This window comes from Haliotis rufescens, unplaced genomic scaffold (assembly GCF_023055435.1).
Source record: "Haliotis rufescens isolate VD_foot unplaced genomic scaffold, xgHalRufe1.0.p SCAF_18, whole genome shotgun sequence".
Classification (NCBI taxonomy): domain Eukaryota; kingdom Metazoa; phylum Mollusca; class Gastropoda; order Lepetellida; family Haliotidae; genus Haliotis; species Haliotis rufescens.
In genome coordinates this window covers 19,134,062-19,206,150 of record NW_025963868.1, presented here as the reverse complement: position 1 = coordinate 19,206,150, position 72,089 = coordinate 19,134,062, and the positions used below count along the sequence as shown (strand labels likewise).

Below are 72,089 nucleotides of genomic sequence, written 5' to 3'. Positions count from 1 at the left end.
TAATTAACCCTGTGGGCATTCCAGGTCATAGCATCTTCCCGAGGCAAGGGAGATAACTGACTATAAAAGTCCAGTTTCCACGAATGTCATATTATTCATGTCTTGTGTTACAACTTCATACAAAACAGATGTGTTACAACTGGTTAAAGGTCTCTGTTGGAACTGCATTTCGGCACGCGGCAACACAATATACCCCAGACACATGTGTCTTTTTTATAATAGTTTTATTTAATCAAAACATGTATGCTCTTTCTTAATAAGGTGAGACTTACACTTTCAAGTGCTTTATTTGATAAATATATTTTGTTTGACAAGTGTTTTCAATCACAATGCACATCTGGACCATGTCAAATTATGTCAACATCTCTCAGTGAGGTATTGAACACACGTGCCGTTACGGCGGAGTGACGGGAGTTTGTCCGATATTGTCAAAGTGGGCGTGGCTTAGGCTGTGGAGGCGGGGCGTGGTGGGTCAGTGTATTGGGATGGTGTCTTATTTCCGGACGAGAAGCAGTTTGAACCTGTTACTGGTGGATGCGTGCTTATTCCCGTAGAGGTGATATACTGACTCCAATTTGCATCCTGGAGATGTGCTGGTATGGTGGGAGTTTCGGTGAATTAATCCCTGGCAACAAATATCCTAGGACAGGGGTTGGAAGTCCGGGGTTAGAAAAAGCCCTGTAGGGCATCCTCTAAAACCATTAGAATAGGTAGCTCCATTAGCGGATGTCTCAACGCGCGTGAGCAGAAAACTGTGATTAGTATACGTTAGTAGTCATCTGTGTAGATTATGTGTACAATTTCAACTTTAGTCAATAGAGAAGCGATCAGGGGTGTTTGGTAGTTTTTACCAGAGTCGCGAAGCATTTCGGTTGGTTTCTTTGCCATAGCCGCACTCAGCAATCGGCGATCGGCGGTCTGTAAATACCCGAGTTTGGACCAGACAATCCAGTTATTTACATCACGAACATCGATCTACGCAACTAGGGTACAATGATCAACCAAGTAATGGAGCCTGACCACCCGATCCCGTTAGTCGTGGAAGGGGTGGTTGGTTGGTTGGTTGGTTTCTTGTTTAACGCCGCGCTCAGCAATATTCCAGCTATATGACGGCGGTCTGTAAATAATCGAGTCTGGACCAGACAATCCAGTAATTGATATCATGAGCATTGATCCTAGCAATTGGGATCGATGACATGCATCAACCAAGTCAGCGAGCCTGACCACCCGATCCCGTTAGTCGCCATTTACGACAAGTATAGTCACCTTTTACCGCAAGCATGGGTTGCTGAAGACCTATTCTACCCCGGAATCTTCACGGGGAAGGGGCGTTAGTTGTAGTAGTAGTACTAGTGGTAGTGTTGTTAGTGGTAGGGGTGGTCGTTGTAGTAGTAGTAGTAGTAGTAGTAGTAGTAGTGGTAGTAGTAGTAGTAGTAGTAGTAGTCCTTTAAACCGATTTAACTTCACTCAGTGCAAAAATCCCTTCAAAGGTTGCAGACCTGTATAGATGACGTGAAGAACTGGATGCTGACAAATTTTCTCAAATTAAACTGTGACAAAACTGAAGTTCTCTTTATGTGCAACAATGCCATCAGAAACGGAGTGAGCTATCCTAGTCTCGACATCGGAGGCAATAGGATCGTTCCAGGCAAAGAAGTTCGTAACCTGGTTGTGATTTTCAACTCATCACTATCTATGGCTTCTCACGTGGATAACATCTGCAAGCGAGCATATCTGAACATCAGGAATATTGGACAGATTCGCCAGTGTATAAATCCAAAAACAGCTGCTTCTCTAGTTCACGCATGTGTTCTATCACATCTAGATTTCTGTAATAGACTACTTATCGGCCTTCCTCATAACCTTTTGACTAAACTTCAAAGAGTTCAAAACTGTGCTGCCAGGCTTGTTACTAAATCCAAAAAGTTTGACCATATCACACCGATTCTACGGAACCTACACTGGCTCAAAATCAATGAGAGAATCCAGTATAAAGTGTTGCTGATTGTGTTCAATGCGAGACACAATCAACAACCAACTTATATCAGCGAGCTTCTTGAAGAGTACGTGCCTGGAGATCTCTCAGATCAAGCTGCCAGTCCCTACTCTCTGTGCCTAGTGTTAGAACGGCGGCTTTTGGAGGTCGGAGTTTCGCCAAAGTTGCCCCTGAGCTATGGAATAGGCTGCGATTGGATATCAGCAACATTGACAGTCCTACTTTGTTCCGATCAAGACTAAAAACCTATCTTTTCACCAAATCTTTTTTGGAGTATTGAGGCTTTGTGTTTTCCTAGCTTTGTAATGTCTCTTTTTTGTGTAGACTCAAATGAAGCGCTTTTGAGCAGTTGTTCGAACTGGATACCAGCGCTATATAAATCTGTAGTTATTATTATTATTAGTGGTAGGGGTGGTAGTAGTTTTTTTGGTGTTGTTTTTTCTTTGTTTTGTTTGTTGTTTAATGCCGCAATCAGCTACATGACGGCGGTCTGTAAATAATCGAGTCTGGACAGACGATCCAGTTATTGACATCAAGAGCATCGATCCAGGCAATTGGAATACCAAAACATGAATCAACCAAGTCAGCGAGCCTGACCACCCGATCCCGTTTCTCACCTCTTACGACACGCATAATCGCTTTTTTACGGCAAGCATGGGTTGCTGAAGACCTATTCTATCCCGGATCATCACGGGTCAGTAGTAGTAGTGGTAGTAGTAGTAGTAGTAGTAGTAGTACTGGTAGGGATGGTAGTAGTAGTAGTACATTAACATGTTTTACAATTAGTTACAACTGTTAACGGTGGCTTCTGTATTAGACTCACAGCGCTGCATTTACATTGATGAAACATTGACTAATTCACAATTGTCTTAGGCTGTGTGCTATATTCACGTAAACTGGTTTTATATTATAGGAAAGTATGTAACTGTTGTGGTGTCTTATCATTTTGGTGTATATGCCTGCCCGTTATTTTAAGCATTTCACAAACAACGCCTGGATTGAATGTAAACACGAGGATGTAGAGGTCAATGCATGTTAAGAAGATGCGTTGGAATGATGTGTTGGAGATGATGCTTTCATGATACATATATACACACACGAGTTTGAGAACTCCATGAAGTTACTGCCAATCAGCCGCAAGGATAAGACACGCTGGTCCTATATTAATAAAAGCGACAAAACCCTTTTCATATCCACCAGAAATCTCTGCCAAAAGCAGAGTCGAGTGTACGATTCCGACTATATCATGAGAATGTGTGTATGAATCACCATGAAATAGTGATGATACAAGGTGGCCGAGAAAAGGTGAATGTATACTGCCCCATCGGTGGCACCCGCCACAAACGCATGCAATTGTTCTCCGAATACCGTACTGGCTCCTACGTTCCGTACACTTTGATGTATCCTCGATAGCTGGCAATGCTTTCATGCAGCGTCGGTTGAAATGTGGTATTCCCCAGCTTAGACTAACATCTTGTCTCTGAAATGAGTGAGTGATTGAGTGAGTGAGTATGGTTTGACGCCGCTTTTAGCAATATTCCAGCAATATCACGGCGGGGGACACCAGAATTGGGCTTCACACATTGTACCCATGTCGGGAATCGAACCCGGGTCTTCGGCGTGACGAGCGAACGCTTTAACCAGTCTCTGAAATGAGCATATCGTACAGAAAAAACAGTAACTGTTGTTCAGTTATCTTAATAAAAATATAATAAAAGGGAGCCCAGTGACTCTCTTCATCCTGATACTGCAGTAATCTAGACTTGCCAAACATTATAGACTTGCATGTGCTGTATTCGATATAAATACTCTTCAAAAAAAGAAACTTGACACTGACTTTCAAAATGTAATATAATGCGATTGTTTCAAAATAGGACACAGAAAACATAATTGAAACACTGTTTGAAGATCAATGTACACAATTTTCAAAACATTCTCGTGTCACCTAGACAGACACACGAACAAGATACAGTTAATGTCACAGGGGTACAGAAAATGTCAGTATCGGTTGTGCCCACCACGTGCATCAATCACCGCTTGACACCGACGACCCATAGATGCAATCAAGTTGTCAATAACACGCTGTTTGATGTGCTGCCATTCATGCTGAAGTGCATCAAGAAGCGCCGGGAGTGTTTGGGGCGGTTGTTTCCTTCTGCGAACGCGTCGATCCAACTCGTCCCACAGATGCTCAATCGGGGACAAATCTGGTGACCGGGCTGGCCAAGGTAATGTCTGGATATTGTTGTACTGTAAGAAGTCCTGACAAACACGTGCAATATGCGGTCGAGCGTTGTCCTGCTGGAACTTTCCGCCATGAACGTTGACGTGAGGAAGAACGTAAGGCTGTAGGATCAAGTCTCTGTAACGCACACCTGTCAATGCACCTGCCACATGCACGAGAGGCGTCCTACCACCGTGATGAATTCCGGCCCATACCATGACACTCCCGCCGCCAAATGGGACAACCTGCGGCACACAGTTGGGTGCGTAACGTTCGCCCCGACGTCTGTAGACACGTGCGCGCCAATCAGCATGTGTCAGTAGGAAACGGGACTCGTCAGTAAACAGTACATTTCTCCACCTTGCACGTGCCCATGTAACCCTCTGTTGGCACCAAAGCAGACGGTCCACCAGATGACGTGGGGTCAATACATGACGTCGAACAGGTCTTCGTGCAAAAAGTCCAGCCTCCCTCAGTCTATAGCGTACCGTTTGATCTGATATTCTGCGTACCCCAGGGATCTGTGTGAGTTGTAGACGTTGCTGTGGTAGTGCGGTCTCGGAGGTGTCGCAGCCGGATGTAGCGATCTTGTGCTTTAGGTTGTCACCCTTGGTCTTCCTGACCTTGGTCTGTCGTCAACTCTGTTGGTGTTGTTGTATCGGGTCCACAGTGCGGAGATTGTCTGTCTGGATACGCCAAAGTGCCTGGCCACTTCTTGCTGAGTTGCTCCAGCTTGTAATCTCCCAATGACGTTGTTCCGTTGAGCTGCATTCAGTCTTGGCATTCTGTCACCGCCTCTACTGTCGTTATAAGGACTGTATGAACAGCCGTTGATGTGGATATTTATACCCATTCAGCAGGGGGGGGGGGGGGGGGGGGGGGGGTTGCATGCCTAAATGCAGGATCCTGTGCTGCACGTTTTTTACAGACGGTTGCGTTTGGATGAAGCTGTAAAATTGATCCCCAAACGCTACGTTTATGTGCTTTGCATGTGGTTTCGCGAATTATAGTCACATCATCTTTCTGTTTGACTTATTTGGTTCTCATTTAATGTAATTAGTTTAGATATTTGGCAAAAAGTGGTTTAACATCTATGTCAAGTTTCTTTTTTTGAAGAGTATATTTGTATCAGGGTCTGTAAGACAGACTGTCCCCAGCTCTATTTTCAGCTATCACGTGTATTTTTTTTTATTTTATATAAATATAGGGGCGGTGGGGTAGCTTACTGGTTAAAGCGTTCGCTCGTCACGCCGAAGACCCGGGTTCGATTCCCCACATGGGTACAATGTGTGAAGCCCAGTCTGGTGTCCCCCGCAATGATTTTGCTGGAATATTGCTAAAAGCGGAGTAAAACCATACTCACTCACTCATGTCCTAAAATGTCACGCGAGATTTCCCGTTTTAAAGATAAATATATACTAAGGGGGACTCAAAATAAACTGTGCTTCATATAAGGTTCTATAAAAAAATTTGAAATTAGATTGTGCATCTTTCAATATATATTCATGAAGACATCTTGACTTTAAGATCACGATTCACAATTTGCACTTGCATGTTGCACAATTTGGATGTTTGCGTGTTTGTTGGGAGCATGACCCTCACATACGTGATTTATTAATGTGAATAGCACACAATGATTGTTTAGCTATCCGGTGCTTATAAAAATATGTTTGTGTAACCGTACATAACGCTTACTCAATGCTAGGACTGCTAGTCTACACGCCGTGGGTATGCTGCAAACAGGAATGGCACAAAACGGAGTTGCCAGATGTTTTAACGTTCGTCGAAACACAACATTATCTCTTTGGAGAAGTTATTTACAGCATGATAACACTCATGACCAGCCACGGGCCGGTCGCCTGCGAGTGACGTTATGTCAACAAGACAACCGTATTCGGTTGGTGCATCTACGGAATCGATATCAAACTGACAAATTAAAAGCTCGGACGACATCCGGACCCGACGTCCAGCGATACGCCCAATTCTGTTTCCATGTAGGTCAGGCACGTCTAGCTTAGTGTAGACAGCATCAATGGGTTTTGTCAATGAATTTGTTATGATAAAACATTGATCAGACAAATGACCGAATATCATATTGTTATTTCGATAACATAACATTTTGCACCACTTAACGTGAAGCACAGTTACATTTTTCCGTAAGTATAGATACAAGTAAAGTATTTTCGGTACACTTGATATATGCTGTCATCAAAAGATGTGCGCTGTTTTTATATAGTCGGAGACATTCTACGTCAACTGCGTATTAAGTTGTCACTGTTGATAGTTTCATAGGTGAAAGTTATGGCAACAAGGATATAACAAATTGAACATCACGTGGTCAATGAGATCATTCACTCCATTTTGAAGAAATACTATCTTGAAACTGTCAATGTCACAACCACATTATCTATGTCCAGCGTTACTTACACCCAATAGAACATGTTACTCCGAAACAACAATGTTTATATAAAAATAAACACGTTTCACTTTCTTTATAATCTTAAGGCATTGGATTCCGGGGCAAACAGATGTAGTAAACTGGACCCGACATCTGGCTACAAGAAGAGGAGGCGGAGAGATGTAGGAGTCGGTGACGGTGGAGTGACGAGGGCGACCCTAAGGACCACGTTCACCGTTCAGGAACCTTTGATGGCTGGCGGTCTGTATAAAACATTTTGGTTCGTCTGTCCACAAACTGAACCGAATGAACTGTCAATTACGTTTTCTGCCTTACCTAAATTGTATTTTATTCACCAAAACCGTATCAGAGCTGGAATATGGTTCATCTGATTGGATAAATTCTCTTGAGTATAATTGTATGCTGCACCAATGCCACGTCGTCTATTCTGACGTGAAGTATCCTCTAGTCAGTGACTGTTGTTTTATTGTGCGGTCAATATGATTTCACCAATACCTCACAGTGGCCTGTATGCAGTAATCTGGGTCAATCACGAGTATCGATGACAGACTAAGAACAAGGTAGCACATTGTGACGTGATCCTCATTTTAGCTCACCTGACTGAAAGTCAAGTAAGCTTATTGTATGGCATGTTTGTCCGCCGTGCGTCGTGCGGCCTCAACATCTTCTCCTCGTGAACTACAGGACCAAAGTTTTTCGCGATATTTATATTTTGACCTTGACTTGACGTTTGCACTTCATCCAGACTAAAAGCGGTAGCTTCTAATGACCATTTTGTTTGGTTAGTAGGGAGTCTCAATACATGTGTTCCACTTTTGAAGTTTGACCTTGTTCCTAAATTATCTCAAAACGCATTTCTTGGCACTGTAAACGTAATCCACGCGGAAACTACAGGATCAAGGAGGTGGGCTGAAACTTCACACACTCGTTTCTACCAATACAATGATGACATTCCGAATTTGTTCAAGAGGTTCGAATCTGTCATTATAACCGCTTCGTCATCCATGTTAAAGCTATTTAATAGCTTATATATCGAGGTGAGCTACTGTGCCGTGGCACTGTTTCTCTCAGTTTCACATTGTATATTTGTGACCAACCATGAGAATAGGGACCATATAGGTGAAAAATCACATTTTGACTTTTCATTATAATTTAAAACTACAGCATCTTTGGAACACAAAAATACAATTCACCAGCTTCAATTCATATCTATTATAGAGATACATGACATCAAACATTTGGACTCATTTTTGGACTGCGACGTGTAACTGTTATGTGATAACTGCAGTTTTTAAACATAATGTCTTTTGAATTGAAAGTAGACATATATGCTGAAAGGTATTGAAATCAAGTATTTATTACATTACGAACTAACGAGAGAAGAATAAGATATCTTTGTACAGTCCGCTCACATGGTGATCTTCACTCAAGTAAGTTGACGTCAAACGTCTTATGACGTCATAGCACAAATGTACCCCAGCACCAATAAGGTCCCTTTTCTCCTGGTGGGTCACATTTATTGTTGGCAGTATCCAGGGTGTAGATGAAACGTGTTTATTATCTTTTTAGCGTCAAGGTGCTCCAAGGGGATCTGGGCTCTGGTCGCACTGATGTACCTGTTCAAGTGAAGTACACGTGTCTGTGTCCTGTCTATCTATAGGCCGGGGCAGTGGCTAGATAGTATCCCAATAATCAGCAGTCGAATGTACAGGGAATCAAATTACCTGCATGTATACACTTGATGTCGTCTACTTATCATCATAGAGATTTTTTGATTGTCATTTATTTTTTGTATTTAAATGAAAGTTAATTGTGTTTTTGCCTTTTTGCCTCTGATGATATGTCTGATACGTGCCTGTTTTTCCTTGAACTAGAAGCGTGTGCATGCCATGATTATAATGAATGATTGAAATGGTCGTTTAATTACATGCAGACAGACCAATTATTACATCTAAATCATTATGCAATTAACTACCAATGTATAGCATAAAACTTAAATATCTAATATGTCATCAATAAACGGTATCTATATTGCTGATAATAATCGAACTATCTTCCTTCTCTATCTGTGTGTTCTTTTGTATTTGACTTTACGAAGAATATTAAGGAAAACATTATGTAAATCACAGTTACATTCATGTGTTATGCATTGACAACTCTTCAACACAGTTACATTCATGTGTTATCCATTGACAACTCTTCAACACAGTTACATTCATGTGTTATGCATTGACAAGTCTTCAACACAGTTACATTCATGTGTTGTGCATTGACAACTCTTCAACACAGTTACATCCATGTGTTGTGCATTGACAACTCTTCAACACAGTTACATTCATGTGTTGTGTATTGACAACTCTTCAACACAGTTACATTCATGTGTTATGCATTGACAACTCTTCAACACAGTTACATTCATGTGTTGTGCATTGACAACTCTTCAACACAGTTACATTCATGTGTTGTCTATTGACAACTCTTCAACACAGTTACATTCATGTGTTGTGCATTGACAACTCTTCAACACAGTTACATTCATGTGTTGTGTATTGACAACTCTTCAACACAGTTACATTCATGTTTTATGCATTGACAACTCTTCAACACAGTTACATTCATGTGTTGTGCATTGACAACTCTTCAACACAGTTACATTCATGTGTTGTCTATTGACAACTCTTCAACACAGTTACATTCATGTGTTGTGCATTGACAACTCTTCAACACAGTTACATTCATGTGTTGTGTATTGACAACTCTTCAACACAGTTACATTCATGTGTTATGCATTGACAACTCTTCAACACAGTTACATTCATGTGTTGTGCATTGACAACTCTTCAACACAGTTACATTCATGTGTTATGTATTGACAACTCTTCAACACAGTTACATTCATGTGTTATGCATTGACAACTCTTCAACACAGTAACATTCATGTGTTATGCATTGACAACTCTTCAACACAGTTACATTCATGTGTTGTCTATTGACAACTCTTCAACACAGTTACATTCATGTGTTGTGCATTGACAACTCTTCAACACAGTTACATTCATGTGTTGTGTATTGACAACTCTTCAACACAGTTACATTCATGTGTTATGCATTGACAACTCTTCAACACAGTTACATTCATGTGTTATGCATTGACAACTCTTCAACACAGTTACATTCATGTGTTATGCATTGACAACTCTTCAACACAGTTACATTCATGTGTTATGCATTGACAACTCTTCAACACAGTTACATTCATGTGTTATGCATTGACAACTCTTCAACACAGTTACATTCATGTGTTGTCTATTGACAACTCTTTAACACAGTTACATTCATGTGTTGTGCATTGACAACTCTTCAACACAGTAACATTCATGTGTTGTGCATTGACAACTCTTCAACACAGTTACATTCATGTGTTATGCATTGACAACTCTTCAACACAGTTACATACATGTGTTATGCATTGACAACTCTTCAACACAGTTACATTCATGTGTTATGCATTGACAACTCTTCAACACAGTTACATTCATGTGTTGTGTATTGACAACTCTTCAACACAGTTACATTCATGTGTTATGCATTGACAACTCTTCAACACAGTTACATTCATGTGTTATGCATTGACAACTCTTCAACACAGTTACATTCATGTGTTGTGTATTGACAACTCTTCAACACAGTTACATTCATGTGTTATGCATTGACAACTCTTCAACACAGTTACATTCATGTGTTATGCATTGACAACTCTTCAACACAGTTACATTCATGTGTTGTGTATTGACAACTCTTCAACACAGTTACATTCATGTGTTATGCATTGACAACTCTTCAACACAGTTACATTCATGTGTTATGCATTGACAACTCTTCAACACAGTTACATTCATGTGTTATGCATTGACAACTCTTCAACACAGTTACATTCATGTGTTATGCATTGACAACTCTTCAACACAGTTACATTCATGTGTTATGCATTGACAACTCTTCAACACAGTTACATTCATGTGTTATGCATTGACAACTCTTCAACACAGTTACATTCATGTGTTGTGTATTGACAACTCTTCAACACAGTTACATTCATGTGTTGTGTATTGACAACTCTTCAACACAGTTACATTCATGTGTTGTCTATTGACAACTCTTCAACACAGTTACATACATGTGTTGTCTATTGACAACTCTTCAACACAGTTGGGTACCGGGGCCGTGGGTTAGCCTAGTGGTTAAAGCGTTCTCTCGTCATGCCGATTCCCAATATGGGTAAAATGTGTGAGGCCCATTTCTGGTGTCCCCCGCCGTGATATTGCTGGAATAATGCTTAAAGCGGCACTCATTGGGTACTGTCCTGCTGTGGACAGACGTGACGCATATAGAACAGTTTCATACCTCCGAATGAATGAGTGAGTATGGTTTAAGCCGTTTTTAGCAATATTCCAGCAATATTCCAGCAATATCGGGTTGCTTCAGACATTATCACATGTGGCCGGGTGCATGTTCACTGCTCCCGCTGGACCTTTTGAGGAAACCTCTTCATGATATGTTAAGTCTACCTTTGTCGTGCATGGGAAATTTTGTGTTAGCAAGAATATCCAATTGTTCATTAAAGCACGGTAGCATTAACTAGTGAATCAGGTTTCCCATTAACAAATCACTTTTACAGGGCACTAGTGGTCTTCCCCACAGAAAGATGTAATTAGGTAGTTCAGTGGTTCATGCGTTTGCTTGCACAGAATAAGACCGGATTCAATCTCCGTCATGCATGCGTGGACATTGGCAGATATGCATATGTCATCGACTGATCAGTTCCGTGTCTACTCGGGCTAACACAGGTCTCCGGGCGCCGTTGCTGGTCTGAAGAGGAAGATATATTCGATTCAGTGGTGGGCTGTGACTTTCCTGCCTACTTGTCATCCTGTCCTGGTGGCACAGATCGTTGCCTTTAGGTACTAGTTTGCCCGAGCCAGAATCCACTATTTACAGACCGTCTTGTTATAGTTGTGCTTGTTCTTACGCTGCCTGGCGCTCGGCATTAAGGGGCTAAAACAAGGAGTCAGTATACTGTGTCTGAGTTGGGTATCCATGGTATTCGGTGGGCTAGCACCATAAAATCGGCATCAGTCCGGACTAGTACAAGCGCGCGCGCACACACACACACACACACACACACACACACACACACACACACACACACACACACACACACACACACAACGCATGTACATCGCTAATTATGTGCAACAATCTTGGACGCGACTTTAAACCCCACCTCTGATGGGCATGACTGTGTCATTAACCAAGTGGGTGGAACATGTGGCCTAATGCGCCGTGTGTTAGAATTGCACGTATTCGACCCGAGTATTACCTCCCGTGCTCGTTGGTTTCCTCGGTGTTGTAAAAGTGTGACCATGTTTCAGTCTGATCTTTCCTACACATTAAGACGCAAAGAAAAAGCCATAGCATCAGCCAGGATCAGGTGTCATGGTTGGTCGATATACCAGACATTTAAAATCTGGTGTAGTGACGTATCATACCGCCTTGCGACTTAACAGGGCCAAAGAAGCGAAAGTACATGGCAACAGCTTCAAAAACGTCACGTCAACCTCTGTAAGATCAAAATTGAAAACATTATCAATGGAATTTCGAGTACCTGAAATATGCAATGACTTTATGAGTGAGATAGTGAGGGGTTAAACGACGATTTTAACAGTTTTACGGTTATATCGTGGCGTGTCAGCTTAATGTTGGAGGAAAGGTCTCAGACGTTTACCACTTCGGTGGAACCCACGAGCACGGGTATTGTGCTGACAAACCTAGAAACATAATCGGGGCGAACCGGGATTAGAACCCACAATCACAGGTTTCTAGCGCAACTCTGCCATCCATGCCCCAATGACGTTTATGAAGATATATTAAATACAAAGTCAATTTGTTATAATTGTTGCTAATGTGACAGCTTTACGGGAGTACGTTTCTAACAACAATACTATTGTAATTGCCAAGCTAACGAGGTTTTGTCAGGGTAAAGTCAAAATTATCCGATATGTAGCCAACTAAATATTAAGCATTGAATGACTTCAACTCATTCCATGACAGAGCGGGTGGCCCTGTGGTTTCTGCATGACAGAACGGCAGGCCCTGTGGTGTCTGCATGACAGAACGGGTGGCCCTGTGGTTTCTGCATGGCAGAACGGGTGGCCCTCTGGTTTCTGCATGACAGAACGGGTAGCCCTGTGGTTTCTGCATGACAGAACGGGTGGCCCTGTGGTTTCTGCATGACAGAACGGGTAGCCCTGTGGTTTCTGCATGACAGAGCGGGTGGCCCTGTGGTTTCTGCATGACAGAACGGCAGGCCCTGTGGTTTCTGCATGACAGAACGGGTGGCCCTGTGGTTTCTGCATGACAGAGCGGGTGGCCCTGTGGTTTCTGCATGACAGAACGGCAGGCCCTGTGGTTTCTGCATGACAGAACGGGTGGCCCTGTGGTTTCTGCATGACAGAACGGGTAGCCCTGTGGTTTCTGCATGACAGAACGGGTGGCCCTGTGGTTTCTGCATGACAGGATCCGCAGGGTCGTGGGAAGGTTCTCCAGATTTGTTCCGGCTGTGATTTCTGGGCTGTCATTCCCCTGGTCTGATGTGTTAAAGGTCACTCCTGCTTTCCTGTTCTGATATTACTGTATGTAGTGCTTTCAAAACAGCTTTAAACCCCAAACACTCATCAACAAAGCTTCAGCTATACTCGCAATACAATACATAGTAAAACTAACATGTGTTTACGAATGTTTCACCTTACTCTGAAACGAAATTAAATCAGAAATACGATTACAGGGAGCTTAGTGGGTCCTTATTGTTCACAATACTGATCAACTGCGAGACTTGACACCTACAGCGATAGCAAGTTGAGAAATATGGTTTCGTTATCATCTGTGTAGAAATCACGTAAATGGAGGGGTCAGATTGACAAAAAGAACTCTGCTTTTAGTAAAGATTTATTATGATTATTGAAAGGTTTTTGTCGCGTTATAGGTTTATGTCAAAAGTGATTTAGTGGGCAGTGATTTAAGCCAGATGTGTGTAATATTCTGCACAACGTTTGGGATATAACGTTTAGCACTTTGGTGAAACCCATGAGCACGGGATTTGTGCTGACAAACCTCGAAACATAATTGGGGCGAACCGGGATTAGAACCCACAATCAAGGGACGCAACTCTGCACAGCGAATTGCGGCGCCTTAGTACTGCCAGGGAACTAACATATTCAACTTCATTTCTAGTTAAAAACAACCTGCCTTTCTAAGTATCCTCATCAAGGGTTGAGAAGCACACTTCATAGCACTATGCAGAGAAAAACATTTTAAGAGTGAGTGAGTGAATATGGTTTTACGTCTTTTGGAATTATATAGTGTTTCGTTATATTACTTTCATGTTGCTGTGGGAGACTTTGCATGGCTTTAAGTTTATCACTGTAGTGAAACCAATTAATGTGACAGCTCTGTACAGCGAATCGCGGCACCTTAGACTACTTACTAAAGGACAGAAAGTATTTGGTGTATACTTCGCAATGTAAAATCAATGCTTTATTCCATTTGCTGTATAGTTGAGCATTTTAATCTCATTTATAAGTATAGAAAAGAAATAAACAGAAAACCGTTCATGAAATTTAATACTCAAACATTGCTTGTCTGAGTATTTGATACACACAGTATTAGACGGTACTGTGACGTCATTGTGGCCATATACGTTGTGTATTTGTTGTTTAGCGCCGCACTCAGCATATTCCAGCCATATGACGGCGGTCTGTAAAATAATAATCTCGCCTGGAACAGACAATCCAGTGAGGTGAGGTGAGGTGAAGGTAGGTTTAACGTCGCGTCCAAGATTATTGCACTTATATAGCGACGTGCATGCACGTGTGTGTGTTGCTGCTTGTACTAGACCGGTCTGATGCCGATTTATAGTGCTAGCCCACTGAGATACCATGCCGCAGTTTAACATGAATACCCCACTCAGACACAGTATACTGACTCCGAGCCGACCAGTCCTAGCTTTAACCCCTTAATGCCGAGCGCCAGACAGGGTAACAACAAGTACCATCTTTTCACGTCTTTTGGTATGGCGCGGCCGGGGATCGAACCCCGGACCTTCCACTCTCCGGGCGGACGCTCTAGTCCACGGAGGCGGCCCAATCCAGTGACTGACATCATGAGCATCGATCCACGCAATTGGGATACCATGACATGCATCAACCAAGTCAGGGAGCCTGGCCACCTAACCCCGTTGGTCGCCTCTTCCGACTAGCATGGGTTTTTGTAGGCTTATTCTAACCCGGGTCTTCACGAATGCCCTATACTTTGAGCAGTGTATTGAGCCGGAATCGACTCGGACAAATCATTCCTAGTGATGTTCATTCCGCTTTGTGAAGGATATGTTTTAATCTTCTTTACCTGTTTCAATACATGCCTATGGACTCAGATATGCATTAAACGCAAAGATGTATACAGTGATGAAATATATTTATGGTGATGTTGCGCTTTAACATCAATGGTGTGCGTTCGTGCGTGCGTGCGTGCGTGCTTACGTGCGTACGTGCGCGTGTAACGTAACACAAAGATTCTTGCGATGTCAAGCGTTGGTAAAGTGATATATATATTTTTTACCGAGGCAGATAGGAACATTCGTACGACATCATGAGTAGGGTAGAGTCCATAGCCACAGCCTACATTCTAGGTCAGAAGTTAAAGTGACTCAAGTCTTCACAGGTAAGAGATAACACGCTGGAAGTGCAGGGTGGTAGAGGGTGAATATTGCACACTTGTTTTATATCGTGTTTCTGGTTCAGTCTTCTGTTCACATGCTAAGCTGCGGAAATACTCATCACAAGTCAGTTTCTACGTTTATCTGAGGAGGTGAGTGTGTGTCTGTGACCAGGGAGTGACTAACCTCCACCAAACAGGGTGAGAGGGGAAGGTACGAATGTAATCTCAGTAGTGCTACCCATTATTACTGATTTCAACAAGTATTCATTTCATCAAAGACGAACTGAGCTTCCTGTTGGTACTGTTGAAGTAAGACATGCCAGGGTGTGTTGAATCTCCCCTCGTGACATGTACAGATGTCAGACGTCCAGGGACCTGTTATCTATGGGCACTATCTCTCCTTGAACAACAACCACAATGGCGGACGTTTGTGATTTGTTTGAGGAAATTCGTATTCCCCATACCACTGTGACCTTGATGAATTTTGTAATGTCAGTTTATCAGAGTTTTTTATGTAGTATCATAACTTACCTTTTATTATATTTATCAATAATGTCATTCATTCATTCATTCATTCATTCATTCATTCATTCATTCATTCATTCATTCATTCATTCATTCGTGTGTTGCTGGCATGAAGTGAATATGTCTGTTTTATGGCAATATGATATACTTGAAGTTAGTAGTATGTTATGATCTCTGTATTAACTCTTCAACATGGCTGTGGATATTGTTGCACCTGTGCTTACAGCTGTGGTATTGTCAACGCTCATGTTGACGCGGAATTGGCTTTTAGGGGAATCAAGGACAAAATCGACATCACTGTCCCGAAACGTTTTATGTACAACATGTTAACAATACACAACAAATACACAATGAGCGGATTACCTGCTCTGTCAACACAAACACAGCGATGAGCGGACCTTCGACCTCAGGCATACATGAGGTGCGCGGAGCTCCAGCTCAACCTCATGACGTTTTCTACGAGCGCCACATCCTGCTCGAGGTCGTCCATACACCAGCACTTGGAATACCAAGCTGACTAACAGTGTAATGGTAACACATATATAGTAATGAAAAACAATGGACAGCTCAGGGGATGAACAATTAAGGCTATAAATGTCATACTATAAATAACAGTAATTAACCGAGGTGATATGGTAGCCTAGGTTGGCTGAAAATGCTGAAGGTTGAAAATAAATAACACATGAAATTCATTATGAAGATAATCAAGATTTCTTGATCTGAAACACACACAGTCTGTGTTTAAAGTCTGTATTATGAGAGAAATACGACAGACAACAGGATGAGATAATTAAACAATATTGTGTGCAAACTAAAAATTACAATGTCAATATACATGTAGCTAGTATGAAAGGCAATATACCAGTGTAGACGTTCACAAGAGCCAAAGGATGACGCAGTGAAGATGCAATAAGGAATTACTGACCAGTCCTGGCGAAAGTCCCGACAGTGTACAAAACAAGTGAGGACAGGCAGAGGTGAGCCTGGAGTGTTACAATGGAGTCCACAGTACATCATGCTCATTAATTCAACTTTCCACGCGATCACTGCGCTTCATCACCTGGTCAGGTTACTTCAACTTCTTTGATAGGCATATAGAAGTTGGAGTACCAAGTAATGATGCGATTTATGGATGAACAACTTCTTTATTACAATTAAGAGCGACCTGTATATCTACTTGTCAACCATACTCTGTATATCACTTGCTTGATAATGGTGTTAGAACTTACACCGAAACGTCGCTATTAATTGTAATAAAGAAGTTGTTCATCCATAAATCGTATCCTTACTAAGTTACTTCAAATATCTTACTGTTTCAGCATGTGGCTGACTCCGGTGACATGGCTACTTTTGGGTGTAACTCATGTAAGTAAAGAATAAACTTATGTATCGATTTCCTTTACCAAGGTCAACCTGTGTTCCTCTGTCCCATGTCTCACTGATGTCTCCCCCGCCTACCCCCCCCCCCCCCCCCCCCCCCCCAAAGCCTAGGGCCCTCTGTCCCATGTGTCACTGATGCCCCCAACAAGGCCTGGGGCCCTCTGTGCCGTGTGTCACTGATGCCCCCCACAAGGCCTGGGGCCCTCTGTGCCGTCTGTCACTGATGCCTCCCACAAGGCCTGGGGCCCTCAGTCCCATGTGTCACTGATGTCTCCCACAAGGCCTGGGGCCCTCAGTCCCATGTGTCACTGATGCCCCCCACAAGGACTGGGGCCCTCTGTCCCATGTGTCACTGTTGTCTCCCACAAGGCCTGGGGCCCTCTGTCCCATGTGTCACTGTTGCCTCCCACAAGGCCTGGGGCCCTCAGTCCCATGTGTCACTGATGTCTCCCACAAGGCCTGGGACCCCCAGTCCCATGTGTCACTGATGTCTCCCACAAGGCCTGGGGCCCTCTGTCCCATGTGCCACTGATGTCTCCCACAAGGCCTGGGGCCCTCTGTCCCATGTGTCACTGATGTCTCCCACAAGGCCTGGGGCCCTCTGTCCCATGTGTCACTGATGTCTCCCACAAGGCCTGGGGCCCTCAGTCCCATGTGTCACTGATGTCTCCCACAAGGCCTGGGGCCCTCTGTCCCATGTGTCACTGATGTCTCCCACAAGGCCTGGGGCCCTCTGTCTCATGTGTCACTGATGTCTCCCACAAGGCCTGGGGTCCTCTGTCCCATGTGTCACTGATGTCTCCCACAAGGCCTGGGGCCCTCTGTCCCATGTGTCACTGATGTCTCCCACAAGGCCTGGGGCCCTCAGTCCCATGTGTCACTGATGTCTCCCACAAGGCCTGGGGCCCTCAGTCCCATGTGTCACTGATTTCTCCCACAAGGCCTGGGGTCCTCAGTCCCATGTGTCACTGATGTCTCCCACAAGGCCTGGGGCCCTCTGTCCCATGTGTCACTGTTGCCTCCCACAAGGCCTGGGGCCCTCAGTCCCATGTGTCACTGATGTCTCCCACAAGGCCTGGGGCCCACTGTCTCATGTTTCACTGATGTCTCCCACATGGCCTGGGGCCCTTCTGTCCCATGTGCCACTGATGTCTCCCACAAGGCCTGGGGCCCTCTGTCCCATGTGTCACTGATGTCTCCCACAAGGCCTGGGGCCCTCAGTCCCATGTGTCACTGATGTCTCCCACAAGGCCTGGGGCCCTCTGTCCCATGTGTCACTGATGTCTCCCACAAGGCCTGGGGCCCTCTGTCTCATGTGTCACTGATGTCTCCCACAAGGCCTGGGGTCCTCTGTCCCATGTGTCACTGATGTCTCCCACAAGGCCTGGGGCCCTCTGTCCCATGTGTCACTGATGTCTCCCACAAGGCCTGGGGCCCTCAGTCCCATGTGTCACTGATGTCTCCCACAAGGCCTGGGGCCCTCAGTCCCATGTGTCACTGATGTCTCCCACAAGGCCTGGGGCCCTCTGTCCCATGTGTCACTGTTGCCTCCCACAAGGCCTGGGGCCCTCAGTCCCATGTGTCACTGATGTCTCCCACAAGGCCTGGGGCCCACTGTCTCATGTTTCACTGATGTCTCCCACATGGCCTGGGGCCCTTCTGTCCTATGTGTCACTGATGTCTCCCACAAGGCCTGGGGCCCTCTGTCCCATGTGTCACTGATGTCTCCCACAAGGCCTGGGGCCCTCTGTCTCATGTGTCACTGATGTCTCCCACAAGGCCTGGGGTCCTCTGTCCCATGTGTCACTGATGTCTCCCACAAGGCCTGGGGCCCTCAGTCCCATGTGTCACTGATTTCTCCCACAAGGCCTGGGGTCCTCAGTCCCATGTGTCACTGATGTCTCCCACAAGGCCTGGGGCCCTCTGTCCCATGTGTCACTGTTGCCTCCCACAAGGCCTGGGGCCCTCAGTCCCATGTGTCACTGATGTCTCCCACAAGGCCTGGGGCCCACTGTCTCATGTTTCACTGATGTCTCCCACATGGCCTGGGGCCCTTCTGTCCCATGTGCCACTGATGTCTCCCACAAGGCCTGGGGCCCTCAGTCCCATGTGTCACTGATGTCTCCCACAAGGCCTGGGGCCCTCAGTCCCATGTGTCACTGATGTCTCCCACAAGGCCTGGGGCCCTCTGTCTCATGTGTCACTGATGTCTCCCACAAGGCCTGGGGTCCTCTGTCCCATGTGTCACTGATGTCTCCCACAAGGCCTGGGGTCCTCTGTCCCATGTGTCACTGATGTCTCCCACAAGGCCTGGGGCCCTCAGTCCCATGTGTCACTGATGTCTCCCACAAGGCCTGGGGCCCTCAGTCCCATGTGTCACTGATGTCTCCCACAAGGCCTGGGGTCCTCAGTCCCATGTGTCACTGATGTCTCCCACAAGGCCAGGGGCCCTCTGTCCCATGTGTCACTGTTGCCTCCCACAAGGCCTGGGGCCCTCAGTCCCATGTGTCACTGATGTCTCCCACAAGGCCTGGGGCCCACTGTCTCATGTTTCACTGATGTCTCCCACATGGCCTGGGGCCCTTCTGTCCTATGTGTCACTGATGTCTCCCACAAGGCCTGGGGCCCTCTGTCCCAAGTGTCACTGATGTCTCCCACAAGGCCTGGGGCCCTCTGTCTCATGTGTCACTGATGTCTCCCACAAGGCCTGGGGTCCTCTGTCCCATGTGTCACTGATGTCTCCCACAAGGCCTGGGGCCCTCTGTCCCATGTGTCACTGATGTCTCCCACAAGGCCAGGGGCCCTCAGTCCCATGTGTCACTGATGTCTCCCACAAGGCCTGGGGCCCTCAGTCCCATGTGTCACTGATGTCTCCCACAAGGCCTGGGGCCCTCAGTCCCATGTGTCACTGATGTCTCCCACAAGGCCTGGGGCCCTCTGTCCCATGTGTCACTGTTGCCTCCCACAAGGCCTGGGGCCCTCAGTCCCATGTGTCACTGATGTCTCCCACAAGGCCTGGGGCCCACTGTCTCATGTTTCACTGATGTCTCCCACAAGGCCTGGGGCCCTTCTGTCCTATGTGTCACTGATGTCTCCCACAAGGCCTGGGGCCCTCTGTCCCAAGTGTCACTGATGTCTCCCACAAGGCCTGGGGCCCTCTGTCTCATGTGTCACTGATGTCTCCCACAAGGCCTGGGGTCCTCTGTCCCATGTGTCACTGATGTCTCCCACAAGGCCTGGGGCCCTCTGTCCCATGTGTCACTGATGTCTCCCACAAGGCCAGGGGCCCTCAGTCCCATGTGTCACTGATGTCTCCCACAAGGCCTGGGGCCCTCTGTCCCATGTGTCACTGATGTCTCCCACAATGCCTGGGGCCCTCTGTCTCATGTGTCACTGATGTCTCCCACAAGGCCTGGGGTCCTCTGTCCCATGTGTCACTGATGTCTCCCACAAGGCCTGGGGCCCTCTGTCCAATGTGTCACTGATGTCTCCCACAAGGCCTGGGGCCCTCTGTCCCATGTGTCACTGATGTCTCCCACAATGCCTGGGGCCCTCTGTCCCATGTGTCACTAATGCCTCCCACAAGGCCTGGGGCCCTCTGTCCCATGTGTCACTGATGTCTCCCACAAGGCCTGGGGCCCTCTGTCGCATGTGTCACTGATGTCTCCCACAATGCCTGGGGCCCTCTGTCTCATGTGTCACTGATGTCTCCCACAAGGCCTGGGGCCCTCTGTCCCATGTGTCACTGATGTCTCCCACAAGGCCTGGGACCCTCTGTCCCATGTGTCACTGATGTCTCCCACAAGGCCTGGGGCCCTCTGTCCCATGTGTCACTGATGTCTCCCACAAGGCCTGGGGCCCTCTGTCCCATGTGTCACTGATGCCTCGAAAGTCAACTGATGCCTGGAGAGTCAACATATGGTGTTTAGGTTTCAATGTGAGGTTGCGTGTTTACATTACATGAAATAATAACTTAACCAAACATGCAGCTGTACTGTGATATGAGGTTCAAATATATTATATATCTACGCCTGTGAAATGAAACTGAAAGATCTATTGTTTCCTATAGCCCATGTATTGATGTGACGCTTAAACAAAATAGATGTTGGTACTGAGTTTTGTGTTGTAGGTCTTTGCAGTAGCCACTCAGACGCCACCTCTCACCATACGTGAGTTCATGCAACGCTTGCTTCCATACCAAAATAAAGTTATAATGTCAAAAATGTCTCGTTACAACATTGTGTGTACACATAGAATGACCTGGCAGACGCAGACTTGAACAGATGTTACATGTTATTCATTTCATACATTACACTGTTTTCCATTGTTTCCATTTCCACTCCAACCCGCTGCACTTACCATCGTGGTATAGCTGGCGGGTGGCGTTGGCACGTAGGCATATAATACTATGTTATGTAACATATTTTATGCTTCAGAATGTCTCTCAAATGGTAGTATATACATAACACAGAAGAAGACTTACGATGCCGAGATATTTGTGGTTGGAAACTTTCCCAGTTGTTCGGATGCTGTGCGACACTTCAGACTTGACTCTGGGAACCATTTGCTGAACACATCATGTAAAGTAAGGCGCCATGCTTGAATTCATAACATCATTTAAAACTTATACAGGGAATTAAATGCATTCCTCAACGTAGAAATACACGGTTTGCTTGTAAATAGCAATTGGCACCTCAAAAACCTTTTGATAGTAAATGTTATTGACCAATTCAGTTTCTTTACAACCACACATGAAGACACAGGGCTAATAATTCTGGTGACAGTGGTGGCTCATTGGGCGTGGTTCGAATACCAGATTCGCCCCAGTAATGGTCCCCGGTTTGCCACCGTCACACCAGGGGTCGCGTCAACGACGTGGAAAACCTCTTCGACAAGATTTACAACAGGAAACTGTTTGTTGACTGTACATAATGTTAACAATGAAAGCAAAGATTGACAGTATAAGGAATGGTTGAGCACACAGCATAGCTCAGCACTCATACCCCGCCAATTCTTCAGCAGCTTGTAGACCAATTCGAAACCAATGGCTGCGGATGTGTGCATCTGGCTGAATAAATAGAATAACCAGGCATACTAGTTATCTATAACAATCTAATATGAGTGGGTAATGGAGGGGGAGGGGGGTGTCATATAAACTATTGCAATAGTATTGGCAGAGTTCCAAACAGTACAACGATACCGCAAAAGTCCGTGTTATAAGGTCAGTTCCAAATTATATCGCTGAGGTTAACCCAGTAATCGTTACGTCCAGAACTAACTTGTTAGATCAGTAAATGACAACAAAAGATCAATGTCATTTCAATAAATTATACTGACACACAATAAATGAGGCAATACAGTGGGTCAAATGAGTTGTAGCAGCAACAGGTAACGAGCCCTATAACAGCTCCCAAATGTTCCAAATATTGCCACTGTTGAATGTCTTGAAAGAGGCCAGGCAAAGTATTTGAATCCAGAATAGGTTTGGGAAACAAGACAGGTCGAAAAGTCTTCGAAACGTCCCCTTGATGCTCTTCTATATAGATACAGCCATCCTTCTAAAACTATCCCTTCCGGAAACGTACTATTAGCTTGCCATGTACATGCCATAAGGGCAGATAACTCTTGTTCTACCACAAAACCATCTTGAAAACTCCACTGTTGACCGCAGTCTGGTCATAACAGCATTTGGTATTCTATCGGATTGGGTTAAGTCAGTGCATGATATTACCATTGGTACACTCTCTTTAAAATCAGATCTTAGTTCTCGCTACCTCTCGAGTGGACGGATGAAAGGTGATTGTGACGTGACCTATTATGGCATGTCCTCAGATCTTTGTTAAGCGGTAGCGAGAACTAACAGTTGATGTTAATTAGACTGTCATTGGTTAGATGCACAAATTGAAAAATAGGAAACAGAATAAACCCATTCTGTCCCTGCCAGCTGTCATCCAAAGTCTGGCTGTCCGACATGAAAGGTTTGTAGTTGTTCCCACTACAAGGCCTCAAATAGCATGACCATTACATGTAAGCATCACTACATTAACTGTTTGATCGAAGAGAACTTGGTATAAGTGACATATCACATAATGCCACATACAAGTCCAGTATGTTAACTAGAGAAGACATCTGCCTAAACCACACACCAGTACTATCGGCAGACACGCCCATTCCTCTGCTGCACTGGATTCCAAAACATCACAAAGATCCGTACAAAGAGAGCTATATTGCTGTACCACCAAATCACTGTCTCCAAGATGAACAATAATCAAGGAAGGACTTTCTGTATATTCACAGGCAGTATTTGAGATGAGTAGTTTCTCAAAAATTCAAATGAATTCAGAAAAGAACCAAGTACTATCTAATTGTAAATATGTGTTTCCTATGAAGTATTTATGGCAAAACTGTAGATCTTAAAAATAGTGCACGTTTAGTAAGGAAAATGTTATTTCATGCCAGATTGTCATAGTAAAGTTTATCTACGTAAGAATATATGAAGACTTGTTTCATAAACAATGAGTTCATTTAGCCATATTATTGTAGCGAGAACATATATGAACGTGTACAAGAATGTCAGAGTGTTGAACATACTTGGATTTGGGTCATGCTGTTGCAGTCGCTGAAGCTAATGGCAGTCTTGTGAATGCCGTGCATGCTCTAACACGACGTTCTATTTAACCAGGGCACGACTGGGTATGTCCTAGAGGTACTGAATTTCACCCAGACCACACACAGACCAGGCTTCACCTCGACAGTGTACAACGTCAACTGTACTTCTAACGTAACAGGCAACGCAAGTGTATTTACACTGGTAAACACAACGTGAGCAAGACTTAAACTCATTCTTTTGCGAATTGACCATTTTTGTTTCTTTTTCTTTAAAGAGATTTTAGTTTACTACAGGCGGAGAACAGCTGTCGTGAGATGAGCAATGATTTTATGTGTATAGGTCTGTCCAAATGCGTCTCTATGTTGAATTGCCATATTCCAGCTGTGTTGACGACCAAGCTTATATACCGAACTACCCGCTTTCCCCAAAAGTCCATAAAGGCAATTTATCATTCAGCTTAGAGACTAAAACCACAATGAAAATGTTTATCAACCAAGCAATACAAATGTAGCAATCTACATTTCCAGGGGGCCGAAAAGAGTTCTTATCTTACCTCGTTCGTTCAGTCAATTTGTAAATCACTCGATTCACAATACAAATTGCCTGTGATTGTGATTGATTTATTTGACTTATTGACAAATTGTACTATTATGTTTAACACGATCACAAATTAGGATTTTATACTCTTTATTTGTGTCAACTGACAAAAATGCATATTATATCAAATAACAAGTAGAATACATCATTAAAGAGGTATCACAGGACAGTAAACTGTTTTATTAACAGTAGAATCAGTCAATATGTCAAAAAAATATTTCTTTCTGGTAACTTGTGAAGTGACGGAGTGGTGGAGATCTGTGTTCAGCGTTAGGATAGTTATTTCCCGGATGTTTCAGAAACAGAAACAGGCCTACGAAGAGTCTAAATCCCTCCATGTAAATCTGTAAGTGAGGATTCTTGAGTGTGGCCAGTGAAGGGCATCAAGTCACGATGTTTTTTTATCATCTCAGAAACGTTTCGTTCTTGGAAGAGGTTGTACTGCCAAAGTTAAACGTTGCCATTTTGCCCGCAAACACAACGCTGAATTCATCAATGACATCAGCTAGCCTCAGTTCCATGTATCTGGGTCAAGAGGTCATGCTGACCATCTACAACGACGTGCCACAAGGTAAGGAGGGGTGGGGGCTGGGTGTGGGGGGTGGGGGGCAGGGGGGGAGCTTTGGTTCTGAAATGAAACCAGTGCAGAAATGAATTTGCATGTGTCACCTAAAGGAATGTCGCCAGTGTTAGTAACACAAGGTCTCAAATCGACGTTTATGACGTGTGACAAGGTTAAATAAATGTAATATGTGCCAAGCGGTATGATGTATGTCTTATGTGTCACACTGTGTGATCTATGTCTTATGTTCCACAAAGTGTGATCACAGTATTATGTGTCACACTGTGTGATCTAAGTATTATGTGTAGCACTGTGTGATCTCTGTCTTATGTGTCACACTGTGTGATCTATGTCTCCTGTGTCACCTTGTGCGATCTATGTCTTATGTGTCACACGATGTGATCTATGTCTTATGTGTCACACTGTGTGATCTATGTCTTATGTTCCACAAAGTGTGATCTATGTTTTATGGGTCACACGTTATGATCAATATCTTATGTATCACACAGTATAATCTATGTCTTTTATGTCACCATGTGTGATTGAAGTCATATGTGTCAAACAGTGTGATCTTTACCTTAAGTGTCACGCGGTTTGATCTATGTCTCATGTGTCAAACAGTAGGGAGTATATCTTATGTGTCACACAGTGTAATCTATGTTTTATGTGTCACAGGGAGTGATCTGTGTCTTATGTGTCACACAGTGTAATCTATGTCTTATGTTTCACGCGGTATGATCTATGTCTTATGTGTCACGCTGTGTGATCTATGTCTTACGTGTCACGCTGTGTGATCTATGTTTTATGTGTCACGTGGTGTGATCTATCTCTCATCTGTCACACGATGTGATCTATGTCTTATGTGTCGGACCGTGTGATCTATGTCATATGTGTCACAAGATGTGATCTATTTCGTATGTGTCACCAGGTGTGATCTGTGTTTATGTGTCACACTGTGTGATCTCTGTCTTATGTGTCCCACTGTGTGATCTAAGTATTATGTGTAGCACTGTGTGATCTCTGTCTTATGTGTCACATGGTGTGATCTATCTCTCATCTGTCACACGATGTGATCTATGTCTTATATGTCAAACAGTATAATCTATGTCTTATGTGTCACAAAATGTGATCTATTTCGTATGTGTCACCAGGTGTGACCTGTGTTTATGTGTCAAACGGTGTGATCTCTGTTTATGTGTCACATGGTGTGATCTGTGTCTTATGTGTCACACTGTGTGATCTATGTCTTATGTGTCACGTGGTGTGATCTATCTCTCATCTGTCACACGATGTGATCTATGTCTTATATGTCAAACAGTATAATCTATGTCTTATGTGTCACAAGATGTGATCTATTTCGTATGTGTCACCAGGTGTGACCTGTGTTTATGTGTCAAACGGTGTGATCTGTGTTTATGTGTCACATGGTGTGATCTGTGTCTTATGTGTCACACTGTGTGATCTATGTCTTATGTGTCACGTGGTGTGTCACACAGTATGATCTATATCTGAAGTGTCACACGGTGTGATAAAAGTCATACGTGTCACGCGGTATGATCTATGTCTTATGTGTCACACCATGTGAGCTATGTCTTATGTGTCACACGGTGTGATCTATTTCTTATGTGTCACGCGGTGTGATCTAAGTATTATGTGTCACACAGTATGATCTATATCTTATGTGTCACACGGTATGATCAATGTTTGATGTGTCACACGGTGTGATCTCTGTCTTATGTATCACACAGTATAATCTCTGTCTTTTATGTCACACGGTGTGATCTATGTCTTATGTGTCACGCGGTTTGATCTGTGTCGTACGTGTCTCACTGTGTGATCAAACTATTTTATGTAGCACTGTGCGATCTATGTCTTATGTGTCACACTGTGTGATCTATGTATTATGTGCCACAAAGTGTGATCTATGTCTATGTCTACGTCGACTGACTGACTGACTGACTGACTGTCCGACTGACTGACTGACTGACTGACTGACTGACTGACTGACTGACTGACTGACTGACTGTCCGACTGACTGACTGACTGACTGACTGTCCGACTGTCCGACTGACTGACTGACTGACTGACTGACTGACTGACTGTCCGACTGACTGACTGACTGACTGACTGACTGACTGACTGACTGTCCGACTGACTGACTGACCTCTCAATCAGTGACATGAGTAGTTCTAAATAATTGTTTTCAGTAATGATTCTGTTACAGCTGTAACAGTCAGTCAGCGTGGTAGTCAAATCCGGCTGTAGACCTGTATCTGTAGATCTGTCATTGTTAGTTTGTTAGTTTGTTCCCACATAGGCGGTATTTCCTATTTAACTGTTCAGTAGATGCGTGATGTGTTTACAGGGAGAGCCTCCTACATGCTTGTCCCCACGCTGTGTGAAGCCTATCCTACTGCCAACTCGTCAGTCAGACTCACACTACTGCACTGCGATCAAAAAGGGTAAGTGGGTAAGGTGCTAGATGGGTCTGCTGTATATGAAAGGAAATAATGTGTTTAATTTACATTTACACGATTGTGAGTGAGTCATCAGCTATTCGTCAACTGACTTATATAGTTCTAGGTGGATGTGGTGTGGAAAGCTACGAGTTCAACAAGTCAGAGATCAGCATCATTTTCAAACTGGTAGCGCATTTAAACTTGGACGAACTTCAAGCATACACCCATATCATGCTGAAAGAATCTATGACTTACCCATGATCTACCAAGAGTCACTAGGTTAGAGTTACAGGGGGAGAAGCATTTGTCAGTTACGAGCATACAGACGGGGGTAAACCTTACGCTGTTTACTATAAATTGTCCACATCCTTACTCTAACAACACCTACACGTGAACCCGTGTGTTGTATAGCAACACCTACACATGAACCCTGGTGTGTTTTATAACAACACCTACACGTGAACCCGTGTGTTTTATAGCAAGACCTACACGTGAACCCGTGTGTTTTATAACAACACCTACACGTGAACCAGTGTGTTTTATAACAACACCTACACGTGAACCCGTGTGTTTTATAACAAAACCCACACGTGAAGCAGTGTGTTTTATAGCAACACCCACACGTGAAGCAATGTGTTTTATAGCAACACCCACACGTGAACCCGTGTGTTGTATAGCAACACCTACACATGAACCCTGGTGTGTTTTATAACAACACCTACACGTGAACCCGTGTGTTTTATAACAACACCTACACATGAACCCTGGTGTGTTGTATAGCAACACCTACACATGAACCCTGGTGTGTTTTATAACAACACCTACACGTGAACCCGTGTGTTTTATAGCAACACCCACACGTGAAGCAGTGTGTTTTATAGCAACACCCACACGTGAAGCAATGTGTTTTATAGCAACACCCACACGTGAACCAATGTGTTTTATAGCAACACCCACACGTGAAGCAGTGTGTTTTATAACACCTACACGTGAAGCAGTGTGTTTTATAGCAACACCTACACGTGAACCAGTGTGTTTAATGGCAACACCTACACGTGAAGCAGTATGTTTTATAACAACACCTACACGTGAACCCGTGTGTTTTATAGCAACACCCACACGTGAAGCAGTGTGTTTTATAACACCTACACGTGAAGCAGTGTGTTTTATAGCAACACCTACACGTGAACCCGTGTGTTTTATAGCAACACCCAAATAGTATAAATAGTACAATAACCTTTCCTAAAACCAGCTTGAGAGTCACAAATTTTATCATACGCATCAGACCAGAACGTAAGTCTTGAATTAAGTACAGATACATAAAGTTTACAAAAAGTGCTGAGCAGGGAGATACCACGGTAGTTATTGGGATTTGAGTAATCGCCCTTCTTATGCACAGGTATGATAACACCAGTACACCACGACTCGGGAAACGAACCATTTTCAAATAAAATATTAAAAAAGGTTGCTAGGTATGGTACTATTAAATCACTTGATGTTCTATAACAACACCTACACGTGAACCCGTGTTTTTTATAGCAACACCTACACGTGAACCCGTGTGTTTTATAACAACACCTACACGTGAACCCGTGTGTTTTATAGCAACACCTACACGTGAAGCAGTGTGTTTTATAGCAACACCCACACGTGAAGCAATGTGTTTTATAGCAACACCCACACGTGAACCAATGTGTTTTATAGCAACACCCACACGTGAAGCAGTGTGTTTTATAACACCTACACGTGAAGCAGTGTGTTTTATAGCAACACCTACACGTGAACCAGTGTGTTTAATGGCAACACCTACACGTGAAGCAGTATGTTTTATAACAACGCCTACACGTGAACCCGTGTGTTTAATAGCAACACCCACACGTGAAGCAGTGTGTTTTATAACACCTACACGTGAAGCAGTGTGTTTTATAGCAACACCTACACGTGAACCCGTGTGTTTTATAGCAACACCCAAATAGTATAAATAGTACAATAACCTTTCCTAAAACCAGCTTGAGAGTCACAAATTTTATCATACGCATCAGACCAGAACGTAAGTCTTGAATTAAGTACAGATACATAAAGTTTACAAAAAGTGCTGAGCAAGGATACCACGGTAGTTATTGGGATTTGAGTAATCGCCCTTCTTATGCACAGGTATCATAACACCAGTACACCACGACTCGGGAAACGAACCATTTTCAAATAAAATATTAAACAAGGTTGCTAGGTATGGTACTATTAAATCACTTGATGTTCTATAACAACACCTACACGTGAACCCGTGTCTTTTATAGCAACACCTACACGTGAACCCGTGTGTTTTATAACAACACCTACACGTGAAGCCGTGTGTTTTATAACAACACCTACACGTGAAGCCGTGTGTTTTATGGCAACACCTACACGTGAACCAGTGTGTTTTATAGCAAAACCTACACGTGAACCCGCGTGTTTTATAGCAACACCTACACGTGAAGTCGTGTTTTATGGCAACACCTACACGTGAAGACGTCTTTCATAGCAACACCTACACGTAAACCAGTGTGTTTTATAGGAACACCTACACGTGAACCAGTGTGTTTTATAACAACACCTACACGTGAAGCCGTGTGTTTTATAGCAACACCTACACGTGAAGTCGTGTTTTATGGCAACACCTACACGTGAACCAGTGTGTTTTATAGCAAAACCTACACGTGAACCCGTGTGTTTTATAACAACACCTACACGTGAAGCCGTGTGTTTTATAACAACACCTACACGTGAAGCCGTGTGTTTTATGGCAACACCTACACGTGAACCCGTGTCTTTTAAAGCAACACCTACACGTGAACCCGTGTGTTTTATAACAACACCTACACGTGAACCCGTGTGTTTTATAACAACACCTACACGTGAAGCCGTTTGTTTTATGGCAACACCTACACGTGAACCCGTGTGTTTTATAGCAAAACCTACACGTGAACCCGCGTGTTTTATAGCAACACCTACACGTGAAGTCGTGTTTTATGGCAACACCTACACGTGAAGACGTCTTTCATAGCAACACCTACACGTAAACCAGTGTGTTTTATAGGAACACCTACACGTGAACCAGTGTGTTTTATAAAAACACCTACACGTGAAGCCGTGTGTTTTATAGCAACACCTACACGTGAAGTCGTGTTTTATAGCAACACCTACACGTGAACCCGCGTGTTTTATGGCAACACCTACACGTGAACCAGTGTGTTTTATAGCAACACGTACCCATGAACCCGTGTGTTTTATAGCAACACCTACACGTGAAACAGTGTGTTTTATAACAACACCTACACGTGAAGCCGTGTGGTTTATGGCAACACCTACACGTGAACCAGTGTGTTTTATAACAACACCTACACATGAACCAGTGTGTTTTATAGCAAGACCTACACGTGAACCCGTGTGTTTTATAACAACACCTACACGCGAGCCAGTGTGTTTTATAGCAACACCTACACATGAACCAGTGTGTTTTATAACAACACCAACACATGAACCAGTGTGTTTTATAGCAACACCTACACGTGAACCAGTGTGTTTTATAGCAACACCTACACGCGAGCCAGTGTGTTTAATAGCAACACCTACTCGTGAAGCAGTGTGTTTTATAACAACACCTACACATGAACCAGTGTGTTTTATAGCAACACCCACACGTGAAGCAGTGTGTTTTATAGCAACACCTACACGTGAAGCAGTGTGTTTTATAACAACACCTACACATGAACCAGTGTGTTTTATAGCAACACCCACACGTGAAGCAGTGTGTTTTATAGCAACAACAACACGTGAACCAGTGTGTTTTATAGCAACACCTACACGTGAACCCGTGTTTTATAGCAACACCTACACGCGAGCCAGTGTGTTTTACAACAACACTTACACATGATCCAGTGTGTTTTATGGCAAGACCCACACGTGAACCCGTGTGTTTTATAACAACACATAAACGTGAACCCGTGTTTTATAACAACACCTACACATGAACCAGTGTGTTTTATAGCAACACCTACACGTGAACCCGTGTGTTTTATAACAACACCTACACGTCACACGTGTGTTTTATAGCAACAACAACACGTGAACCAGTGTGTTTTATGGCAACACCTTCTAATGAACCAGTGTGTTTTATATCAAAACCAACATGTGAACCCGTGTGTTTTATAAAAAAAACACCTACACGTAACACGTGTGTTTTATAACAACAACAACACGTTAACCCGTGTGTGTAAAAGCAAGAGTCCTGTCAGCACGCGTGTTATATAGCATCGACATTGAGAGCATGTGTGTTTGTGACGTTGTGAGTACGTATGTGTTACAGCAGGGAAGCTGTGAGTATATGTGTTTTATAGCAGGGACGTTGTAAGTACGTGTGTTTGATAGTAGGGCCGTTGTGAGTACGTGTGTTATAGCAGGGACATGGTAAGTACGTGTGTTTGATAGTAGGGCCGTTGTGAGTACGTGTAAATAGTACAATAACCTTTCCTAAAACCAGCTTGAGAGTCACAAATTTTATCATACGCATCAGACCAGAACGTAAGTCTTGAATTAAGTACAGATACATAAAGTTTACAAAAAGTGCTGAGCAAGGAGATACCACGGTAGTTATTGGGATTTGAGTAATCGCCCTTCTTATGCACAGGTATGATAACACCAGTACACCACGACTCGGGAAACGAACCATTTTCAAATAAAATATTAAACAAGGTTGCTAGGTATGGTACTATTAAATCACTTGATGTTCTATAACAACACCTACACGTGAACCCGTGTGTTTTATAGCAACACCTACACGTGAACCCGTGTGTTTTATAACAACACCTACACGTGAAGCCGTGTGTTTTATAACAACACCTACACGTGAAGCCGTGTGTTTTATGGCAACACCTACAAGTGAACCCGTGTGTTTTAAAGCAACACCTACACGTGAACCCGTGTGTTTTATAACAACACCTACACGTGAACCCGTGTGTTTTATAACACCACCTACACGTGAAGCCGTTTGTTTTATGGCAACACCTACACGTGAACCAGTGTGTTTTATAGCAAAACCTACACGTGAACCCGCGTGTTTTATAGCAACACCTACACGTGAAGTCGTGTTTTATGGCAACACCTACACGTGAAGACGTCTTTCATAGCAACACCTACACCTGAACCAGTGTGTTTTATAGGAACACCTACACGTGAACCAGTGTGTTTTATAACAACACCTACACGTGAAGCAATGTGTTTTATAGCAACACCTACACGTGAAGTCGTGTTTTATAGCAACACCTACACGTGAACCCGCGTGTTTTATGGCAACACCTACACGTGAACCAGTGTGTTTTATAGCAACACCTACACATGAACCAGTGTGTTTTATAGCAACAGCTACACGTGAAGCAGTGTGTTTTATAACAACACCTACACGTGAAGCCGTGTGGTTTATGGCAACACCTACACGTGAACCAGTGTGTTTTATAGCAACACCTACACGTGAAGTCGTGTTTTATGGCAACACCTACACGTGAAGCCGTGTGTTTTATAGCAAAACCTACACGTGAACCCGCGTGTTTTATAGCAACACCTACACGTGAAGTCGTGTTTTATGGCAACACCTACACGTGAAGACGTCTTTCATAGCAACACCTACACGTGAACCCGTGTGTTTTATAGCAACACCTACACGTGAACCAGTGTGTTTTATAGCAACACCTACACGTGAAGCAGTGTGTTTTATAACAACACCTACACGTGAAGCCGTGTGGTTTATGGCAACACCTACACGTGAACCAGTGTGTTTTATAGCAACACCTACACGTGAACCCGCGTGTTTTATAGCAACACCTACACGTGAAGTCGTGTTTTATGGCAACACCTACACGTGAAGCCGTGTGTTTTATAGCAACACCTACACGTGAACCAGTGTGTTTTATAACAATACCTACACATGAACCAGTGTGTTTTATAGCAACACCTACACGTTAAGCAGTGTGTTTTATAACAACACCTACACATGAACCCGCGTGTTTTATAACAACACCTACACATGAACCAGTGTGTTTTATAGCAACACCTACACGTGAAGCAGTGTGTTTTATAACAACACCTACACATGAACCCGCGTGTTTTATAGCAACACCCACACGCGAGCCAGTGTGCTTTATAGCAACACCTACACGTGAAGCAGTGTGTTTTATAACAACACCTACACGTGAAGTCGTGTTTTATGGCAACACCTACACGTGAAGCCGTGTGTTTTATAGCAACAACTACACGTGAACCCGCGTGTTTTATAGCAACACCTACACGTGAGCCAGTGTGTTTTATAACAATACCTACACATGAACCAGTGTGTTTTATAGCAACACCTACACGTTAAGCAGTGTGTTTTATAACAACACCTACACATGAACCCGCGTGTTTTATAACAACACCTGCACATGAACCCGCGTGTTTTATAGCAACACCTACACATGAACCAGTGTGTTTTTTAACAACACCTACACGTGAACCAGTGTGTTTTATAACAACACCTACACATGAACCAGTGTGTTTTATAGCAACACCTACACGTGAAGCAGTGTGTTTTATAACAACACCTACACATGAACCGCGTGTTTTATAGCAACACCCACACGCGAGCCAGTGTGTTTCATAGCAACACCTACACGTGAAGCAGTGTGTTTTATAACAACACCTACACATGAACCAGTGTGTTTTATAGCAACACCTACACGTGAACCCGTGTGTTTTATAACAACACCTACAAGCGAGCCAGTGTGTTTTATAGCAACACCTACACATGAACCAGTGTGTTTTATAACAACACCAACACATGAACCAGTGTCTTTTATAGCAACACCTACACGTGAACCAGTGTGTTTTATAGCAACACCTACACGCGAGCCAGTGTGTTTAATAGCAACACCTACACGTGAAGCAGTGTGTTTTATAACAACACCTACACATGAACCAGTGTGTTTTATAGCAACACCCACACGTGAAGCAGTGTGTTTTATAGCAACACCTACACGTGAAGCAGTGTGTTTTATAGCAACACCTACACGTGAACCCGTGTGTTTTATAACAACACCTACACATGAACCAGTGTGTTTTATAGCAACACCCACACGTGAAGCAGTGTGTTTTATAGCAACACCTACGCGTGAAGCAGTGTGTTTTATAGCAACACCCACACGTGAAGCAGTGTGTTTTATAGCAACACCTACACGTGAAGCAGTGTGTTTTATAACAACACCTACACATTAACCCGTGTGTTTTATAGCAACAAGAACACGTGAACCAGTGTGTTTTATAGCAACACCTACACGTGAACCCGTGTTTTATAGCAACACCTACACGCGAGCCAGTGTGTTTTACAACAACACTTACACATGATCCAGTGTGTTTTATGGCAAGACCCACACGTGAACCCGTGTGTTTGATAACAACACATAAACGTGAACCTGTGTTTTATAACAACACCTACACATGAACCAGTGTGTTTTATAGCAACACCTACACGTGAACCCGTGTGTTTTATAACAACACCTACACGTCACACGTGTGTTTTATAGCAACAACAACACGTGAACCAGTGTGTTTTATGGCAACACCTACTAATGAACCAGTGTGTTTTATATCAAAACCAACATGTGAACCCGTGTGTTTTATAAAAAAAACACCTACACGTAACACGTGTGTTTTATAACAACAACAACACGTTAACCCGTGTGTGTAAAAGCAAGAGTCCTGTCAGCACGCGTGTTATATAGCATCGACATTGAGAGCATGTGTGTTTGTGACGTTGTGAGTACGTATGTGTTATAGCAGGGATGCTGTGAGTATATGTGTTTTATAGCAGGGACGTTGTAAGTACGTGTGTTTGAAAGTAGGGCCGTTGTGAGTACGTGTGTTATAGCAGGGACATGGTAAGTACGTGTGTTTGATAGTAGGGCCGTTGTGAGTACGTGTGTTATAGCAGGGACGTTGTGAGTACGTGTGTTATAGCAATGACGTTGTGAGTACGTGTGTTTGATAGGAGGGACGTTGTGAGTACGTGTGTGTTATAGCAGGGACGTTGTGAGTACGTGTGTGTTATAGCAGGGACGTTGTGAGTACGTGTGTTTGATAGCAGGGACGCTGTGAGTACGTGTGTTTTATAGCAGGGACGTTGTGAATATGTATGTTTAATAGCAGGGACGTTGTGAATATGTATGTTCAATAGCAGGGACGCTGTGAGTACGTGTGTTTTGTAGTGGGGACCTTGTGAGTATGTGTGTGCTTTAACAGGGACATTGTGATAGCCGTGTGTTCTAGGAGGGACGCTGTGAATACGTGTGTGTTATAGCAGGGACGCTTTGAACACGTGTGTATTATAGCAGGGACGCTGTGAGTACGTGTGTTTTATAGGAGGGACGTTGTGAGTACGTGTGTGTTACATAGCAGGGACGTTGTGAGTACGTGTGTTTTATAGCAGGGACGTTGTGACTACGTGTGTGTTATAGCAGGGACGTTGTGAGTACGCGTGTTTTATAGCAGGGACGCTGTGAGTACGTGTGTTTTATAGGAGGGACGTTGTGACTACGTGTGTGTTATAGCAGGGACGTTGTGAGTACGCGTGTTTTATAGCAGGGACGCTGTGAGTACGTGTGTTTTATTGCAGGGACGTTGTGAGTACGTGTGTGTTTTATAGCAGGGACGTTGTGAGTACGTGTGTGTTATTGCAGGGACGTTGTGAGTACGCGTGTTTTATAGCAGGGACGTTGTGAGTACGTGTGTTACATAGCAGGGACGTTGTGAGTACGCGTGTTTTATAGCAGGGACGTTGTGAGTACGCGTGTTTTATAGCAGGGACGTTGTGAGTACGCGTGTTTTATAGGAGGGACGTTGTGAGTACGCGTGTTTTATAGCAGGGACGTTGTGAGTACGCGTGTTTTATAGCAGGGACGTTGTGAGTACGCGTGTTTTATAGGAGGGACGTTGTGAGTACGCGTGTTTTATAGCAGGGGCGTTGTGAGTGCGTGTGTTTTATAGCAGGGATGTTGTGAGTACGTGTGTGTTATAGCAGGGACGTTGTGAGTACGTGTGTTTTATAGCAGGGACATTGTGAGTACGCGTGTTTTATAGCAGGGACGTTGTGAGTACGTGTGTTTTATAGCAGGGACATTGTGAGTACGTGTGTTTTATAGCAGGGACGTTGTGAGTACGTGTTTTTTATAGCAGGGACGTTGTGAGTACGTGTGTTTCATAACGGAGGTTGTGAGTACGTGTATTTGATAGAGGGGACATTACTGACTGTCATGTAAGATACCCGCCTTTTTATTGAACAGATGCACAAAGGAGGATGGCGTTATCGGTCAGTTCACCACTGAAACGATTAATGACGTTGATGTAGCGTGGGCTCCCATGTACGGCTTCATTTTCGCCGGCCATCCGGACTCCGACCTCGTCATAGACTGCTCGGTGCTCGTGTGCCCAGACATATCACACGGCCACCCTGGACGATTCGTGGTAATAGCATGTTTCGAGATATATGTTAGTGACTGAGTGAGTTTGATTTAACACCGCTTTGAACAGTATGTCAGTTTTATCAGGGCGTGTCAGCTTCATGTGGGAGGAAAGCCTGAAGTGATGCAGGTGTTAGACCACGTAGGTGAAACCCACGCGCATGGATATGGAGCTGAGAACATAGAAACATAATCAGGGCGAACCGGGATTCGTAACTACGATCATTGTTTTCGAAAACGCCTGAGGGACGCTTTAGACGAATTGGATACCAGTGCCAGTTAGATGTATATGAACGTCAAATATGAACACATGTGCCAAATACAACACAGCTTTACGTTTTTGTAAGTTTTAATTCGGACGTCAGGTCAGTCATTTCATTTGACAAGGGTATTCAAAGCTACAATTGTTCAACTGTCTTAGGGGCGGTGGGGTAGCCTAGTGTTTAAAGCGTTCGCTCGTCACGCCGAAGACCCGGGTTCAATTCCTTACATTGGTTCAATGTTAATGCCCATTTCTGGATCCTCCGCCGTGATATAGCTAAAAGCGGCGTAAAACCATATTCACTCACTCACTCCACTGTCTTAGATTGCGAGGACAACTTGCTGAGCGGAGATGACAGAATGACGGAACAACAGGCCACGGTGGCGTCAGAGTCGCCTCAATGTGTGGCATATATTATATACAGTACTAAACAACACTCACTCACAAACTTCGTTTGCTGCGTTACGAGGTGATTACCAAATTGAAACGCGGATGTTAACCCAGAAATGGTGAAATCAGTATATGGGCACACAAGATCAATGAATAATCAATTTTCATTATACTGAAACACAGTTTTGGTTTAACAATCACAAAAGACAACACAGTGGGTCAAATACGTGGCAGCAGCAGCAGTGAGTAGTCCCTACACTATATGTCAGTGCACTCACGACTGGGCAGGATGTTTCACTGTCGAATGTCTTGAAACAGGCATCTGATCTGTAGCCCGAAATCGTGTTGGAAGCTGGCAGGAATTCGAGGTTTTCAGACTGGTATCCAATCCGCAAGACACTACTCGCTCCTAATATGTACAGCCAGCCTTCAATAAGTTGTCCCAAACTTACAAAATCTTTACTGCCATATAACACTATGTCATGTGTGTATACTAGTCACAACAACAACACGTATCCCTGGCAGCATCACGTTTTCAATTAGTGTGCAAACGTATGTGATTATAACAACGAAGCCCTTCAGTGTCTTTGCATGTTTCAAAAACATAAAAAAAATTAAAAAATATTTACTCAGATAAATTTATTGAATATCCATGGTAAACAACTGGAATGTTAATGTTAGTGGGCGCCGTTTCGTATTTAAAAACAAAATATCTTTGTTTCTCTGACCAGACAAACAATGGTTGCAAAAAGACGACAAGCAACAGCCGACGTCGGAAGCGTCGTGTCGGTATGTCACGTGACATCATCCATGCTAAAACAGGCACAGCACGAACCAGGGTTAAGCTGAAGAACAGCCTAGCAAAAAGCGGTAAGTCTTATCACATGGAAACGACATTTGAGTGGAATCCTGGCCAGAAATTGGCCAATATTTCATCATTGGCAATATCTGTAGAAAGATGCAGACGTATACAAAACCATACATGAAGCAGCGTTGTCGAAGACTCCATCGGTGTTATTGTTTTGGTTTGGTTTGGTTTGTTGTTTAACGTCGCACTCAGCAAAATTCCAGCTATATGACGGCGGTCTGCAAATAATCGAGTCTGGACCAGACAATCCAGTGATTAACATCCTGAGCATCGATCCATGCAATTGGAATACGATGACATGCATCAACCAAGTCAGCGATCCTGACCACCCGATCCCGTTAGTCGCCTCTTACGACAAGCATAGTCGCCTTTTACGGCAAGCATGGGTTGTCATCGGTGTTATGACCGTTCGGGATGGCTGAAGCTAAATGTGATTGTCTGCGTTCACGGATTTGGTTGCTTATTATTTTCAACATAATCTCTCCGAAGTCCACACACTTCTGCCAAAGATACTGAAGTGCCTGGATCCCACTTCTTCCTGCACTGAAATGACGTCATCCTCATTTGCATAATGCTTGCAAGACAGTTCTTTCTTCAAGTTTGTCAAGCGGTGGAAATCTGACGGTGCCAAATCTGGTGAATACGGAGTTTCAATGAGTTCAAAGCCACAGTCATGCATTGCATCCATGGTAACTGGCTTGTGCACAGGTGCTTTGTCCTGTTGAAACAACACACTTTTAGTAGGTTTCCGATACGTTTAGCCTTGACTTAGCAGATTAGCATAACATTAGCCACTAATGGTTGAACCTTTCGGGAGGCGGTCTCCCAGTAGGATTCCTTCTGAATCCAAGGAAACCGAAGGCATTGCCATTGGAAAACTACTTCGGGTGAGAAGACGTTACATGTTTCCACTGTTTTGACTATTGTTTAATTTCTGGCTGATAGTAGTGAACCGAATACTCATTCATGGTTACGAATCACTCAACAACATCTGCTTCAAAACGACGTACATTCTCACAGAGATGATGGACCTGGGACGTTTCTGATCAGGAACCCAGCGTGCTGAAACTTTTGTCATGCCCAGTTCATTCCTCAGAATGTTCTCAACTCTCTCATGAGAGATGCCTAATGCTATCTGACGTGTGATGTCGCCCGTCATACATAACCATATGTATACTCAACAACAAAAGTTCCTGTGACACCAATATTTTAGTGTATTTTTCAAACAAGTAAAGTTTGGTTTTCAATATTGTAGTACATGTATGGAATCAAGTCGAACAGCTACAGAAAAGTTGACTTTTATGCAAGCCCCATGCAGTTCACTACCCAAGAATGGGTATAAAAACATGTGCGTTAACGGGATTCCATGTGCATTGTTTAGCATCGTGCTGACAACATCCACTCAGAAAAACAACAAAATTACGCATATCATTATTCAACATTACGAAATGCCACGCCTGTCCGAAAATGAGCGTCTGCGAGCTATTGGTATGCTTGAAGCAGGATCGAGTCAACGTGATGTTGCAAGACGATTTAACGTCCACAGAAACACCATTTGGTGTTTATGGCAACGTTGGCAACAGACGAATGCAGTCAGAGACCATCCTCGGAGTGGCAGGCCACGCGTAATCAATAATCGACAACTGGATTCGAACAACACATATACGAAATCGATTCCAGCCAGCAACAGTGACTGCAAGATACATCCCTGGCCTTCGACGAATATCTTCACAAACTGTACGTCGCCGCCTCAGATGTGCAGGGATTGTCGACCCGCCAGACGCCCCATTTTGACAGGAAACCACCGTCAAGCACGTCTACAGTGGTGCAGACAGCGTCTACGCTGGACGACCATGCAGTGGGGACAAGTTCTATTCACTGACGAGTCTCGTTTTCACCTCAGCCACAGCGATGGACGGATTCGAGTGTTCCGACGTCGAGGTGAACGTTACGTCAATCATTGTGTCATGTAAGAAGATCGGTTCGGAGGCGGCAGCGTAATGGTATGGGGTGGGATTGCAGCAAGTCAGAGGACCCGTTTGATAGTGGTAGAGGGAAATCTCAATGGACAGCGCTACCGCGACGAGATCATCGGCCCTGTTGTTCTACCGTTTTTGCGTCGTCATGGCCCAGGCATTACCTTTCATCATGACACCGTCCGGCCTCATATTGCTCTGCTGGTTCAGGATTCTCTTTAACAAAACAACGTGAATTTCACCCCCTGGCCGGCTCGCTCCCCTGATCTCTCACCAATCGAGCACATGTGGGATGAGATGGATCGGCGCCTTCGACGTCAACCACGTGTTCTACAGACACTCCAGGAACTTCGAAACATGCTCCAGCAGATATGGACAGATATCCCACAGGACTTTGTGCGACGCCTGGCCAATTCCATGAGACGAAGATGTGTTGCTTGCATCGCAACCAGAGGTGGACACACACGCTATTGCTTTGTAAATTGACATTTTGGCATGTTCATGTTTTTTTATGAATCACGCATTTTCTGAAGTCAGTATGGCAAATTCAATCATTTGAACACATACAGGAATCTTTTATCTGTTGTTTCAGATTTGGTAAAAAACATAACTTTGCATTAAATCTTATTCAATGTCAGGGGAACTTTTGTCGTTCAGTATATTTTATCAACAATGTCCTTAGTAGCGGCAGTAGTTGATGGCATCGGTCTAGTACCGCTCCTGGCTTCTGATTGGTCGAGAGGATCACGTGACCTCTGATGACGTCACTTCCGGTGCGCATCCAAGATGACGGGACATCCGTTTCCGGTGGCGTGTGCATCCAAGATGGAGTCACATCCGTTTCCGGCGGCGTGCGCATCCAAGATGGCGTCACATCCGTTTCCGATGGTGCGCGCATCCAAGATGGCGTCACATCAGTTTCCCGTGGCGTGGGCACCTCCAAGAGGGCGTCGCATCCGTTTCCGGTTGTGTGCGCATCCGTTTCCGGTGGCGTCACATCCGTTTCCGGTGGCGTGCGCACCTCCAAGAGGGCGTCGCATCCGTTCCCGGGGGGGGGGGGGGGGGGGGGGGGGGGCGGTGGGGAGAGAAGGGGAAAAACCCAGAGAAGCGGTCGTAAAAGGTGAACAAGATCGACATTGTTGTTCTAAAAATAGAAAAAAGGCGGTGGTGGTGGAGGGAGGGAGGAGGAGGTGGGTTCTTTGTTTGGGTTTGAGGGTCGTCAAAGCAAACGTCAAAGAACAACAATGTCGATCTTGTTCACCTTTTACGGCCGCTTCTCTGGGTTTTTCCCCTTCCCTCCTCCCCGGGAACGGATGCGACGCCCTCATGGAGGTGCGCACGCCACCGGAAACGGATGTGACGCCATCTTGGATGCGCGCACCACCGGAAACGGATGTTACGCCTTCTTGGATGGGCACGCCACCGGAAACGGCTGTGACGCCCTCTTGGAGGCGCACGCCACCGGAAACGGATGTGCCGCCATCTTGGATGCGCATGCCATCGGAAACGGATGTGCCGCCATCTTGGATGCGCACGCATGAACCGGATGCGCACCGGAAGTGACATCATCAGAGGTCACGTGATCCTCTCGACCAATCAGAAGCCAGGAGCGGTACTAGACCGATGCCACCAACTAATAGCGGCAGTTTCCCTGATCTTAAACGTGAATCATCTTCGAGGCTATCTTTTCCCCTGTTGAACTCCACTGCCCAACTCTTTACAAAGGCACAGGAAGGAGCATTCACGCCTGAAGTTGGTACAATGTCCGCACGGCTGGCTGTTGGAGTTAGCTCTCTCAGTTGGAGATACTTGATTGATGACAATGTGGTAGCTAATATTGCCAATACATTCACCGAAAGAGAATTGATACCTGCAGTAATATGCTGCCTGGTATTTGTTTTAACTGCCGTCTGTAAACACTGAACGTATTGCACACTGTTAAGGGTGTTTCAACCACCCTTCATAGGAGTGCTTTGTATTCCTTGATACACTCTTCAGAACTTTTTAAAACTATGCCATCAAACATACTTTTTCACTATTCCTTCAAATATATTTTTTTATGAGCTCGTATTGTAATATTGAATACACCCACACCAAAAATGGGTTTTTCAGATTAAAAACGATGTTTTATTGGTCTGTTGTCAGTCGTACAAATGGGTATCTCATACCTCTAGTCGCACGTTAAAAGGAAGCCAGAAGCTGGAATGTAAACAATAAACTTGTTTCCGTCCGATTGCGCACGCACCTCCCTATGACATGTCACAAATCTCGAAGAATAAGCCATCCAGCAGGACTGGACTGGATTACTTCCCAGTGGGGATGGCTGGGTGGGAACGTACGACTGAAAACAGACCAATAAAACATCGTTTTTAATCTGAAAAACCCATGTTTTAGTCTGTTTTCAGTCGTACAAATGGGTAGAGGTAGAATTCGATGGAACACTGGAAGGAGGGTCGGGAAAGTAATCAGGAAGTGACCTCTTTCACGTCGAATGTACCAAGTTCCTCACCCCTGTAGTGACAATAGAACATTCGACCAGATGCACGGACGAGACAAATTGTTTATCACGAACGCACAGCATGGTTAATGCTCATCGACACACAACTAATTATCGATGCGATAGGACAACTGCACACGACAGTTGAATTGCGATCGAAGTGTGGACGGAATATAATTTAGTTTCAGAACAACTCGCAGTATACAAGGTAACTAAAACAGCATGGTTAATGCTCTTCGACCCACAAGTAAGTATCGATGCGACAAGACAACAGCACACGTCAGTTGAATTGCGATCGAAGTGGTCGACGTATAGTTTAGTTACAGAGCAACTCGCAGTATACAAGGTAACTAAAAAATACGAGCAGTACTATAAAGTATGGGAAGACGATGCAAACACCGAATAACCATAATAAACAGCCGAAGTACTGCATGCAACAAAAACCATAAGAATGCGTACATTCACCAACAGTTTTGGCGAAACCGCATTATCGGTGGTTCGAGAAGGGAGCTAACTCCGTTTGCCTAATCGAAAGTTCGAGGTGGGCCCACATTCGAAACTAAACGCACTTGTTGTTGAGAATATATACTACGTAAACAAACCCGCATAACGAACTCATAATTTGTCTATTTAAAATAAGTATTATGACTTATAATTGGATTAAAATGTACAAATAAGATGGCAATACAGCAGAACTCACTTCTACGAACATCGCCAAACTAGGTCGTGGGGTCATTAATATTCATGAGTTATTCCTTTTATGGAACAAGTTCTCGGAAACGTCTGAGGCTTGTATCATGTCCGAGATCAATTCAAGTGTAGACATATGTTCAGGCTTATATCGCCACCAACACTTATGATTAGATTGATGTGTTATATTGGAAAAAGTAGAATGAGTGGTATTGCCTCTGTAATTTTAATTTGAAGTAGATTTAAGTTTCTTGCTTGGTAGCTATTTTTGTAAAACTAGTGTGGTCAGCTATGACGCAGTTATTCAAACTTCAAAGACTTTTGTGCCTTTTATGGAATTAATGTCACACGAAATTATTTATAAAGATATTTCCCATCAATATTACAAAATATGAATAATATAAAATGTCACATAATGACAAACGTGAGCCAAATAGCCTAACTGACTTCGTCAACCTTATGAAACCCAGCGATTTAAAAATGTGGGCCCACCTGTTTCGATCACTATAAGACGGGATCAATGTGGGCCCACATTTTAGAAAATGGTTATAAGTAAGCAAAGCTAATGAAGCTAGCGATTTTTTAATGTGGTCCCTCCTGTTGCAATCACTATGACGGAAGAACGTCTCCCCACTAGGCGATATACAAATGTGGGCCCACTTGTTTCGATCACCATATATGACGGGAACAATGTGGGCCCACATTTGAGAAAATGGTTATCACCACTAAACCAATCTTAGAAGATGTACTGATGGAAATATAAATATATAATGCATTCAAACATTTAATTACCTTACGTTTTACCTTAGGGATAAGCTGGGCATTTAATAGCTGGACCAACAACGTGCAGAGTGGGTGACGCCATTTCTCGCAAATACGAAAACAACGGAGATAGCTCCCGTTTGAAATTAGAGTGACCTCCCTTTCCCAATATGAACCCAAGCTCCTTCCCAGCGCGTGACACCTTCGTTACACTCTCGGTATAGAGAGCTCCGGGAACGTACTATCGCTGTGAGGAGCTTGATATGAACCACTGATAATGCGGTTTCGCCACAGTTTTTATTGTAACCTGTTATCTGGTACGAAGTGTCGAGCAAAAAGTCCAAAGTGTGTGCTAATGTTGAAGCTATGGCTCGAACTTCGTGCAGAGGAGAGGAGGTGGGAGGTGCGAGTCCTTGCGCCTCGTAAGCTCTGAGAATGACCGCTCTCAACCAAAAGGAGAGTATTACGTGTAATCTCTTTCTTTGCATTGGTTGAGAGCGGTGTGTAGAGCCGTCGAAAATGGTGTCGTCGCTGTTGCAGATAAATACGAAGCGCACGAACTGGGCACAGGGTGAGAACAGCGTGATCATGAGGGCCCATAATGGCAGACAAGGAAGGAATGTGGAACTTTCTCGAATCTTGGCCAGGAAGTTGATTTTTTGCTTTAAAAATCCCATCTGAGACCAAGATGGACGTTGCCATGGTTACGCTGATCGAACGTAATCCGCTTGACGTCAATGGCATGTAGTTCCGATACTCTTGCTGCCGTAGCCAGCGAGAGAAGTAAAACCATTTTCTGAGACAATGTCGAACGCGACCTGATCGAGAGGCTCGTAAGTGGCTGAGTGACGCTCACGATCAACCGATTGACGAAGATCAGTAGTGCGGGTATTATATCAGCAGGCGAACGGTCACGTGTCTTGTCGAAAACATAAGTTGACTGGAGCGGGTCTTTATCAACTGATTTCTTGGGTGTGGCCGACGCGCCATCCCCAGGGCCAGATGTAGAGGCTGCAGAGTCCAGGGATCCACCCGATGACCTACTCAGCTTGTAGCGCTGATCAGTAGCCCGCTTCGCCAACGCACGAAGATACCAATTACATTTTATTAAAGTGATCACATTCTTTACAACGTTGATCCCACGAACACGTTGAAAATCCGTCCTTTATTATGCAGGAAGGACAATACATGTACTTGTGAGGATCTACTTTAGACAGTATACTTTGACACGGGGCAGAAAAGCCCGACATGTTGCCACGTGTATAATCAAGTCAAACCGTGAAACAAGTGTTGAACCCAAACAATGGATTACCAAGGATTACATTCCAGGAGTCTACAGGTAAGACATATTATTATTACTGTATAAGAACTTGTAGAATTTTCCTATTCGGAATATTCTATAAGTAATACGTTACCACTGTTATACCGAGGCTGTTGTCTCCCACAACTGCTGCTATAGCGAAATCTACCACAGAGATCTCAATTACCTCATGCAGCACGTGCGTAGCCACCTAGCTGCCATGTGACACCCTTCACTCTTGTCTCCTGCGAGAGCAAGTGCTCGGGGGACGGACGGGCGGGCAGCAGCCCAGTGGTAACGTATTACTTATAGAATATTCCGAATAGGAAAATTCTACAAATTACATTAAGTAATACGTTACCACTGTTATACCGAGGCTGACTACCACAGTAGGCGGTGGGGAGCACCTACAACCCGAATCCTGACTGCTAGCGTTCCTTCCGACCAGCGGAAGTAAACACCAAGGCGGAAGCACTCGATGCGCATGCACCTAGCTAGGCGTTACCCTATAGGAATACCAAAGCACTGTCAAGCGCATACCGTAAGGCTCAATCGTCATTGCCAAAACGATTGGTGACTCCAAACGGCCCCACTGGATAGGTATTTCATCGCCGCAGCGGATGAGAATACTGTATCCGCGTGAGCTTAATCTTAGATCAGGTTAAACAGTCGAAAAGAGGGAAATTAATTTCATTCAGACCGTATATTCCAGAGCAAGCCTACTTAAAGTATGCATTAGGCGCGTGACCTAATTCCAGTATTTGTAAGCATGCATCACAAGGTTGGGATACACGACAGACAATTAAAGACATAATTGTCAAAATACAAATAAGGACAAAGCACACAAAAAGCCGCCCTCACCTGTGGTGTGAGTGCGCTGGTTTGCGGGACCCCAACTCCTGTACCCACGGCAGTGGGAACATTGGAGTAGACCCAGATTGACCACCGTGCAAGGTCAGACGCCTGAGGAGTTCGGAATTGCGCTGGGCACACCCCTTAGGTGCCCGCTTGCGCCGCGATCCGCGGGCCAAGACGGTGCACACTCTCCACGACGGCATCAGCGACCTGTTTGAGGTAATGATTGGCAAAAACCGAGTCAGAACGCCAGTAACAACCTCGTAATATTCTGCGAACAGAGATATTCGAGTGTAGGGCAAATGTTGCCGCTAGCGCCCTGATCTCGTGCGGGTTTGACCCCGCTACCGGTAACCCCCGAGACCGGTACGCCAGATTGATGACAGAACGAAGCCACAACGCAATCGAGTTGCGAGGTATGTCAACCGTGCGATTAGGGTTACACGATATGAACAGACGGTCACGCCCTTGTCTACGTTCATTCGAAGCCTTAAGATAATCTCTTACTTAAGGGCCCTAACCGGACACAGCGCTCTGTCCTCAGTATCAGCAGGATGTAAGATTTCTTTGAGTGATCTTACAGTGAATTCTCTCTCCGTTTGCCCGACTCTCTGATTCTTGGCGACGAAGCCCATGAGCAGGCCCAGGCGGACCGCTCCTTCATCACCCCTATCGAATCGTACCTTGGCGACATCGAGTGCCTGAATTTCGGATACACGTGCCGCCGTGGCAAAGGAGAGGAGAAATGCTGTTTTCCAAGTCACATGCCGGAACGAAGCACTATGCAAGGGTTCATACGGAGCTTCCGTAAGTGATTGCAACACTAGGGAAAGATCCCAGGCCGGTGCCCGAAGGCGGCCCTTCTTAAGATCGTGCTGTTTGAAACCCTTGATAATACCCCGTATCACCGGCTCTTTGGAGAGACTGGTACCCATAGCAACGTCCCGTACCGTAGCAACGGACGAGACATAGTTGGCAATGGAACCCCCGGAGAGTTTCCGGGTCTCTCGCAAGTGAGACATGAAACGAGCAATATCCTGCACAGATACCTTATCTGGCGAATGAATGTGATGTTTACAACACCACTTCGTGAAAATAACCCAACGTGCATTATACACCTTCTGGGTAGAATCACGATGCATACAAACGTATGCCCGAGACGCCCGGCGAGAAAAAACTTTACTCCTCAGACGCTCGGTGACAACATCCACGCGTGCAGATTGAACTGCCCTGCGTTTGGATGAAGCTGACGGGTGTGAGGGTGGATCAAGAGATCCGGTCTCACAGGCAGTGGAAGTGGCGACTGCGTGACCTGGGTCAGCAAGTCGGGGTACCACGATCTGTTCGGCCACATGGGCGCGATCAGTAACATTCGACAGCGAACTCCTCGGAGCCGGCTTAGAATGTGTGGTATCAACGCTGTCGGCGGGTAAGCATAAGCGACCAAGCCCGTCCAGTCTAACGCGAGAGCATCGTGATCGATGGCCCTCGGGACCGGGACTGGTGATACAAACAACGGGAGTTGATTGTTGAACCGCGTTGCGAACAGGTCGACCATCGGACGACCCAAACGTTCGCACAGCCACTGAAACACTACTGGGTTCAGCATCCACTCTGTGGGGCTCGGATCCTGAGGCCTCGATAGAGCATCGGCCAGTACGTTCCGCACACCTGGGATGTGACGGGCGCGTATCTGGCACGGGACACTGTCCACCAGAGCGTAAAACTCGAACGTGAGATCGAGTAGCGAGTGACTGTGGGTTCCCCCCAGTTTGTTCACATAGGACACTACCGTCGTGTTGTCGGTCGCCAGCATGAGCCGGGCGTCGACGAGACGATGCTTCCAGTGATTGACTGCGTTGATCACTGCCTTGAACTCGAGACAAGTGATGTGAAGACCTAGTTCGTCTAAGCACCACAGCCCCGAGCTCACCTCCCCCTTTAGATGGGCGCCCCAGCCCACTAGAGAGGCGTCTGTATACAGGGTCAACGTGGCCCGGTAGGGCCGCATAGAGACTCCTGATAAGACAATGTAAGGGACCGTCCACCACTCCAGATGCGGTCGGAGCCGATCCGGGAGGGCGACGGTCGCACTGTTCACCTCCGTTGCTAACAACTGGATTAAAAACCGTTGCAGCGGGCGGAGTTGGAGACGACCCCGTGCGGTGCAGTCCTGGGCTGATACAAGTAGCCCTAACAGCTGTTCCCAAAAGTGAACAGTCTGTTGCACCGCTAAGACTTTGGCAATCATCGCCTGAATTTTGTGCCACCGGTCTGGGGGGACAAAGAGGCGATGGGACACCGTGTTGAACCGACCTCCGATGAACAGCAAGTTCTGAGAAGGGGTTAACTCGCTCTTGGGGAGATTGATAATCCACCCAAATTGCTCCAAGAGCCGACGTGCGAAATCGAGATGGCGTGACAGGGTGTCCGTCATTCGATTTGCTACTAGCGAGTCGTCCAGGTACGCGAAGTACCGGACACCCCTCCTGTGGAGGAACCCCACTATGGGGGTGGTTAACCGGGTGAACAGCCAGGGAGCGGACGTGTGAATCATTCTGAGTTCGGCACTGTCCTACTTGGGAACGAGAAATATCCTGGAGTAAAACCCCGGTGTTATTTCTGGTAGAGCTAACTCCCGTACTGCCCCTTCTCCACCAACCTGCCGATGGCATCGGCGAGGATGGGAAGATCGGTTTCCGAATCGAAACCTGCCAACGGGGCAACGGTGAGCGGCGGATTCGCTTTGAGATCAAGCCGATAGCCGTACCGAATCGTGTTGACCACCCACGGGTCGTCGAACACTTGTTCCCAATTCTCCCAGTAAGTCTGGAGTCTGGCTCCCACTGGGGAAGGAGAGGGGGCCCTGACAGGTTGCGACAGGCGCAACTGTCCAGGGCCAAGTGACTCGGGTTCGCCTAAGGGCCAACCGAAGTTGGCGCTGTCGGCATACGAACCCCTCCAATGAGAGTCACCTGGAGGGGCCCTTGCCGTCCGTCGACGACTTGGGCTTCCCCCAGTTCCCCGTCTTCCCGCGAAAGGGCAGCTGATTGCCCATACCGGAGCCCTCAGGGCGGGGCTACTTCCCAGAGGAAGAAGAACCCGACCCCTTAGACCTACCGGCCGCAGCAGCCTGGGGCGCGCTCCGGTTAGGAGCGGCACCCAGGCGCCTATGCAGGGACCCAACAAGAGCAAGTGTGTGCCGAGAGTCCTTGGCAACGTACTCCAGGGAAGCATTTAAACTGAGCAGGCAGTTGTAAATGCGCTGGTCACGGTCCGTGGGAGAACCTTCGACCAGACGGGCCGCTGCAGCCAAGTAAGTGTCTCCGTGAGACATGGAGTGCCGAGCGAGGGCGTCCAGCTGGTGCAAGGTAGCTTGCGTTACCGTAGCAGCCGGTGGGGCACGGACACCCAACCGCTCAACATGGGCCTCCGCGGTAGGACCAGCCTCGGGAAAGGCAAGGTCATGTACCGGGAATAAACCCTTTCTCCACGACGTCGGAGGCAACGGGAGACCCCGACCGGAGGCCGCCGCGAAGGCGTTCTCCAAGGAAGGCTTGAAACCGCGCAGCAAGGTTGATGCGGGGAAAGCCGTGTCGGAAGACTCATCGTATACCTCGGAGGAACCCACAGTCGTGGATTCCCCGCGGTACCGGCCGGGGCATGTCCCCAAAGAGGTCATAAACCATGGCCACGCGGTCCTAAACCGATAGCGGGAGCAACGGTTCGGGGGAAGGACCGGTGACCACGGGAGCCGCCGCCGTACCGGTGGACCCCGCGTCCGACCCCGCGGCCACCGAAGTGGCCGGGGACGGAACAGCCAGCGGCCTATCCTGAGATAAGGCCGCCAGCTTGGAGTCCACAAGTTATGCAAGTAATGCAGCGACGGAATCCCCGGACAGCACACGGGCCGCCAAGAGATCCGCCGCTTTACCGGTGGACCCCGCGTCCGACCCCGCGGCCACCGAAGAGGCCGGGGACGGAACAGCCAGCGGCCTATCTTGCGATAAGGCCGCCAGCTTGGAATCCACAAGTTTCGACAACAATGCGGCGACGGAATCCCCAGACAGCCCGAGGGCCGCAAGGGGATCCGCCGCAGCCGAGGAGGTGGTACCCGCACGGGGACCCCGACCGGACGAACCGGCCACCACAGGGGTGGAGACGGACTGTACGTACAGCCGGTACCGCTCAAAATCCGCAGGCCCCAGACCTTCGCACAGGATGCACCGGGTGTCCCCGCAAGGAACCCTGCACCGCGGGCAACGATCGTGGGGATCCCGGGACGACAAAAACTTTCTGCACACCCCATAACTCCGAGGAGCAGGGGCAGAGGGGGTGGATACTGGGGACATATCCATGTCAGACATTGATTGTTTGCTATAAACAAAGAACAAAACATGGTTACAACGCACGCACCACAATGATTCACAAACGAACATTTTCACAAGAAAATAAACGAGCAATGTGAACATATAACATACACATATAACTTTTATTAAAGAAATAAGTTATGTTAACCCCCAAAACATACAAGAACAGGGGAAACGTATAACACAACGTGCATACGCGAACCCCGCAAGTATATAGAAAAAAGGGCGGGAAAAATTTTCCGTTTGGCGGGAAAATTATAACCAAGCGTAGCTACCGCAACGCCCCATAAAAGCACAGTTTATTAGAGAATAAACTATAATAAATATCACCAAATCTTCAAGGAACGCTTCAGCAGGAGAAAACACGTCTTGCTAAGCAGACGAAGGAGACAAGAGTGAAGGGTGTCACATGGCAGCTAGGTGGCTACGCACGTGCTGCATGAGGTAATTGAGATCTCTGTGGTAGATTTCGCTATAGCAGCAGTTGTGGGAGACAACAGCCTCGGTATAACAGTGGTAACGTATTACTTAATGTAATAACAACTGTAGACACACGATAAGTACTAGGAGAATACAAACTAGCAGTCTATCGCGAAAGTCCTTCTCGAGCGACCAGCTCAGAGGCGCGCTGAGAGATTTGTGACATATGTCATAGGGAGGTGCGTGCATGCGCAACCGGACGGAAACAAGTTTATTGTTTACATTCCAGCTTCTGGCTTCCTTTTAACGTACGACTAGAGGTATGAGATACCCATTTGTACGACTGGAAACAGACTAAAACATATGATATCAGCAGGTTGAACTATGTATACTTGTAATATTCCTGTCCCATAAGCATGGTCACTTGCAGTTAAAGGTCAAATAAAAAACCTTCATGAATGTCAAACACAGAACGACCTGGAACTTCACGTGCTGAAGCACAGACTGTGGCATCTTGCTGTGCTGTCAGTGCCATGAAACTAAACTGTACTGATTCTAGGGAACTTATACATGGAACTTAAATTGTACGAAACGAGTCCCTCGTCTTGAAGTGATACTGTATATTATCAAATGTCCATCTCTTATATTTCAGAGGCAGTTACTACTTTGGCGAGCTTGCTCCTTCCAGTTGCTGTGATGATGACCATGTTGTGAGATGTGTTCCTGTTTCATAAATTATAGGGGTTTCGTTTGTTTGTTTGTTGTTTTACGCCTCCGCAATATTCCAGCTAATAATCAAGTCTGGGCCGGACAATCCAGTGATTGGTATCATGAGCATCGATCCATGCAATTGGGATACGATGACATGCATCAACCAAGTCAGCGAGCCTGACCATCCGATCCGCTTAGTCTCCTCTTACGACAAGCATAGTCGCCTTTCATGTCTTCCGCTCGGCATCAAGGAAATGAAAAAGGGCCAGTCAGCTCGGATGTATGTTAATTTGCAGCAACTGTTTCAATGGGATAGATCTATAAAAGGGTAAAAATCTCAACACTGTAACAATTTCCCACTTGACCTGTACATCAGTAGTTTGTTTGCAGAAATGTATTTTAAAACATTTGATTTCCATTTCAAGACTATTCACCAGTAGATTCAATTTCTTAAAAATGTAAAATGCTAAAAAATGTACTTTCAAGTTAATATTTGTTTGTTTATAAGCAAATATTTTCCTGGTTAAGTATCATATTCTCCAATATCAAGAGAAAAATCATATTATGGTAACTTTTATTTTGGCAAGTTGATAATCAGAAAATTTGTTGGTTTTGAGATTTTTACCCAAAATCGACATTAGTCTGGCCTAGTACAAGCAGCACACACGCTCGCGTGCATTGGTGTCGCTTTATAATTGAAATAATCTTGAAGGTGATTAAACACCATTTCACCTCACCTACACACTGTGGGGTGACATGACTTATGTTGATTTGATGATATTGATCAGTGGCAGGGTTCATGGGTTCACCACTATTGAAAATAACTTAGGCATCCATGTGACCTGATTGTTACTGCTGTACTGTACATGTTCCACACTTGCCTGACTGTAACTACCCATGGAAAGTTACTGCTACAAAGCTACACGTCTTATCCCTGGCTGTAAGATGTGTGGTCCAAGCCTGCAGTACACAAGCCTAGCTGTGACCAGCGACTGTAACAACTGATGCACAGTACAACTGCACAGACACTACACATAATGTATCACAGTGTGTCAAACTGATAGAACGGGAGGCTGGTAGTAGTTCTGGAAGTGAGATTGTGTCAGCTCACCTGCTGTCCCTGTCCCGGGGCCATGAGTGTCACATGGATGTTGATGCAACTCACAACACTGCCTGCATCAGATGTAAGGTTTTATTACACTGAAGAGTAACATCAGTACCACGTAACTCTCAAGCAAGCATATCTTGCAAACAAAGAACTGTCAACTTGGTAAAACATGTCATTCAACCAAAGAAATGTTACCAAAAATGAAATACCACATTGTCTATTATGAATATAACTGGTATGATTTTGCCAGGCCTTGACTTGTGGAATTAGTTTAAAGATCTACAAGCTAACATCCTTGATTATCCACTGTATCATACATCTCCAATCCACCATGATATACACCTGTCATAAAGGACCCGAGATATGCTGGGTAATCAAGGGTGACAAGCAGAATGTAATCACACATTTTTACATAGCATCAGCAAAATTCATTTTGAATCTCTACATTGATTGATAACAAAAATGCCTTAATATCTCTGTCTGGATCAGATACCAACTGAACGTCCTTGAAGAATGCTTGCTCAACTGTTCATATCTGCTCAGACAGGGTTATAACAAACACATTAAATAAACAACTTTAACAAAACAGATCAACCTTCCACATACACTTTCTGATTGTCATAATCATGATAATACGTAATAAATATGTAAGCACATATTTGTTGGCAGACAAAGTGTTCAGACATTTGAGAAAAAAGCACTGTACAGGATGCATTTTCCAATTTGCTTTTGAAATAGGTACACAACAATATGAAATCAAACGATTGTCTGCACTTCGTCATAATATCATAATGCAACATTATATTAAAAGAATTGTTAGCATAGCTACAAGACAACCATACAATTTATGTTGAAAATACAGCTGCAACATATATGACTACGTGGGCAGAGGCCCTGCAAGAATAGAGTCACAAGGTTATCATTAAATTCACAACCCAAAGGATATAAATAATACATCACTACTAGAAAACCAAGTTAAGAAAACATGCTTTAATTCCCTGCATCCTACTCGTCTGATGACACACAGCTGTATTCAGAATGATTAAAGAAAAACTAGTCAAGATAGGGAAGGGGGGTAACTCTGTTTACCTAAACCGAACGATGGCTTCTGCAACTGTGTTGATCTTTATTTGACAAAATACGTAGTGATGACTTTGAGTTGTGTTTTATGAGCATTCCCCTTCACTTCAGATGGCCAGGTCACTGTACATGTCCCCAGTATGTACACAGCAGCAATGTGATGTAAGGAGACCTCCTGTAGCCTGTTTATACAGATTGACTGTTATCTGGTTAGACAGTGGCTATGCTATCCTCTGTAAGGTGTGTCATGCACACTACAAGAACTACAAGTTCCATATAATCTTGAGTTGATTAACAAGTAATTAGAAAGATGATCCCATTTGACACAAGTCCATAGAAGAAGACATAGATGGAAAAGTGTTGCCAAATATTGTCAAAATATCAAATCATAGCCTGAAATAGAGGATCTACGCTAACAATGTTCTTGGTAAAAGATATGCGAGTTGTTCAATGCTCTAAATCTTGTTCCAGCAAGTCAGCAAGGGCAGCCTCCCTATCGGTAAGTCTGATAATTCGCCCATGTTGACACTGGGACTTGAATAGTCTGAGTTTGTCCTGGGTTGGTTGTTACAACCGACACTGACACAGGATGCCCTGCAACAATTGCTTGCTGGCCTGCTGGAGGTGGTGCTGCAGCAATCACTGTTGCCCCTGAAGTGGCAACCTGAGCAAACTGTGTGTGTGCCAGCGCGTGTCCGAGATGGCTGAGCTCGATGGTGGTGTGCTGCTGGCTGGGGTGCTGGGCCGGGGTGATCACCATCGTTGGGAGGCGGGATGTGATGTGGAACTCCCCCGGACGGTACTCTTGCAGTGTCTGGGTCAGCTCACTCATTGCCTGGGTCAGCAGGTCAGCAGCTTGCAGGGTCTCGGGCTGAGCTCCCTGGACTGTTGCGGTCACCTCCTCATAACGCTCAGGCTGCTGAGCAGGTTCCAGCAGAGGAAGTTCATCTTTCATCTTTGGTCGTTCAGGCAACTGTGGTACAAAGTCAGGATGCTTCTTCCTTTGATGTTGCATAAGTTTAGCCTTGCTGGCGTATTGCTTATGACAGAACTGGCATGAATGGGGCATGGTTGTGATGGAGCCCACTGTCTGGGAATAGGTCGGGTTTGGAAGTCCAGGGATCTCTGGGATGAGGCATTTCTTCCGGCTGCTGATGGGCAGATCTGCACCAGGGTGGTTTTTGATGATGTGAGCTTTCCGTTTGGAACTTGATTTGTACACTTTATCACAATACTGACAATAGTAATCTCGCTGGGTTTTCAAGATAGGGAGATTGAGTTCCGGCACCTGGTCAGGCTTAATCTCGGGATGCCTTTTGGCGAGATGGTTCACCAACATTCCCCGTCGTTTGAACCCTAAGAGACAGGTGTGGCATTTGTAGATAAACCTATGATAGTCAGTTGGAGACACTTTTGGAATGAATTTCTTGGATGGAGACCTGTCACCCTTGTGAGCATTTTTCACCTCCCGCTCTAAAGAATGCATTCGCTTTATATGCTCCTTTAGTTTGTCTTTCCGTTTGAACTGACGCCCACAGTTCTCGCACATGAACTCACGATGAGTCGAATGTCTTAGCATATGAAGCTTCAGCTTGTCCTGTCGAGGAAACACTTTATCACACTCAGGGCAGGGGTAACGTTTTTCAGAATGGAACGCCTTCATGTGTTTGCGAATAATATGATAATCATCAAACTGCTTCCCACACTCAGGGCATGTGAAATATCCACTTTGAGCGTGGAGAACTATATGATTCTTCATGGTAGTGATCTGGTCAAAGCCAAGACGACATATGGGACACTCGTAGTACTTCTTGTCACTGTGTGTCTTCATGTGACAGGCCAGTGCGGAGTTGTTCATGAAGCGCTTGTAACACACATCACACTGCAAGGGCTTGCTGTCCTCCTCACCGTGACATAACATGTGCTTCTGGAGACGGTCCTGAGACCCAAAGGCCTTCCAACATTTTTCACACTTGTGAGGCCTGTTTGGATTTAGCAATTTCTTCTTGCTTTTTCCATGTTCAGAGGCATGGTCAATGAGATCTCTCTTGTTAGCAAACTGCCGGTGACACATTGGACAGGCCAGGTACGTCTCCATGCTAACAATTTCACCATCCTCAGTGCGCATGTCACTATCAGAGTTGGCGTTCTGCATTTCTCCGACATCACATGCAAATTTCTTGATTTCATCCAAACCGACATCTTCAGCAGCATGGGTCAGTGTATGCAAATTTAGGAGGTTAGAGTTGTCAAAGGTGAGGTCACAGTGCATGCACACCCACTCATTCCCACCAGTGTCCTTGCCCTTCTTCTTGTAGAGAGATTTGATGGTCTGCCGGATCTTCTCCGTGTGAGGTCGCCGCTGATACTTCTTCAGGGTTCTGAGGTCAATGTAATAAGTCAGAATATTAGACACACAATGACGGGCTGGTTTCTTGACGTATCAGTCATCACTTGATGTAAAATGTAGCATGGTCAAAAGATTTCATGATTTATTTCATAACAGAAGTGAAATATATCTTCCCAACAACAAAAATTGTCTGGACTGGGTCGTGTAGAAACTCAGAGTTTCTGAGTATAATCACTTTGTTAAATGGCATTTCATCTTCATAACCTAATTCTATACTTCCATATAAAAATACTTATAATCATATGCTAGGAACACCAGATACGAGTGGGAGTGAGACTGGGGAGGAGGACCAAGGATGGAAAAGCCCTGGGGCCCTCTTGACTCCCGTGTTAGATATGGAGACAGGTTGATGGTGCTACTCACTTGTTGAGGTAGATACTGGTGGACTTTTTCTTCCACTGGTAGCCAGATGTCTCTCCGAGACCATCCTGTAAAGTAGATGCAAGTGTAATGTAAATACAATTCAGAAAAGTATGTCATCTTATTCCGAAAATTGATTCTCTCAGTAGTAGATCATGACATCTTATCCCGTAAATTGATTTACTCAACAGATCATGATATCTTATCCTGTAAATTCATAGATCTTGACATCTTATCCCGTAAATTGATTCACTCAAATTCATCCTAAGTGCACAAAGATAATAAAAAAGCCTGATACTTGCATTCCCTGATGATTGAAGGCACTGAATCAATCAATGAATTTTACAAATAATGCAAGGATGGTAATTCGCAGACAGCACCTATTCCAGTAGGCTCACACAGGAATAAATAATGTCATATCTTACCCACAACTTCAGACTGGAATACTATCCTGAATGTTAAGCACTAACCTTCTTCCCTGCTCTAGCCCGGGCCTTGAAGAGACTTCCCTTTGTGAACAACCGCTTCTTGGCCTTGCTGCGGACTTCAACCTTTTCATCAAATTCATCATCATCACCTTGGTTTGCAGTGCCTTCCTCGTGACCCAGCAGATGGCGCTGTAGTGCCACAGATGTCTTGAAGCGTTTGTTACACTCGTAACAAGGGAATCGGTATTCCTGCTCATCAAGTGCTGAAACACATTCACATCTTACTCTCACACTTCATCATCATCAAGAATAGCACATAAATCTCAATCAAAAGTGCTTGTTCATTATCATTCATCAATCATGTGTACTAGTGATGTCCAGTGATACATGTTTCTCATGCTGAGACTACCCACCATCTCTGTCCTCCTGTGTCATGTCATGGGTCTTCAGCCCCATCCTGGTGGCATAGTGGGCTGCGTACCACACCTAGATGGACAAACACAAACAGTAAGTGGGGGAGTCAGTGGGGTTTTATGGCGCTTTTAGCAATATTCCAGCACTATCACAATGGGGAACAGAAGAAATGGGCTCTACACATTGTACCCATGTGGGGACTCAAAACTGCCTTTTTTGGCTCAACAAGTGGATGCTTTAACCACTTGGCAATACCACTTCTCCAAAACAGTCATACAGACACATTTGTTATCAAATGCTTCTGTTTATCATATGATTATATAACACTATGTTACACCAAAACATGAAAATAAACTTTGAATAAACAAAATGCATGTACAGTAAACTACGTTTATAACAAACACACTTATAACGAACTATCTGATATAACAAACTTATATTTTAGTCACGATCTGTGAGAGAAAATGTCCCCTGGTCCAGAAGCAATGAGATTTTTTTGGATTATGCTAATTTTCAAACTTATTTCGTCTTCACAAAGTGGAAACTGTATTTGATTTTCGGTATTCTGAGTCGAATTATGTTGCAATGTAACCAGAAGGGGATGTAACAGGAAGTAGGTGGCTACCCACACTCCTATTAGCAGGATTCAGGGAAATGGCCATAAAACAAACAAGCGAATGGATCACAACATGCATCCGAGTGTAGTTCTCTCTCATCAATGGCTACCTTCAGCTCCTGACGGGTGTCGATGGGTTTGGCGACCGTGAAGAAGATGTCCTGGCCGTGCTGGTATGCCACCAGGTTCTGCTCCATGAAGTTCTCTGCGGGTCTCACAAACATCATCCAGTTACACTTGTTCTCATCAGAGGTCTCGAAGTAGGCCAGTGTGCTGTCACTCCGGTCCAGCTGCAACAGCAAGAATCTGTGTCCACACAACCAGACACACATCTCGATATCCATGGGGTTTCTCCTCGTCTCCTCATACATAGACTGTATACATGCATTTGGACAACACTATAGTGTCAACATTTCTCTGGAAACACTGTGGACACATTCTCACAGGTATCGAATAGAGGGGAGACAAAGTGTCAACATGAACTTTACCAGGCCCCTGGAATCTGATCATAGTTTCAACTACAGGCAAGCAGAAGCAGGCTGCTAAGGACTGTCACACATGTAAAGGATTCACTTAATAATACATCTTACCATCAGTGGAAATTTGTGCACAGTGACTTTCTCCTGAGAATCAACCAGATCTCCCACAAAAGGACCAAACTGGGTATACTTGGGGATTGGCTTTTTGGCAAACACTCCTAGTTCTAGAAAAACAAAATATACATACTCAATTAGTAATGGATGAAACATTTTATTCAAAAGCAAACAGTTGTTACCTGTTTGAAATCCAATCATCCTAAATGAAAGTACATACACTGTCTTAAGAATTTCAAGCTTTGGGGGACATATGATATTAAATACTGTAATGAAAAACTAAAGACTGTTAACATGAGCAAGAATAATAATGAATGAAATATATTATTTATGGGAACAAGCATGATTTTATGGTATCTTCAAGGGGAAGTAATTTTCCAAGAGGAAAGAGTTACCTGCCCCTCCTGTTTCACTGAGGCGGTAGATCTGTAGTTGTGGCGGCAGGCTTGACCATGCCCGAGACAGCACCACCTTGTCCAACACTATGGACAGTCGGTGGACAGGACACTCCGTCGGGTACGTGGTCATGCACTCCTCACACCCTGAACACAAATACACAGGACAATTTATATTTCTACATTAATCAAACTGTTCTAACCACAGCACTGGTTGATGAAACCATATAAAACAATAATATGAGGTACACAACACTCATCCTACAAATCTGAGCCATCCAGCAACATGTAGAACACAACACTCATCCTACAAATCTGAGCCATCCAGCAACATGTAGAACACAACACTCATCCTACAAATCTGAGCCATCCAGCAACATGTAGAACACAACACTCATCCTACAAATCTGAGCCATCCAGCAACATGTAGAACACAACACTCATCCTACAAATCTGAGCCGTCCAGCAACATGTAGAACACAACACTCATCCTACAAATCTGAGCCGTCCAGCAACATGTAGAACACAACACTCATCCTACAAATCTGAGCCGTCCAGCAACATGTAGAACACAACACTCATCCCACAAATCTGAGCCATCCAGCAACATGTAGAACACAACACTCATCCTACAAATCTGAGCCATCCAGCAACATGTAGAACACAACACTCATCCTACAAATCTGAACCGTCCAGCAACATGTAGAACACAACACTCATCCCACAAATCTGAGCCGTCCAGCAACATGTAGAACACAACACTCATCCTACAAATCTGAGCCGTCCAGCAACATGTAGAACACAACACTCATCCCACAAATCTGAGCCGTCGAGCAACATGTAGAACACAACACTCATCCCAACACAACACTCATTCTACAAATCTGAGCCATCCAGCAACATGTAGAACACAACACACATCCTACAAATCTGAGCCGTCCAGCAACATGTAGAACACAACACTCATCCCACAAATCTGAGCCGTCCAGCAACATGTAGAACACAACGCTCATCCTACAAATCTGAGCCATCCAGCAACATGTAGAACACAACACTCATCCTACAAATCTGAGCCATCCAGCAACATGTAGAACACAACACTCATCCTACAAATCTGAGCCGTCCAGCAACATGTAGAACACAACGCTCATCCTACAAATCTGAGCCGTCCAGCAACATGTAGAACACAACACTCATCCTACAAATCTGAGCCAACCAGCAACATGTAGAACCCAACGCTCATCCCACAAATCTGAGCCGTCCAGCAACATGTAGAACACAACACTCATCCTACAAATCTGAGCCGTCCAGCAACATGTAGAACACAACACTCATCCCACAAATCTGAGCCGTCCAGCAACATGTAGAACACAACACTCATCCTACAAATCTGAGCCGTCCAGCAACATGTAGAACACAACACTCATCCCACAAATCTGAGCCGTCCAGCAACATGTAGAACACAACACTCATCCCACAAATCTGAGCCGTCCAGCAACATGTAGAACACAACACTCATCCCACAAATCTGAGCCGTCCAGCAACATGTAGAACACAACACTCATCCCACAAATCTGAGCCGTCCACCAACATGTAGAACACAACGCTCATCCTACAAATCTGAGCCGTCCAGCAACATGTAGAACACAACACTCATCCTACAAATCTGAGCCTTCCAGCAACATGTAGAACACAACACTCATCTCACAAATCAGAGGCGTCCAGCAACATGTAGAACACAACACTCATCCCACAAATCTGAGCCGTCCAGCAACATGTAGAACACAACACTCATCCTACAAATCTGAGCCGTCCAGCAACATGTAGAACACAACACTTATCCCACAAATCTGAGCCGTCCAGCAACATGTAGAACACAACACTCATCCTACAAATCTGAGCCGTCCAGCAACATGTAGAACACAACACTCATCCCACTAATCTGTACTATAATAAACAATGTTGTAGGTAGATAGATATCAAAGCTTAAAATCAAAGAGCTCTCTTATATGATGTGGTAAGATGTCTGTATTCACATGTCTCCTGTTGTCCTACTGTAGCCTTGAGGTAAAGGAGTGCTGACAAGGGCTGGAGTCACATGGATGGCAGGCCCCTGAACTCAACGTCTGACACTTACACAGTTCATCCGAGTTGTAGGGTTTGGGGACGTAGGTGTGGCGGCGCCGGCGCCAGGAGGTGGAGGCCTGCTCCTGGTCTAATGTTGCAATACGGGTGGACTTTCTCACCTGAAACACACCATCATTACACTGCTGACACACTGACACCAGATCAGGCAACATTAAGTGACGTGGCTTAAGTGACGTCTAGGCCACAACAACTAGTGACTGATATAATGAGCAGCACCCAATGTCATCAGGGCACATTGAAAGGCATTTAAACCCAATCCAATTTAGTCACCTCTTATGACATAAGTATACATCATACATTACAGCAACAGACTGTTGAGGACTACTGTAACCTGGATACCCCACAGGGTTTAGTGTACATGTATATGACGATGTTCACACGGGACTACTGTAACCTGGATACCCCACAGGGTTTAGTGTACATGTATATGACGATGTTCACACGGGACTACTGTAACCTGGATACCCAACAGGGTTTAGTGTACATGACGATGTTCACATGGGACTACTGTTACCTGGATACCCCACAGGGTTTAATGTACATGTATATGACGATGTTCACATGGGACTACTGTAACCTTGATACCCCACAGGGTTTAGTGTACATTGGACTACTATACCCACCGACGCACTGACTCGGCCATGACTTGACTGAGGGTCATTCTCCTTGTCGTCGTCCATGACCCTGCTGTACACCTGCCCCAGAGCTGCATCGCTGCCAGTGACCATGCTGTCCGCCACCGCCTGGGCTGAACACAGAAGCAGATAATACAGCCTCCCTACTCAGTCAGTTCAGATCAGTCCTGTTGGGAAACATCTTGTGTTATACCCCGACTGAGTGTTATGTCCATTGTTTTGGCAGGTAGTTATTCAACAACCTTGCATGCGCAATTTGCCAATAAGAATTTTGTTTGTTCATATAGTAGTGAATATAAACTATAAAAAATAGTCTTGTAAAGCCTCAAAAAGAGATAGCCACTAATGCTTTGAGTAAATGTGAGATTAATACAAACAAAAGGCCTTTTCTCTGGAAAAAATACTCAAGTTTTGATAAGTGTCTTTGGGATAAGCTCACTTCAGTAGTTTCCAGGGGCGCAACTAGGCTAATATTAAGTGTTAGCAAAACCAATTTTGCACACACACACACAAATTTTTAGATGTTCTTAAACAGCTTGAGACTGTTTATGTAAGATCTTATTTGTAACAAATATTGGTAATTTATTTATATAATGTTATATTAGTAATATATGTTTCACCAACACATTTTCAACTTCATTCAAGAAACATCTAAGATGACAAATGACCAATCATTATAATGGAAATAACTGTGAGAGCATGGTTTGCTTCAGTCACAAAGTATGTTTGTTTCCTAAAGGTTTCGTTAGATCAATACTGATATCTCAATGCAGGATGAACTCAAAAGACAACAAATGTTTATTGTATCATAATAAACAGACAAAAGTCACTAGTAGACTACTAATAGGCTATTAGTTTGTCACATCGGCATGGGGATGTCATGATGATCTAAAATAACCTTTCAGTCTTTGTTGACCTTGTATATCGTATCAACAAAGGGACATCATTCTCACAACTTGATAAACCATCTACAACTGAAATCCTGAAGTGTGTAAAGATTCTGATTTTCAAGTAAGACAACAAATAGCATGTTTAACGGATAGAGTTTGCATTGATAATATATTGCATGGATGGTAAATTGAGGTTGACTTATTTTTAAAACAAGCTTTTGAGGTGTAGGCAGTTGCTTTTCTGCTACAATGGTAGTTCTGCCCTTAGTTTCTGAGAAAACGTGTCCCCAATGCACATACTATGCACCAAGTAAAATAACATGGATCAAGGGCCATAACTCTGTAAAGAAATAATTTAGGGGACCAATTTTTGACCTCAGTTGAAACAACAAAAGCATTGAAAAAGAAAAAAAATGTTTTGAAAGCATGCAAATTTTCATTTGAGTAACTTCAGTAGTTTCTGAGATAAATCGTACCCATTGCAGATACTATACACAAAGTTGAAAAGCACTGACCAGGGGCAATAACTATAATTGCAAACAAATAATGTAATGGAGCAAGGGTCATAACTCTATAAAAAATGAATGTACAACACTATTTTTTTTAACTTATTTGAGATCGTGACCACTAATATCAGTGTGTAAAATGTCCTTTCTCTAACTGGAATAGTTTTGGACAAAATGTGTCCACATTGAGATGAACAGATGGATGATACGATGGACTAACTCTGTTCCTATATCCTATCTTCCTATTAATCTTTGTGCAGTAGACACTAAAACCATTACAGGTGGTGGTGTATAAATTCCCACTCAACCTGCTCAATTGCTCTGAATTGTCCATATTTTATACAAGCAACACACTTCAAATTCATAAACGTTACATTTTAAAGTCTGTGCTGTATTAGATATGATACAGCGACTGACTGTGGGGGTTTATCATGCACACGTGAGATAAGGTCTAATACATGGCACTACAGAGTCTGAGCTGATGCTGATAGTTATGGAGGCAATGTTGCTGCTATTTTAACTACCTCACTCTGTCCACTGGTACTCTCCTTATTCCAAACACATCCATGCTACATCTGGCATGCCAATGTCCGGTTATCCGGCCGACATATTCTCTCACCTAGGTCTGGTCCTATAGCTGAGCTCCCGACTGACCTATCCATGCCGGCCTCCATGACGATGACGTCCCCTGGCGTGTGGAGTGAGGTGTCGAGTGAGGTGCTCATGGCCACCTCGTGCGAGGAAGAGGAGGCCAGGTGGCTGCTGTCCATGGTGGCGTCCATCACCACATGGCTGCTGGAGGTGGTGAGGGAGGAGGGTCCTGGCATGGTGGAGTGCAGGGCCTCCGAGTCCATGGCGGAGGTGGTGGAGGTGTAGGAGGTGGAGGGGTGCAGGTAGCCACGGGATGCTGCAACATCCAGGGAACCAGGTCAAGGTGTGATGTCTGCCAGGATCTCCTGTCAGCAGCCCATATGTTTTGTTGAGGGAATTACTTCTTTGTACTTAAAGATATTGCTTTAGGGTTTTTTAAAATCCCTGTATTTGTTTTTGGGTGCTGCCATACCAGGATTAAATGTACCTAATTGTAGCTGTGTGTGTCGCTGTGCTCTGTCCACACTGTGTGTTGGTCTGTACATACCGTGTGTTGGTCTGTACATACTATGTGTGTTGCTATTGCGTTAGTCCTGTGTCGCTGTGGTCTGTACATACCGTGTGTTGGTCTGTATATACCCTGTGTTGGTCTGTACATACCGTGTGTTGGTCTGTACTAACTATTTGTGTTGTAATTGTGTTAGTCCTGTGTCGCTGTGGTCTGTACTACATACTGTGTGTTGGTCTGTACATACCTTGTGTTGGTCTGTACATACTGTGTGTTGGTCTGTACATACTGTGTGTTGTGTGTACTTACTATGTGTTGCTATTGTGTTAGTCCTGTGTCGCTGTGGTCTGTACATACCGTGTGTTGGTCTGTACATACTATGTGTGTTGCTATTGTGTTAGTCCTGTGTCGCTGTGGTCTGTACTACATACTGTGTGTTGGTCTGTACATACCGTGTGTTGGTCTGTACATACCGTGTGTTGGTCTGTACATACTGTGTGTTGTGTGTACTTACTATGTGTTGCTATTGTGTTAGTCCTGTGTCGCTGTGGTCTGTACTACATACTGTGTGTTGGTCTGTACATACCGTGTGTTGGTCTGTACATACCTTGTGTTGGTCTGTACATACTGTGTGTTGGTCTGTACATACTGTGTGTTGTGTGTACTTACTATGTGTTGCTATTGTGTTAGTCCTGTGTCGCTGTGGTCTGTACATACCGTGTGTTGGTCTGTACATACTATGTGTGTTGCTATTGTGTTAGTCCTGTGTCGCTGTGGTCTGTACTACATACTGTGTGTTGGTCTGTACATACCGTGTGTTGGTCTGTACATACCGTGTGTTGGTCTGTACATACTATGTGTGTTGCTATTGCGTTAGTCCTGTGTCGCTGTGGTCTGTACATACCGTGTGTTGGTCTGTACATACCGTGTGTTGGTCTGTACATACTGTGTGTTGGTCTGTACATACTGTGTGTTGTGTGTACATACTATGTGTGTTGCTATTGTGTTAGTCCTGTGTCGCTGTGGTCTGTACATACCGTGTGCATTGCTGTAGTCATGGACATCCTCTTGCGTGGTGTCTGGCTCCCCACTCAGACTGTCAAGGTCTCGGCCATCCTGCAACACACACACCTACAAATCCTCTACCAGAGCCATTACACTTCCAGTCTACATTACATGTTTGTTTGTTCGTTGTTTAACACTGCACCCAGCAATATTCCAGCTATATGATCGCGGTCTGTAAATAATCGAGTCTGGACCAGACAATCCAGTGGTTGACATCATGAGCATCGATCCACGCAATTGGGATACAAATACATGCATCAACCAAGTCAGTGAGTCTGACCACCTGATTCCGTTAGATGCCTCTTACGACCAGCAAAGTTGCTTTTTAAAGCAAGCATGGGTTGCTGAAGACCTGTTCTAGCCCGGCTCTTCATGGGCTACATTAAATGTAGAGCATTTGGCCAGAGCAAGCATACAAAAAGAAATGCGTCAGTGATCATTGCTGTCAGGGTTTGAAAACACCCACCTCAGCAGCGTTACAAACAAATTTAGTATTTAAATTTAGAATACTCCAATCTGTAATTTTAACAGAAATGTTACAAGAAGAGCCAATAGACTTTCATGATTGATCATAATACTGCAAAGGGGTCATTCTCCTGCAATTGGGCATCAGTCTATTGATCAGAAGTTAGGAATGTAATCAGTTCTTGTGACAGATTGTGACCTACCGCTCTGTGGGTGTCCCTGTCCTCCAGTGTGGCCGACTGTGACATGAGAGGGGAGTCTCCCGAGGTGCTCACTTCGCCGTGTGACGCAAACTGTGGCATGGACGTCACATGCACTGTCACATAGGACGGGGCACCACTTGGCTGCGGTTGCTACAACACCATGACAGCACATGGATGTCACAAGTTTTCTTTTGTTAGAGAAATTCAATCTTATACCCATGAAATCCACATGAATGAAACGTTTCTATAAAAAAAAAATAGATTTAGTCTGTGTTTTGTAACCTTAAGGAAACCGAATCCATCGTTTGGCATTTTCACATACACGTGTATATACTCAGCTCATTGCTTCTCATATGCTTCACTGTCACTAACAGAGGAAATAAAATTTATGTTAAAGTATTGATGTTCTAACATTACAAACAAAGGGAGATAACTCTCACAACAGGCAGTAAAGCTGTGTTGGGCTGTGCCTCGGAGCCATCTTGTCTGAGGCTGAGAGATGATTGGCTGACGGTGCAGTCAGCAGGGGAGATAACTCTCTGTACAGCCACTACACGGTGATCTTGGTCCAATACCACTTGATGGACTTGATAACCCTGAGAAACAAGAGCATGTTAATCTAATACACTACTGGAACTCCACCAGATCCTATATGTTCTATGTAGCCTGAAACTGTTACTCATAATTTCACTTCAACCAAAGTCATTTCTCTCAAACAAATAAAGAGGAAACATCTATACTAATTATTTCTTTGTTAATTCTTTTCCTCTGAAGGGAAACAGGAATTCTGAAACATCTTTTGGGAAATGATTTTAGTCATCTGCTCCTCACAACAGTAATATTGAAAATGTTTGAAAAGAAAACCATGTGAGGGTTTAAGCAATAAGGGATCTTTGTGTAACTGCAGGTACCTGTTGTTGTAGGGAACTGCTGTCTACAGCCGACATACGTATAACCTGGGCTGTTTCCGCCGGCTGAATCGTGGAGTAGGACGATATCCCATCACTCCCTGCAGCTGCTGCCACTTCGCGGTAGTCGTCTACTGGGGATATCCTCTCGTACGTGGAGTGGGCAGCCTGGTACACATCTGACTGGGATCCGCTGTACTCCCCGGAGAATGTAGCCGCAGGTCTCATAGAATGGTAGTGAGTCTCCTCATACTCAGCAGCCTGTGGAAATTTTTAAGAACATCACAGATTTTAGCATGACAACATTATCTCATCTCTTAATAAATCAGAAGGTAAACATTGGATCCCATGCCTACTTGTTTCCCTTCACCTAGAAACTTCTCATCACTGATCATGCTTGTCACTCAGTAGTACCATACTCTGCATGGGAGAACTACTGGCAGTACCACAACAAGCACCACCATCTCAGATCCTGTACCTGGTTATCAGCCTGCATCAGTGACACACCGCATAGACAAGGCATTAAAGATCCTGTACCTGGTTGTAAGCCTGCATCAGTGACACACCACGTAGACAAGGCATTACAGATCCTGTACCTGGTTATAAGCCTGCATCCGTAACACACCACATAGACAAGGCATTACACATCCTGTACCTGGTTATAAGCCTGCATCAGTGACACACCACATAGACAAGGCATTACACATCCTGTACCTGGTTATAAGCCTGCATCAGTGACACACCACATAGACAAGGCATTACACATCCTGTACCTGGTTGTCAGCCCGCATCAGTGACACACCACATAGACAAGGCATTACAGATCCTGTACCTGGTTATAAGCCTGCATCCGTGACACACCACATAGACAAGGCATTACAGATCATGTACCTGGTTATAAGCCTGCATCAGTGACACACCACATAGACAAGGCATTACAGATCATGTACCTGGTTATAAGCCTGCATCAGTGACACACCACATAGACAAGGCATTACAGATCCTGTACCTGGTTATAAGCCTGCATCAGTGACACACCACATAGACAAGGCATTACAGATCCTGTACCTGGTTATAAGCCTGCATCAGTGACACACCACATAGACAAGGCATTACAGATCCTGTACCTGGTTATCATGGTTATAAGCCTGCATCAGTGACACACCACATAGACAAGGCATTACAGATCCTGTACCTGGTTATAAGCCTGCATCAGTGACACACCACATAGACAAGGCATTACAGATCCTGTACCTGGTTATAAGCCTGCATCAGTGACACACCACATAGACAAGGCATTACAGATCCTGTACCTGGTTATAAGCCTGCATCAGTGACACACCACATAGACAAGGCATTACACATCCTGTACCTGGTTGTAAGCCTGCATCAGTGACACACCACATAGACAAGGCATTACAGATCCTGTACCTGGTTATAAGCCTGCATCAGTGACACACCACATAGACAAGGCATTACAGATCCTGTACCTGGTTATAAGCCTGCATCAGTGACACACCACATAGACAAGGCATTAAAGATCCTGTACCTGGTTATAAGCCTGCATCAGTGACACACCACATAGACAAGGCATTACAGATCCTGTACCTGGTTGTAAGCCTGCATCAATGACACACCACATAGACAAGGCATTACAGATCCTGTACCTGGTTGTAAGCCTGCATCAGTGACACACCACATAGACAAGGCATTACAGATCCTGTACCTGGTTATAAGCCTGCATCAGTGACACACCACATAGACAAGGCATTACAGATCCTGTACCTGGTTATAAGCCTGCATCAGTGACACACCACGTAGACAAGGCATTACAGATCCTGTACCTGGTTATAAGCCTGTATCAGTGACACGCCACATAGACAAGGCATTACACATCCTGTACCTGGTTATAAGCCTGCATCCGTGACACACCACATAGACAAGGCATTACACATCCTGTACCTGGTTATAAGCCTGCATGGGTTGCGCGTTGTTGGTTTCATACTGCTGTGGATGTTGCGGTTCTGGCGATGCTGGATTCATTGAGGACGAGGATGCTGTGACAAATTGGCTCTGATCTGGCTGTTCCCAGTTATGGTTACTGGCAGGACTTGGGGGGTCCTCCATCCTCGTTAGTCAGCAGGTATTCTTGTGGAAATTTGTAGTTTTACCTGAAAGACATGAAATGAAACATTGTGATGCAGTCACATGACCCACTGCCATGATAAATATGAACAGTACGCTCGATTTCATAGACATCATATTGAGTGTTGTTAGCGCAAATCCCTGAGTCTTTGATGTAACATTATTCCTTAGGCATGTAACGCAAATAGTAATAATAAATTTTATGTTTCAAATTGTATAGTTATGCCATTGCTCCATGCAAGTCATCCCCAATTACCAAGTATTATGTCTCCATCCGGAAGAGACAAATACCCTGGACCCATTTGCTGCCATAGTTAGTTTTGAGTTTGATTGAAATGCTGTGAAGCTACAAACAGATGTCCAATGAAATTATTTTCATGAGCAGAAATTAACATTCTGTGCTAAAGGTAGTCTGCATAAGAGATTGCAGATATCACATGGTAAATCATCTCAATGAGACTTTATCATGTTTATGTATGTCTAATTCATGTTCAGATTGGTTACCTGCATGATCATTTTAGTTATTTTTTTCCCATGCAAATCAGGGTTCTAAAAAGTCAAGGGTTCTAGTCAACCCTATAGCAATAATTCCCTGGACCAACCCATGTAAGTGTCTAACATTGCAAGTTCCTAAAAGAAAAGTATCTGATATAGATAATGAAGGCATATAAATATAATTTAATTTACTACATTTGGTTTTATATGCAACACAATTATGCCCATCAATATTAATTTCTCGGTGCTCTGAATAGGCCTATGAGGTCAGTATATATATATATATATATATATATATATATATATATATATATATATATAGGGTTAGTAATCCACACATGATATTTACTAATTTAGTATGTCTGAAAAAATAATACAACTTATAAACTGGCGAATATTGAAAGTTGCCATCTTAAGTGAAAAGAAAAACATGTTTTTTTCTTAATTTCCATAGTTTAATTGACAATGAAAGTAGCCTTATATTTGACAACTCCATGCACAGGAAAGCCTTAATTAATAAAATACATTTTAAAATTAAAATGCAAGTGTAATGTGATATTGTTTTACTTGTTTAATACATGAACCTTTTGTTTGTTTGTGTGAAACAGATTTCACTGAGTAATTAAAGGCTTTCTGACTTTCACCCCATGATATTAAATGGGCACATCCAATAGGGAAGCTGTCTCTGTCATTAAAGACAAGAGGGGGTATGGGTGGGAAGGTCCCATTGACAAAACATCTGTCAGTGCGGAAAGGTCACGGGCCCTCCACAAACATTTCAGTCGCTGCAACTATTCACTGAGCTAATCTTACGATTAATTGGTTACACATTTCTTCTGTGTTTGGAATTAACAAGGAAATAAATATGGGAGTAAATTGTGAAAAATAATTCGAACTTTTGAAAAAGTCTTATTATGTGATCGAACGAGATCAAACTTGGAGCGCAATGCCACTTTTGATCCGACGGCTTCCACTGATATGGCCGACATGTCGAGCTTGCGATATAAATTATGCTAATGGCGACCAAGCCGCATTTTTATACAATATTAGATATATCCCCACAACTATATGATTTAATCGAACTAAGATGGTACTGTCCGTGACATTTGGAATCTTCTAAACCCATTAGCGACCCCGCACCCCTTAGGTAGACTGATCCATAAAGGACGGACCCATTTCACGGCAAATAATGCAGTTTAGGAAGGTACCACCATCGTCGGCCCGAGTGGGTGGGGGGCAAGTTGACCTCGATTTCCCCTCACACTTTTTCGGACAAAACACTAACTTATACGCATCAAACCAAAATAAAACCCACAAACGCATATAGTACAGGCTCTTTCGGTTCCTTGTCAACACGTTTTACACTGGTCCACGAAAGAAATAGAAAATTTTCAAGAAATATCATTTAATGAAAATTGACCTACCTCCCGATTGCCTCAAGTCTCGTTTCCTCCCGTGGTTGTACCACGTGATCACTGACGCCATGTAAATAAGTGGGTTCTTCGAAAATGGTCATTCTGAATCTGACTGAACCAAGAATCAAATAAAAAATAATCACTCTTGTTGTTAAGGAAGATGCATTTTCATTGAATCCTCAGAGATGTTCTAAATTCGAGTTGTATGGATTTTCTCTGTTGACTAACCCATTCTTTGTGACTCCTATTTATCTATAGATTTCGTAATTTCTGGAAATAATTTCAATCAAAGTAAAGAATTGTTTATAATGTTTTGTATTTATCAAAATATCATGGGGATAAACAACACTGGATAGTCCAGGTTGTGTTGTTTTGGGTCATTGTTCGATTGCTTTACATTTGGAGGTTTTATGGGTCATTTGTGTGAACCTTAAAGGTCCGTGCTTATAGCTACCAGAAGTCCTCATCTCCTTCGACTCGACTCCCTGTGCAATGAACAGACCCCAATGTAGTTTCGTATCGTACATGATCTCACACGTTTCCAA

At 44.4% G+C, this 72,089-nt stretch overlaps 3 protein-coding genes across 7 annotated transcripts in view; 2 read left to right on the top strand and 1 right to left on the bottom strand.

The window, feature by feature from the left end:
* Nucleotides 1-8,685, top strand: part of LOC124125313 (zonadhesin-like) — a 345,476-nt gene extending 336,791 nt beyond the window's left edge. The window contains exons 76-77 of the mRNA XM_048398317.1: nt 6,726-6,879; nt 8,209-8,685. Coding sequence (XP_048254274.1) covers nt 6,726-6,879; nt 8,209-8,267 — 213 coding nt within the window. The 3' untranslated portion in view covers nt 8,268-8,685. The remainder of the gene's footprint in view (nt 1-6,725; nt 6,880-8,208) is intronic.
* Nucleotides 8,686-15,328: 6,643 nt separating this feature from the next.
* On the top strand, nt 15,329-52,202 carry LOC124121025. 4 transcript variants are annotated; one of them, XM_048398367.1, is made up of 10 exons: nt 15,329-15,414; nt 17,256-17,301; nt 21,446-21,485; nt 21,753-21,901; nt 23,999-24,138; nt 24,937-25,094; nt 27,451-27,547; nt 36,889-37,069; nt 38,449-38,587; nt 52,108-52,202. In XM_048398367.1, the coding sequence occupies exons 2-10, from the start codon at nt 17,257-17,259 to the stop codon at nt 52,167-52,169; spliced, it is 1,011 nt and encodes a 336-aa protein (XP_048254324.1). In that variant the 5' UTR covers nt 15,329-15,414; nt 17,256; the 3' UTR covers nt 52,170-52,202. The 4 variants fall into 4 exon arrangements, with proteins under 4 accessions (XP_048254324.1, XP_048254325.1, XP_048254323.1 ...); XM_048398368.1 differs by lacking the exon at nt 15,329-15,414 and adding an exon at nt 15,421-15,622; XM_048398366.1 differs by lacking the exon at nt 15,329-15,414 and adding an exon at nt 15,813-15,902 and having other exon boundaries at nt 27,451-27,542; nt 36,884-37,069.
* A 1,142-nt stretch (nt 52,203-53,344) lies between these two features.
* Nucleotides 53,345-71,610, bottom strand: LOC124121023 (PR domain zinc finger protein 10-like). Of its 2 annotated transcripts, XM_048398314.1 has the most exons (16): nt 71,554-71,610; nt 69,452-69,660; nt 67,493-67,750; nt 67,022-67,177; nt 66,582-66,731; nt 65,886-65,964; nt 64,369-64,656; nt 62,342-62,466; nt 61,708-61,816; nt 59,571-59,717; nt 59,173-59,285; nt 58,693-58,872; nt 57,966-58,038; nt 57,595-57,815; nt 57,128-57,192; nt 53,345-56,735 (listed from the first exon to the last, which is right to left on the bottom strand). In XM_048398314.1, the coding sequence occupies exons 2-16, from the start codon at nt 69,614-69,616 to the stop codon at nt 54,848-54,850; spliced, it is 4,017 nt and encodes a 1,338-aa protein (XP_048254271.1). In that variant the 5' UTR covers nt 69,617-69,660; nt 71,554-71,610; the 3' UTR covers nt 53,345-54,847. The 2 variants fall into 2 exon arrangements, with proteins under 2 accessions (XP_048254271.1, XP_048254272.1); XM_048398315.1 differs by lacking the exons at nt 69,452-69,660; nt 71,554-71,610 and adding an exon at nt 68,086-68,097.
* Nucleotides 71,611-72,089: the final 479 nt, after the last annotated feature.

Coding starts and splice junctions, on each gene's coding strand:
- LOC124121023 (XM_048398314.1), bottom strand. CDS start 69,616: ATGGAGGACCCCCCAAGTCCTGCCAGTAACCATAACTGGGAACAGCCA. Junction 66,732..67,021: donor ACACAGCTTTACTGCCTGTT/GTGAGAGTTATC, acceptor ATGGTGTTGTAG/CAACCGCAGCCAAGTGGTGC. Junction 59,718..61,707: donor CTACAACTCGGATGAACTGT/GTAAGTGTCAGA, acceptor ATTTGTGTTCAG/GGTGTGAGGAGTGCATGACC.
- LOC124121025 (XM_048398366.1), top strand. CDS start 15,829: ATGGCGGACGTTTGTGATTTGTTTGAGGAAATTCGTATTCCCCATACC. Junction 24,139..24,936: donor TTTACACTGGTAAACACAAC/GTGAGCAAGACT, acceptor TTATCATCTCAG/AAACGTTTCGTTCTTGGAAG. Junction 37,070..38,448: donor GCCACCCTGGACGATTCGTG/GTAATAGCATGT, acceptor TTCTCTGACCAG/ACAAACAATGGTTGCAAAAA.